This window comes from Monopterus albus, unplaced genomic scaffold (genome assembly GCF_001952655.1).
Source record: "Monopterus albus unplaced genomic scaffold, M_albus_1.0 scaffold46.1, whole genome shotgun sequence".
NCBI lineage: Eukaryota > Metazoa > Chordata > Actinopteri > Synbranchiformes > Synbranchidae > Monopterus > Monopterus albus.
Window position 1 is genome coordinate 3,043,481 of NW_018127926.1, and position 72,089 is coordinate 3,115,569.

Below are 72,089 nucleotides of genomic sequence, written 5' to 3' on the forward strand. Positions count from 1 at the left end.
CTGTGGATTTAACTCTCTTTATGTTAGTCCCTGGACATCACTGGAGCCCATGCTGGCCCAAATCAGCCCAGCCATGAAGGACAGTAGGACATGCATATATCCCAGGCAACAGTGTCTTAAGTTGGGCCATCAGGGACCTCAGGGACACAGTGGTCATATTTCACAACTTCACTGCGTAATGGAACCACTCACTTGACCACTTGTGCGTCACATGGATTTTCTTTGAATGACGGGGATGTTAATTTAGGGGCGTTAATGATAGATACAGTTGAGTTTCATCCGTGTCATAGCAGAAGGCCCATTATGTCTTAAATCTAAAAACTGTAGACCATTAAGGCATCAAAAGTGAAGTTACTGTATAACCTGACAAAACCTTTACAGTAATGATACTCAACTTGTAATATAGTTTAACCTGACAAAACCGTAATGATACTCAACTTGTAATATAGTTTCCTTAAATGATAGATTTGAATACCATAAGTGTCCCTAAAATACCTTTATTTAAAAAGCTATTTATTTCTTTTAGAGGTTCAGGATTTTATTGCAACTGTGTTCCTATCTGACCAATGTTTTCCACCTTCATTGCTGCACTAATTCATTATTTAATTGCCTCTCTGTCTTTCTTAGTCATGTTAAGACTACATACGTTAGACAGCTGTAGCTTGGTAAAATACCTCAGATAAATATTTAGATTTGAAATCTGAAAAATGAGCTGCACTCCAGTGTCAAGAGAGCTGTTAGCGGCTGACAGCAGGAGGTGATACTTTTTGTCAAGAGAGGCAGAAATCATTCGACATCTTTCTGCGTTTGCCAGGTATGACAGTTCTCACTTTTTGCATAGACTTCCTCTTCTCTTTATGTCTCTCTCTGCTGTGTTTCACTTTTAAACACTGCTTTGAATCCATGGAAGGTTTCTTTGAATGAGGCACAAAGGAGGAGAAAAAATCTGGTAAGGTATGTAAATGTTAGTCAGCTTTGTGTCTGGGTTTGGACGTGGAATAATTAGGTATGAGAGTTTTCATAATGGTTTGGATTTTGTTCCATGTCTGTTGGGATGTGTACTATCTGGGGCAAGTATTTAAGAACCTGCCTAGCAATCATGTCTGGTTTGGCTCACCAGCCCAGTCAGAGCGAGGGAGGTGGAACAGGAGAAGAACCACCTGGGTAACCTCAGGCTTCTCTGTGCCAGGAACACCACCAATAGGCCCAAGAGCAGAACGAGCGTTTGGTTTTGACAGAAGACAGCTCTATTGTATTTGCTTTCGGGTTGCGTGAAGTATCAGTCATGTATGTGTATTCTGTTTCATGTGGTTTATATGCCGAGTGTCTCATTCAGTCTTTCTTGACTGTCTTATCAATATTATTGTCATTCTTATATTGCTTTGTACATTGTAAAACATTTCACTTGCAATGTATGTAAATGTGTCCCACATTAACAATACATTTATAAAACTGTGCCTACATATAAGATGTTTTCTAGACTGTGTGTTTTGTTTCTACACTCACATGCCATTTTCTAAAACTAAAAACAGCCTGATCCACTGGATCTGTATTTTGGCGTACACAGTTGTGGCGGGGCCAAACAGCTGTGCAGTGTGGGGCAGGAGGCCATGGTCCTGTATGTTTTCTATCTACAGAGGAATTTATATGAGCCCAGGGTAACAAACAAATGAATGGGCCCCAGTGTGCTGGTTCTGTTTCGACGTCACTTCATCAGTGTGGATGGGACACACTCATTAAAACTGGGACACACTATGGCCCATGTATATTTCAATGCAAGAGTATGTTGATATGAACAAAAGACTGATTTGTTTAACTAATTTGTACTACTATTGCTAAATCTATTTTTCATGCTTCAATCTACAGTAAAATTTACTAGAATGTTCAAATTATTTAAATATTAGTCCAGTGTTAGAATAGTTTAAGACTATTATTAGTACATAGCATTATAGTAGTAATAATAGTATAAGTACATAGTACTGTAATCATACAAATACATGTCATTGTTATACTGTATAGTGTAATAATGCATGTACATGAATCAAAGCAGTAACACCACAGACAATTATGAAATCTTTGTTCACATATATTTTATAACATTTTGAAGTACAATAAGTACATTTTAGAAAGAGAGGCTACAGTTTAAAAAAGGTTTATTTACTTTATAAAAAAGAATAAAAAAAACAAACAAAAAAATAAACAAAAAACAGAAAAAACGCTACATTATTTTATCCTGTGCTACCTTTAAATTCTCATGAAAGCACCAGCTGTCTGCAACTCTTGTCTTTTATAAAATATAAATTATTGAAAAATATTCAACTGTTTGTGACCTAAATACAATAAAAATTATCTCATAACAAAAATACAGAGACACTATAAAATATACAAAAAAGAAAACCAAACAAACAATATTCAAAACTAAGCAGTTTTTCCTTCTGAATTCATTCTGAGATATGCATACTGTATGCCACAAGCTATTGGTGTGTATACATACGCCTGACTAAGGCTCATTAATACATAAGGACTGTGGTAATCTCTGACGGTTAACAACAGTTTACTTTCCTGACAAAATAATTTTCAAAATATTAACATTTATGTTTTCTTCTAGCACACTGATCTTATGACATCAACCATACTAACATCATGACCTTGTGTCGGGAATAAAAGAAAACCTTTCAGAACATTGGCAACCATTACAAATATGTTTAAAAATCTGTGAAGATCTTTAACATAAAACAAGATATCAGAAAAACACAAAACAAAAAACAGTGTTTTGAGACCTCAATGCCAATGTGCAGTAAAGAATGAAAGTACAGTACAGCTTAATACTTTGCTTAACTTTCTGTGTGTGAAATTGGGTGAGGGTTTGTGAGTAAGTTGTGTCGAATAACCAATTAAACATCATGAACAAATACAGCATCTCTTTTCTGCACTCAGTGGGAAACCAGTGAAGAAGTTTCTCTTTGTCCTAAAGCTGTGTGCTTTTCAACTTATTAAAAGAGATAAAAGAAAAGTCAGCACTTGACAAAAATGTGAGAGCTTTCTGGTCCCTGTCTTCCATTATCGTGGATGATACCCAAAGCACTGCGGCCAAAGACCTCACATGGGTTTTGGTTATTATTTCTCCTTTGTCTCCCGCTTATTTGGGTAATCTGGATCTCAATAAAGCATTATGAAACACAATCTGTACAAACAGACATCACAAAAGTTATTTTCATCCATATGGGCAACATTCAGCCACTGTAAACAATAGCACTGTATTCTAAGATGATATTTTACTTTGGCATTTCCCATAAGGCCAATGTACAGCCACAGTTCCCACTGTTGAGAGGAATTTGGTGCCAATTTGCTCAGCTGTAACAAATTAATCTCTATGCATGTAGTCTGAGCAAACTGCAAACATATGGGTGGAATCATACACGAGTCACTCTCTATGTAATGAGCATTCATTAGCTCATAGATAGGTACATGCAAACTTACAAATTAAATGCAAATATCTGCCACTTGTCCTATATGTGCTTATTCGCACTGAACTTGTAGCTGAAAGCTGCATCCAACCTCGATGGCAGTGACAAAGTACACAACCCATGTAATACAAACCTCACAGCAGTGCCAACCTTTTTCATTTTTGAGAACCATTCTCTATCTTATTCCTTACCTGCAAGATCTACAGATTCCTTTCAGCCCCATACAGCTTCTAATTCTCTCTAACCAACTTTTTTTCTATTGCCTGTTCCTTTTTCTTACATTGTACCTTCTAACTATGCTGCAGCCAGTGCCTTGTTGCTAAAATGTACTGCATAACAAAACAAATAACAATCTGACCTTCGTTCTCTTGGTAAAATCAATCGATTACGTAACGTGTAACATTGTACAGACAGAAAGAAGACTATTCAAACACTCCTAAAGTAACACTAATATGAACAGTGAACTGACATTCTATGCATCTAATCTGCACATTGAACAACTCTTCTTGCCAAAGACACCTGAATTTCCCCACGTGGATTGTCTACAGTTTGCTAATACTGGTATATGCAAAAACGCATAAGTTTCAGTCACAATATGTGTCTCTTTCAAGGTGACAAATACATAAGTAAAGGTGAAAGCGGCAGTTTCAAAAGCAACGGCTGCTTTCAGTTGTCTATCAGACACTCTTGGTATGAGTAATCCCATCAGGCCCTCACATCCCACAAGGCACAGGGCCAGTGTCTATAGTGTTGTCTGATAACCAATCAGCATGTTTTAGGTAAAGGCTGCTAGAGAACAGAATCGTTAAACTTCTAACTGCATCTAAGGTTTGGTTCCACTGTAAAACCTTCACTGAAAATCTAAGAAAAATAGTCTTTCCAAAATATACCTGATAGGTTTACACTGGGTGTTCTCAATGTCAATAATACAATATTGGCATAAGCTGCTTAAACAACAAATTAAAAACAACACTTTTTTGGTCCAAGCTGAAAACTCAATCCTTGCCAAACAGCTAACTGAGACAGTGAAAATGTATGTACTGTAAATATGACATTATACCTTCTTCACTTTTTTACATTTTGGCAACCGTTTTCTTGTTCTCTCACTATTTCTCTTGTCTCCTCACTGTGCTACTTAGGCAGAATGGAACCTGAAATCTACCTGATAGCACTCCATCTGACTGGAGCTGCTATATAATACCGGTACATATCACATATACACGCCCTCAAACACACATACACACACACATATCTGAAATGTAATAGGATACAAATACAGGCTTTTGGCTTGTGCCTTTGTTTTGAAAACATGGTCTGAGAGACAAGAGGTTGAAGTTGACATTTGGTCGTTAAAAATATTCTGGTCCCCCCAAAAAAAACGGTTTGCAGACTCTATCAAACAGATAAGACCACTTTTTGAGCCCCAGTCTGTGTGGCTCGTTAACTTATGTCTACACCTTCTTTTTCATCCCTGCTTTCACTCGTCCGTATCTGGCTTTACGTCCAACATTGCATGCAGCTCCTCAGGCGTGTATCCCAGCAGGCTTTTTAAGTCACAGACAAAGCGGTAGACATAGCGTTTCCCAGATGTCTTGTGGATGATATTCTTGTCATAGTAATAGCGTAAGCCACGGCTCAGCTTCTCATAGTTCATCTTGGGCTTGTTTTTCCTTTTGCCCCACCTCCGAGCAACCTAAAAAAAAATGCAGGGAATAAGATAAGTAGGTCAATATAGGGTATGTCATAAAGTTTGAAATGAATCACTATTGATGTGAAACCTACAAGGTTAACAATTCCAAAAACATACTGACGGAGCCAAACAAGGCATGCAAATGTTGTTTTGGAGGAAAGAAGACATCTTGTTCATATGGCTAACTACTTAGGACCTCCCAGCATGTATGCCAGTGACCGGTGGGTTCATGACCTCTCACCTCATCTGGGTCAGAAAGCTTGAACTCCCAGCCGTCGCCTGTCCAGCTGATGAAGGACTGACAAGACTTATCGGTGAGCAGCTCCAGAAGAAACTGCCACAGCTGGATGGGGCCACTACCTGCAGAACAGATGGAGGAAGGACAAAAGATGTGCATTCAAGAGCTGCTCATACTGACATACAGCTGTCCGTGGGGTTGATGGTGTAATAGTGAGGGTGTGATAGGGTAGTAATATATAATAATACAGTACGTTGCATCTACTGCATGGCATGTTGATGCTAAATAAAACCCAAGTGGTAAAACATATTTGGGATGAGGAGGATTTCCAGTTTAACGGTTTACAAAAGTGAGACACATTCCATTAAACTATGCAAAATCTCTACAATGTTAAAATGCTCCAAAGAGGAAAAAAAATACTTGAAGTACAATCCATGTCTTCCTTACAGTGTGCACTTCTGCTATACAGTCATGGCCAAAAATATTGGCAGCCCTGCATTTCTGTCAGATAAGGCACCACTTCTCCCAGAAAATTGTTGCCATCATAAACTCTTTGGTATTCTCATGTTTAGTTTTTTTGTTTCTATTGTAACATTGGACTCATTGCTGACCACTTTAGAACTCTCCAGCTCTTTCTCTGGAACCATTTCTGGTGCTTTTTGAAATATACCTTGGGTCACTGTCCTGCTGTAAGACCCATGACCTCTGACAGAGACCCAACTTTCTGACACTTGGCGCTGTATTGCGCCCCAAAGTTCGTTGGTAGTCTTCAGATTTCATGATGCCATATACACAGTCAAAGCATCCAGTGCCTGAAGCAGCAAAGCAATCCCAAAACATCAGTGAACCTCCACCATGTTTGACTGTAGGGACCGTGTTATTTTCTTTGAAGGCCTCATTCCATTTTCTGAAAACAGCAGAATGATGTGCTCGACCAAAAAGCTCTATTTTAGTCCCATATGTCCACAGGACATTCTCCCAGAAGGACTATGGCTTCCTCGGGTAGGTTTTGGCAAATTCCAGTCTGGCTTTTTTTTATGTTTTTGTGTCAGCAGTGGGGGCCCCCTGGGTCTCCTACCAGAGCGTCCCTTGTCATTCAGGTAGTGACAGATAGTGCGAGCTGACACTGTTGCACCCTGTGCCTGCAGGTCAGCTTGAATTTGTTTGGAAGTTGATCGAGTTTCTTTATCAACTATTCATCCTTCATTTCAGTCTATCGTCTACTCTTCTCTTTTGTCCATGTCCAGGGAGATTAGCTACAGTGGGCTGTAAACTTCTGGACAATGTTGTGCACAGTGGACACAGAAACAGCCAGATCTCTGGACTTGTAGCCTTGAGACTGTCCAGGCTTTTCCACTATTGTGCTTCTCAAACCCTCAGACAATCTTTGCTCTTCTTTCTTTTCTCTGTGCTCAGTGTGGTCCACAGGACACAAAGGTTGAGTCAACGTTTCTCCATTTTAACTGTTTGCAAATGTGATTTCTATATTGCCAGCACCTGTTGGTTGTTACAGGTGAGTTTCATTACAAATTAAAGGAGCAAATATTGCAACAATTTTCTGGGTAAAGTTGTGCGTTATCTGACAGAAGTGCAGGGGTGCCAATATTTTTGGCTGTGACTATATATGACAGTGTTAAATATATGCTCCTATATTCACTTACTGTATGTCTGAAGAGGGACATACAGTACTAAACCTTCTAATCTGGGTCAGACTGGAGTACAGCAGTGGAACCAAATGCCCTCCTAAATACAACAGTCACATTCATCATGTATTCCCTTGTCTGCCAGTTGCCCCATGCAGTATGTGAATCTAGAGTCTGTCTCTATGAGTTCCATACTGATGAAATCACTGGTTTAAAATAAGAGGGGCTACTTCCAGCAGCACATCTCAGAGATTTGAATACAGACTGTGTCTGTATGACAGAGAGTGGTTGCTAAGTCATCTACATTATTATAATGGAATGCATTTTTCATGAATAATAGAACAGTAATATGAGTAATAGAAGAGTAATATATTAATCTGGTGAAACTAACTTTAGTGCCATTAAAACAGTTTATTACATCTCATGGAAAAAGGAGGGAAGGCAGAATAAAGACAACCAAAAAAGGTTGGTTTGACTGAACTAGATTTACTGCAGTGTTCTTTGATCTTGTGGTTTTTCAGCATATACACTTACCCACCCACTTTTGACACTCGCATCTTGAACACCTGCCTATGCAGCACACGCTTCAGCAAAGCTGAAGCTAAACAAGTCACCACTCTGGAGTAGCTCAGAAAAGCAAATGTACCCTTCCACAACACAAACAAAAGCTTTAGGGAAACAGACGTGTGGGCTGAACACTTGAAATTGTGTTTCAGAGACCTCTTTACTCTTGCTAGGACTAGAGATCTAGCCATCTCGACTTTGGAAAATAAGTAGAGGTGCAACACTGGGTCTCTTTCAGATAGAGAGCTTTGATTCGCATTTCAAAGATCTGCTACTGTAACAACCAAGTCCACATTGTAGTGCCCGTTTACCAGCTCCCTATGCTCTCATGCCAGAATGTAGGCGACCCTTAGACAAAAAGAAAAAAAGTTTCCAAAAATGTTAGAAGTCTCCATGCACAATGGGCTTCATTGAAAAAAGCATGCAGTGTGGCAAAAGGGGTGCGTGGAGTAGAGAATTGCATTCATAGCAGAGTTAAGGATCTGACTCACGGCACATTAAATGAGTCAAGAACCGATGCAGCCTTAGCAAGAAAGTATAACCAGGTCTACAACTAAGGATTCATAAATGTTTTTTTGTTTGTTTGTTTTTCTAAATGTAAAGTATTATGCCACAGGCCATGTTGTAGGGCAACCTAAGTTTACTGTAGACAGAGGTGTAAAAGGCAAATTGTCACAGGAAACCATGAAGGTGATAAGTGAAGCTTCACTTATCTCTGTGCAGTCGTATCAGGCTCCCTGTCCTCACAAGTGTCACCTGTCACCCTGTGACTGGGACAGGAAGTCAAGCAGGGCAAGCTGTCAAAAACATCAGTTTGGAAATGCACAACGCCTATTGCTATCAATCAATCAATCTATCTATCTATCTATTTAATTTTCTTTTCCTTTCCCTCTTTTTTCTATCTCTTTCTTCTTCTGTTTCTTTATTCATCCACACCTGCACATGGGCATGCACATTCATGTATAGAAAAAAAAGCTTTCATCTTTCAAGGGCTACACTTTCCAAAGACTGGTCTTAATAGCATCTACAGTAGGAGTGGAGTGGCCTGGCTGCTTGACATTTTCACTTTCAGGGAAATTTGGGTGTTTAGCATGATTTTTTTTTCTGTCCTTTTTTCTCATATAAAACCTCAGAAGCTCAGAGGAAGCATATTCTCTTCTGTGAGAATACATTACTATATATTAGCCTGGAAACACTCAGCAGGCCTTCACATATGAGCTCTTTGGACTCATTTGTCCTACACTCACTCTTGCATACCAGCTTTGGGATAGTCTGTTGAGATCTGATGTATGCATTGCTGGTGAGGTTGAGAAATTTGCCTGGATTTCCCCTTTTCCAATGTTGGCAGTCTCACTGCCTTATGGCTACAATTTAAACAAGGCTGAAAAAGCCCCAGACAGTTTGGCGTTAAGAGGTGATTCACTGTCTACACAGTAACTGTCCAACTCTCTTTACAATCGACTTTAAATGGCAATTCAGGTTGTAAAGGCTTCACTTTATCTAAACCCTCTACAAAGATTGTATATACATTTTCCTATGCAACACATGATTTGGAAAACATGTCCTTCATGTGTTAATATTACAAGAAAAGTCTTTAAATTAGATATACCAGGTTGATTGGTTTGTATACTTATACAAGCAGTGTTCCTGGCTCACTGTTAACATACACAGTTTGGTAAAATATTAAAATAGCACCAACTTTTTTTTTCATGGATTATTTTAAAACTGAAAGCCATGACAGATGCTAAAATAGTGCATTTGCTTTAGAGGAGGTTGCAGATATCTTCGTCATCTCATTGAACTTGGAGCACTCACATACACCGGTTCTTTGTGCGCATACGAATACAGAGATGCTTCATGAGATGAACAGATTATTTTACTCAGGCTTTATGTGCAGAGGCAGGCATAATTTCTATGTTTCACCAGCGTTGCTAGGACGACCTGAAAAAATAGGTTGAGATGTGGGCTGCAGATAAGAAGGAGGTAGATGAGAACTGAAGACAGAACAAATGTGTGTGAGAGGTAGCAAGAGAGAAGAAGAAGGTTTTTCTTTTGTTTTCTATAATGTGCATGACTCGGGCTGCCTGCGTAAAAGTTTTCTCTCTCTCTCTCTCTAAAAGCCACGCATTAAAGCATCTCCACACTCGAGGTGTTGGCAGAGCATCAAGAAGTGTGTTACAGCTGCTGTAAATTTCATTCAATGTAGAACTAAATTTTGCACCTTGTTTTTGGCATGAAATGCAATACAGGATGCATTGCTGTAGCCTGAATCATCAGTAATAATTAGTACCGTGCATATTATTAGCATATCACTAATCCCAAATGAAATAGATAGACTTTGCTTTAAATATTGTCCTAATCAGTTTTCTTTGTAATTTGTGATTGGCAGATCTGGAGTGTGGAGATGTCCCCCTGCTAACTCCAGGAAGTAAAGAGATGATGTCCCAGGCTTGTGAATGTGGTTCAGTTTTTCACCCAACATTTTGAGATATCTAGCATTTATTTATTTCCGCTGTCACCCCAGTAAAATGAAGATGAAAACAGTTGTTGTTTGTGATGCCCACAGTATTGACAGATGAGATGTGAAAATCCCAACCTGCGATACATGTTGACCTTTTAAATAAAAGTAAATGTCGAGGAACAGGATCTTCTGAAGCTAAAAAGAAACTGAATATTTTAAGTTGACTTGCGCTCTGCACACACTACCAGGAATAATCATAAACACCAATATTGTTACATTCTTAACTTTGAATAATGGATGAATTTCCTTTTACATACACAAATATCAGGGCCCTGGGATTATGCATGCAGTTTGACTTAAAAAGCACACCTAAACGGAACAGAGCTGTGAGTAACGTTGTTGGTTACCTTGTGCTTTTCCTGCTATGACTTTTTAAAAATGTCTGCTGTGAAAAAAGGTTTATGGCTGTAGCACTTTTTGAGGTACGACTCTTGGTATCTTACCTGTGTATCCTGCCAGAGCCGCAGCTGGGATGACGGGCTTATCCTTGCTGAGGTCTGAGCGCTCCCTCACATAGTCCTTGAAGGTGCCCTTGGGCTTCTGGCCGTGCAAGGCAGAGGGGTAGTCTTCGGAGTCAAAGCTGTCATATGAAGGTACCCTCTGCAGGCTGCTGAATGAAGACTGGCTGCTCCATGACTGGGTCAGTCGGTCACAGCTCTCAAAGCTCTCAATGCTCTCAAAGGAGTCCTGGCCACCAAGTTTACCTGGGAGAGGAAGCACAAGACAAAGACAGAAGCAAAGGTGTTACAGTGCAACAAACTGTAAAGTCTAAATTTGAAAGCATATCACATAAAAGACTAATAATAAAGCTTGTGATTGAGTTATGTATAGTTGTTTGCTATGCTTTTCTTCTAAAAGAAATTACTGAGAGCGAAAGTGTTGCTATTTACAAGGTGATATTTCAGTGCAGAAGAATGTAAATTGTTACAAATTTCCTGTAGCCTTTGACAAAGGAGCAATATTTATAAAAGTGGTATAAACTACACCTAAAGAGTAAACTGTGTTCTTTCTCACTAAGCTATTGTTCTGTGTGGTGCCACATCTCTTCCATTTTACACCTCATCTCACTTATATAGCCACAATTTGAATTTGATTTTAAATGCATGGCCATCACACAAATTGCACTGCTATTTTTGGCCTTGGGAAAGATAAAAGGAGTTTTTCAACAGTGAGCCATTAACAAATGACAGATAATGCAGCATCCTCCACTGCTGAAATGGAAGCCACATGTGGATATCAGTTGTGCTATAAAATACTTTCCCACATTAGAAGAGCACATGCAACACTCAACAGCTTAGTATGTGTGATGTATGAGGACTGGACCTTGTACCTTGCAGGCAAATGCTTACAGCACTGGAAGGAGGCTTGCATAGTGTACATGTCACATGCTATTCATTTATACAGATGGAAGTTTGTGGGCGAAGAATTCTAGCTTTAAGGCTATAAACGTAAACCATGCTGCTAATTCATCTGTAAACTATCACTGGAAAAGAAAACAAGCCTGTGCGTTCAGAAAAGCAAACTGCTTCATGAGAAAACCCCACACTTGCTAACAGAGGATGACACCTCTATCTCTTTACCCAGAACCTTAAGGGTGAGATGAGGAAAAGAAGCCAGAAACAGAAACGAGAAGAAAAAATCTTGAAGGTTACACCACTTGAACTGTTTTACATAAAGGACAGGCGGCAAGAAGAGAACACTCTGTGGCTGTGGTTTGTGTATCACTTTGACAAAAACAATAGAGTTTTCTTTTTTTCCCCAACCCAGTCTAGAGTGTATCAGGCAGCTCTGCTCGAACCACAAACCAACCGGAGGGCCTGCTTTTCTTCTCTTCTAATACATGCACAGTAATGTGGCTTGACAAGATTCTGGTAGCTTCAGCACAATAACATGCACACAGAGACCCGCAGAGACACGTAACATTTAGCTGCACCCACACATTCACATGCACGCACATAGGAACATATTGATTAAGCACTCAATCCAAACAAACTTATGAGCACAATATAAATGCAGCATATTCTTCCCTGCGTGCTTCTCAAGACAAATCACATTTTGTGCTTAAATTTCAAAATCTGATCCTCATAACTAATACATGACCCCTCACCTCTACTGAGGCGTCCCACACACATGTTGTCAGGTGACACGACCTCTTGCTTGACAGAAAAGTAGTCCCCCTGCAGTGGGTTGAGGGGTGTGTCCCGTAAGATGACTGCAGGGTATTCACTCTCGTATTTGAGCGTCAGCAGTTCCTCTGAGCTGATGGGATGAAGTGTCTGGAATGACTCTGTAATGAAGCCAGGTTCTGAGTATTCAGAAGGAGGGACACACTGAGCATGCTCAACTCCGTAGCCTGGAGATACCAAGGAAAACAAGTATGGATACAGAGCAGAGACGGAAAGCAAGGAGCAAAATAGAGGAGGAAGATCAGTGGAGAGTGGAGTCATTAGCCCTCTTGTGCTCAACTGCTGTGGTTTTTACAACACTAAATCTTTTTCACAATGCTAATCACTCCTCTTTTTGCATTTATGTTCATATTACAGTTGTGTATCGCATGCTGTTAACCAGAGTGACTGACAAAAAGCGTGATGAGTACTTACTGACAAAGTAGTCTGAGGTATAACGGGACTCCTGGAAATTGGAGGTCAGTCCGTTGATGGGGTAATGCTTTGTATCCTCTTCATGAAAAATAGATAGAGAACAAGCGTCAGTGACCTCGTCATTGATTTCATGTATCATGTAACTGCATCCAGCATTATCAAAAATTAATGACCTGAGCTAAACACTCTCTTCCTGTTTGGCTCCTCTTTCAATAGCAAATGCCAACACAGTCCTAAATTGGTGCTAGCAGTGATATCATCCTGTGTGGTGGGATTTTTCTTTTTCCTCACATACATTATGTGAGATGAAAGTCTCTTAGCCTCTAGTCTCTGCTAAAAAATATCTTCCAAAGCACAAAAAATGTCAAACAATCTCTTTATCCTCAGACTAATGTGTCCTTACCTTTCTGAAGCATTTCTAAATGTTCCCAAAGGATGTCACCCACAAAGTCAGGTGCTAAGTCTAAGAATCGCTCCTTCCCCATCGCACACAGGTTGGCTCCATTCATGCAGAATTTATCAAAGTCAACATTCTTCAGACTGAACTCATTCACTGTCCACGTTAGCCATTCAGCCACATGATTTTCTGTCCACTGTCTGGGATCTGAAGAGGATAAAAATGACTATTATATTTACTGTTATACCCTTTTTTGTTACAAGTAAATTAAGTGTAGTGGGTGTGTTCATGCTCTAGTTGATGAGGTGCATATCCCACACGTACACATTCATTCAAACGTCATCTTGACTTATGGCTGATATGAAAAGTCAGACTAAATTTGAACTTTCCTGGTAATGACACAAGGAACCACAATGTATTTGCTGTGAGATAACTCAGATGTATAGTTATACCACCAACCTCCACACCATCTTTGTGATATTTATATATCTACCAATAATACGTCAATCAACAGCAAACAAGGAGGCAGCAGTAGATGAAAACAGCAATGACAAACCCAAATCATCATTTGCAGATACGGTACAATTACATAAACAGTTACTGAAAGTCCTGCTGTTTCCACAGCATGGAGAGGCTGTGCGGTCAGGCTCAATTTAGGGCACTAACTCATTATTTTACTCTCTGCCTCATAAGGTTATATTTGGAATAACTGTGTCTCTCCTTGCATTCAGTGAACGCCTCTAAGAGATGCCTTTCTTGAATGATATAAAGCAGGCAATGATGAAAAAGTATCTAATGAATGTGTGTACCTGACATGTGACATGTTAATGTGGGCTTAAGGACTCACGCTTTACAGATAAGATTCCGTTTCCCCTGTGAAAATGTTTACAGTGACTACTGAGAACACCAGCAGTCTTACCTTTGGGAATACCCAGCCGCTGCTGTTCCTTTGTGAAGCCACTGAAGGTGGCCTTCAGAGCCTGGGACATCATCTCTTTACTTCCTGGAGTTAGCAGGGGGACATCTCCACACTCCAGATCTGCCAATCACAAATTACAAAGAAAACTGATTAGGACAATATTTAAAGCAAAGTCTATCTATTTCATTTGGGATTAGTGATATGCTAATAATATGCACGGTACTAATTATTACTGATGATTCAGGCTACAGCAATGCATCCTGTATTGCATTTCATGCCAATTAAAGTTACTGAATGGAAAATATAATTTACACAGAGTGACTGCAGAAAAGAGGGACTTGTGAATGTGGTTCAGCTAGATGTTCACGGACACACATATACAGTACAAACAAAATCAGTAGAGTTGTAACCGTCCAAGATCAGTAACACGGCTCAACAATGTCATCCCCTCTAGACAGACACCATCTCCATATCAGATCCAATCTACTTAAACAAGAGTTGTCACACCATTAAACCTGATTTGTAACACTGCATGGGCACTACTTTGCACACAATGTGTACATGTGCACGTGTTTCAGTGGGCTCAGTAGCAGGTAGTGGAAATAATGCTGTTTTTTTAAACATAATTTTGTGCATGGTGAGTTGTGATTGTACAAAAAATGTTAATGCAGGTGCTTTTAAACAGATTTTTACACATTCCAGACAGAGTCTCATCTTACATTAAACAAACATACATATTTATTTGCAAATACTACAGTTACTAACTTTTCTTCTGTCACACACCCTGGCTAAGAGAGTAGCGCCTGGTGCCCATCAGTGACACCATGACCCCTGCTAGCCCTCCTACCATGCTGGTCCTACACAGTAAGCCTACTGTCGCTGGACAAGCATGGGGTCAAACATTCTGAGAGGTCAAGGGTCGAGGGATGAGGTGATGATGTCAGTGTGACTGCTGGCGGGTGGTTAGGAGAGTTGAGGGTGGGCTGTCTCAAGGGTCTCAGTGACACACTAGGCTTACTATTCTCTACTCACAGCCAATGGGCACCCAGTGTGGAACACAGCTCCCTTTGATGGCTTTAAACAGTGTCTGATGACTCGCACTCATCTAATTAGATTGACCAGACTGCAGAATAGTGGGATAAAGATACAAAGTAGAGGAGAAGATGAGGGGAGAAGGGGAAAGACCCTGAGGCCACTAACACTAGAATAGAATGCTAAAAACTAATCGGGCCAAGACTCAACACATGATTTTAAATAGACACAAAAACCCCTATGGAGTTCCAATTAACTGGCACATCTTTATCATTCAATCTGCAAAGCACCCGCACTCATATATACAACAAAGGCCAACATATTCATGTATCACAATCTGTTAGAGTCTGCAGTATGACATAATAACACTATCTTGTCTGATCAACCTGGGGGGTTAAGTGCATGAGGAAAAACTTCAACAAACCACAACAGGGAATCCTGGGGCTTCATCTAAAGGTACGCACAAAATGTAGGGCTCGGTCAGGCTTCGATATTTGCGTCACGTCTTTCTCTAACTCATCCTTCGTATCTGTCTCAACTGCATACCAATTAAAATCTTTAAGAAATCTGATCACAAAAAGCTTGGCTTGAAGTCAGGCGAGTAATGAGGAAAATGGTCATAGAACCACTATTTGTTGAACCCAGATGTTCTGGCTGGTGGTTTTATCTACCAGAACAACATACAGTTCATGCTTGTTTTCACCACTCGATGACATCTCGACCTTGTCTGGAATGCACAGCAGCTGTCCCTCCTTCACACATGCAACCAATGTCTGTCTGGCTGTCTGTAAAATTAGGTCTCCCAGGGTTTTTTTCTGTTTTGGTTGTCTTTTTCCTTTATTTTTTCTCTTTGAAGAAAGAAACATCGCAACAGACTCAAGACAGAGGACACACAAGAGTTCTTTGCTTCTTCGTGTGATTCAATTAAGACTTGTAATAATATATCGCTCTCTGATACACTGGTGAACAAGCAGAGCTGTTCATTCTAGTCAGATGCAAAAGCAAGGCAGAAGAGCAGAGAATAAACACTGTTTCACAGTCTCAGATATGGCCTCAGTTAAGCTATTGTCAGACACAGCTCACACATCAAAATAAACTGTGCATTTTCACGCTGAAAATAAGACCTGAGTGAGCTGTCACTGTGTAAAAGGTGCCCCTGGTGGCAAGGCTGTCTAGGTCTGTACTAAGTTCATTTCTCTTTTAAGTAGTTTTAGTAGTGCACAAATGTACATGTTGCAAAGGGCTGGAAAATGAGATGGGACCGAGGCTTAGACAGTTTGGGCTTTGATGTAAAGGCAAAGGAGAAATGTGGCATTTTATTTAAGCTGAATTGAGTGGAGCGAGACTGCACTTTTGAACAGTTTACAACCCTCCCTCCCCATTGCTTTTATCAACCTGAGCCCAGCCTGTACATGCCCACATAGACTTGAACCTGCTTTAGCACTAAATCCTCCATCAAAGACACTCAACACCATCTTGCATGAGAACTACCATTAGGCACTCTAAGAGAAATGTGCAAACCACGATTACAGACAAATATATTAAAATGTGAACTGCAATTTGTATGATTTCTTTTGTTTACAATTTTGAATTACGTATGCCCCTTTTAAAATGACTTTGAAGTAGGATTTTTGTTCACTATCTTACAGCATTTCAAGGCACAATGCATGTGTTAAACTACTAGGTGACAGTGCAACTGTATGCTCAACAAAACATTTGACTGAAATTGTTAAAGAAAACTGAGGTTAGAGAAACATTGAAAGGCAAAAAGAAGACCTAAAAGTGCAATGATAATAGAGCAGTCTCCATGGTGAATGATCCATATGAAGTTAGAGCTAATGTACAATGCACATCCATTAGCGATAGGCAAGCTTGGATCTAGACAATCTCTAGTAAATGATGAGGTCCTGATAGGATTTCAATGCCTGCGAGTCCCATTAGATACAGAATGGTCAGTATGTACTGAGAGTTAAAGCATCCACAAGTCATCACTTTCCACATTAGGCAGTGTGGGTCTGTGGGTGGGTCTGCAAAATGAGTCCCAGCCACTTAGCTCACAAAATGTAGGAGTGGGTATAAATCACAGGCAACATTATGGCATTCGCATTTCTCTAACAACACTCGGAGTAAAAACAGCATCTGCAGTGAAAAGTATGAAAGTAAACCGACTCCTGCTAATAAAGTTAAAGGAATAATAAGTTCATCTGTTCTAAGAATCACTGATAAAGTGAAACTGATGTTTGGTCTGGATATACAGTAAAAGATATTGATTAGCCACTCCCCTCTCGCCACGATATGAGTAATGGACAGTCTGCTGAGTGCAATGGCAATATTTCCCTGGGGGATTTTCACTGACAGACTGAGCACCTTGACTGCCCAGCCCTTGCAAGAAAGTACAAAGCCAATTTTAGATGGGGGATTTGTTTAGCACGTTAGGCTGTTAAACTGACACACATATAAACACACACACGCGCACACACATACATATCAACTAAATTAGAAACCACCTTTGCCTGTGTGCCAAAGCGTGGGCGTGGAATTGGGATTTTTGAAGCTGGGGCCAAAGTCTATGGGGCTGGAACAGGCAGGGCTGGGCAGGGCAGGACAGGGAAAGATAGCAAGGGAGCATCTTGGGTGGGTGAGGGGCAACTGAGAGGGGGTGGGGTGGGGATGAGTCACCAGCCTGTAATATGAGCCCATCACAGGACAAGAGAACCGGAGGTGGGCACAGAGAGAGAGAGAGAGAGAAGGAGACAGATGAATGAATGAGAGGCCTCATAAAGCTGCCTCTCTTCTTCTTGTCTCTGGAATGACATCACAATGGGATCAGTGCCATCTCCCAGCCTCTCCCAGAGAGTTGGTTCATTCATAAAGCCTGGACTGCTGCCTCCTCTTAGAATGATGCAATGTTACAAGCAGAGCTGGCAATCAGACGCAACACATAAGTGACAATATGCTTTCTATCATTCATAAGGTTGAGCTATAAATAGACCTATAGTATATATTCAATGAGTGGGTTTGTGCTGGTACGAGAAAATAGAGTGGGCTGTGAAAACAAAACAAACAAACAAGCAAAATATCTAAAAGGCTAAGGTTTTAAAAAATTAATACTTTAGGGTCAACCAGTCATTTATTTATATCAGTGTTGAAGCATGTAACAGTTCAGGTCTCCCTCTATATGGCCTTCTGTAGGTAGGTGTATGGGCTTTCTTTCTGTGGCTACGTTGCCACTTCCTTTGGGAAGTGACATGTTGTAGGTTCAGGTGAGGGTCAAGAATTTCAGATCCACCACTAAGGCCTCATTCTCTCACTGAATATCCCTACAAGCACACAGGTACGTACAAAACTAGCAGGGCCATGGCAAGGTGCAGTGAAATAGAGTAGGCATTGGCTTCTTGCCAAGGGCTTATAACTGGCTCTTTAAGGCAGACCACTTGAACCACAAGAGACCAGGGGTGGTAGTAGTATCTGAAAGAGATTTTGATGGAAATCCATATCTGGTCCCCTGGTCTGAGAAGGCAGGGTCATAAACCCATCCTGAATGAAGGGGGTCTATTCAGTGCCACAGAGTGATAAAGTGATGGCTGAGGGCTGCACAGAGTGAGAAGTCTGGTCTTGAGAGAGGCACTTGTTCAGCCAGCCATTCTGGTATTGAGATTTCCATTTCAAAGCCAGGGACCAGAAATAGAAATGTAGGCCTGGTTAAAGCCAACATGAAGAAGCCAGACCAAATCTAGACCCAAGTGTTAACCTAAAGAGACATCACACAAATCGAGACCATGCCAACATCACAAACAACAGTGCTGAAACACTAGTTTTATTCTTAGGTCTCCACCACTAGCTTCTGGCTGCCCTCTTAAAGCACAAGCCTGTGGTGGTGTAAAACAGCTGTACAGGACAAGGCCACTACTGCTGACATCTGTCTTTGGCCGTGAAAATAGAGTTGTTCAGAATCATCACCACCACAGACACACTGGCTACCGAAGCAGACAATAAGTGAGACTAATATCCCATAGCTGCCTTGCTGTCTTTCTTTATTCCACTCCCTCCATATCTGAAATCATATTAACTTATAACGTGAAAGTGCATTAACTCTACTGTTTATGCTGGCATCTCAGCGCTTGCTATGACATTACCTCTGAGTTCAAAATGATCTGAACCATTGCCAACAGATGGCAAACATGTTTTTGCTAAAAGCTCAATGGAAAGTATTTTCTTTTTAGAAGAATGAGGGAAGCAGAGACAAGGCAGGATTTGGCTACTTGTTCAGTTTGACTTCCTACAAATTTTGTTGCTCTGTGATCTGAAAAGTCCTGGGTTTTAAGTATACTTTGAGCAACAGTACTGTGCTTCTCACATCAGGCCAACCTTCAAGTTGCCTAGTACTTTGAGAAGGCAGACAAATAATGCTGGGGGAAAAGCTAAAACCCAGCATGCATGAAAACACTACACAAACAGTAGCGATCTGAGAAATCTCTCAAAACTTGACGGGTCTCCATGACTTCCATATACTGTCTGTTAAATATTAAAATGAAAACAATACTTTGTCCAAAAGGATTCGACTGTCTTGTTTTATTCATCAGTGTGAAGCATAATGGAGAGAAAGGGGAACTCACAGGTGAGAAATGGAGGCTACTGAAGACTGCAGGTGGTGCTAGCTTAGCTGTATCCAGGCTAGCTGCCCTCCCAGGCTCCATCCGTGTTGTAAACAGACAGGGGATGCTCTGGGGGAATTGTTTAGGCGTTAAACCAAACACACGACATATCTGACAAACAGTTTACTCTTGGTGTTGCATTTTTTCCACTAAACATGGTGCCTGACCCATTTTTATTCCAAACTTATGCATTCCACTGCCAGGTTCCTGATATATTGTATGTGTATACAGCCACACATTCACACACATCAGTGGAACTGTATGCCACTCTAGCATTCTTTTCTGCAATACGTGTGATTGATACGACATATAGGTATAAGAGCTTGTTGCTTGTTTGAAGCCAAGCTATGGGTGACAGACAGATACTTGATAAATAAATTCCCCCAAGACCACAGTGTTTTCATGTTGCATGCCTCACATTCCATCTCTGTTTTACAGTCGCTAATGTGCTTCTCACAGCTTTCTTGTTTTCTTCTAATGTGACCAAAAATGACTTGTGGTTTAAGTGGCAAAATGGTCTCAGCTCAAGATGATGAATTGCCCTTCTATTTTAAGCTCAATGTAGGCTCCATGGCTAACAGGAGCATAAAACATCAAACATCTGGCCTCATCTCTCTTCCTTTATCTTAGGATATGTGTGTTCTTTTTCATGACAACTTGAAACACCTCAGCTTTGGCTGACTGTGCTGATTAAAAGACGCGAACCAAGATTTGATATCTGGAAAGTTACAAGTCAGAATTTTGCAATAAAAGATGGAAATGATTTCCACAACATGTGCATATCATTGTAGTTGTGTAAACTCATGCTCACCTTGTCATCTCTATCTCAATTTCTCTCTCTCTCTCTCTCTCTCTCCCACTCTCTCATACATACACACGCACAGACAGACTGTGACTCATTCCATCAAAGAATGACTGGACTTCAGGGGGATATCGTGCTGCTTCATTTGACAATGTGACTGGTCATGATGAAAGCAATGACCATATCTTGCAAAATTCCGGCCCAATGACTCAGTTACCTTGTAACTATGCATCAAACAAACATGTTTTAGATAGCAACAGTGTCTCTAATGAGCCAAACAATGATATTCCACAAACACAGTATCATTCCTGTACGAGTAAACTATTAAGTCCTCAGCACGTTGTGGACATGTGGGCCTATTGGAAAGCAGTCAAAAATGGCAACTTATTTAATATGTAAGAAAAGTATATATTAGGGAGGTCAGCCTAGGCTGCTTTTACTTTCATAGCCTCGACTACAACAGTAGCCTAAAACTATGGAAGTCCTGTTCCTCATCCTACTCCATTACTGACATGTACATCCTATTTGACTGTATCACTGGGCCCAGCTCATGAGAGCCATAAACTCACAGATTGCAGCGCCCGCCACCTACACACACACACGCCCATCTTTATCATTCTTTGCTTTGGCAGGCCAATTGAACTATAAAACTCTGATGCTGTAAGCTTTATATCATAAAGCCTGTGACTGTGCCCCACTTGCCCACCTGATTACAACAGAAGTACACGAAGCACTCAGACTCCAAAAACGGGTGGTTGGTGTGCAGCAAATGTAGACGAAAGGGAAACAAAAGGAAGAAAATCTGGAACACACACTAAACAAAATGAGTAACATGGCCTCGTTGTGGACAGCGGAACAGCTGTGGTGAAACAAACCTGCTGTCTTTCAGGACAGTGGACAGATTTTCAAAGTAGCCCAGTTTCTATTCCATTATAAGAAACACAGCTCCTAAATCCAGAACTGTAAAACAGAAACAGCAGGAAAGCAAGAGGAAAAAAGAAGTTATAAAGCACTTAGGAGGATGTTGAGATGTGTGGGAGACTGCCGAGCCATTTTAGGGGCAGAGTTTGGCCATTTAAAGTTCATAGTCAGACTGATAATATAGGAACAGGTGAGGCCTGTGGTAGAAGAAGCCAGTAAGCAAGACAAGCAGACACACAGTCGGACAGCCAGTGGCGTGTGGTGCAGCAGGCGCCTAGTGCCATGACTCAGGGACTATAAGTAAGGGATGACTGGGGATATGACACAGTGCACTCACCAGGAACTTACTATATACCACAATAAGGTGCCATGACAGAAACACATATGGCCAGCAGAAAGAAATAGAAAAAGAGGAAGAAAGGGAAAGGAGGGGGAGGAACACTAGAGGAGAAATTGTATGAGTGGGTGGGTGAATGATTGAAAAGAGTTGCCTGTTACCAAAAAGCTTGGTAATGCTTTATTTCCCTTGCCAAGGAGCATATTTTCTTTGTTTTGGTTGTTGACTTTTGTGGATGTGAGTAAAATTAGAAGCTGCTGAAGACTGTTTGCTGGTAGAGGAACTCTAATCATCTTGATCTCTAATTATTTTTTTAGCATAGCAAATATCACTAACACTGTGTAGACCACAACTTGGAAAGTCTGTCTCCCCCCATCCCTCAAACACCCCTCTCCTTGTCTTTGTTTTTCACCATATGCTTACTATTTAGCAGACTGCTGTATCTGGTGCTAACACGCCTTCCTTTATGACTAAGCTTTATAAGCAAAGATTAAGGCGTGTATTCACCAGGGAAGCATCGCAATAGGACCCACACAGTTTAATGGTTTCATGTTTATATGGGAAACACAGTAGATGACAGGCTGAATGTAGGATTTAAGAATGATACACTATCTTAAGGGGATAAGCAATTACATATAACATAGTAGCATCACTGAGCAGCGCGGGAAGGAAAGAAAGACAAGGTCATCCTGGAAACTTACAGACATCCACTTCACTAGTAACCACCCAGTCTGTTAACAAGCCCAGCCTCCCATTAAAGGAGCTGGTATCTGTTGCCATCTAGGCACAGGCGTGACTTGATCAAACACTACGTAATGACACATGTGTGATGTACTGAACCCTGGACTGACTAATTAGCTTTTGATACAGCAGTCCATATTGTCCTCAGTTTGATATGGTGAACGTCAAATGAAAAACCGACCAGTTTGCTCCATTTGACCCTATTCGTTGATAGACCACATCAAGAGAAGCCTGCATCTCCCAGACAGTGTTTGCACAGCTGCCAGGCAGCTAAACACTGGCACATTTTGCACAGCACCACTGAAGAAGTGCTGACACAAACACAGGAAAGCAAAATCCTTAAGCTTATGTAACACTCTCTGTTCTGACTCAGGCTATCTCTTTCTCCACTATAACAGCATGGGAGGCACTTTGGAAAAGAAAGACAGTGAAGTCTTTAAAAGTCAGTCATGTGGCATGGGTTGCATGCGATTGTGATCAGACTGTATGTTGCGGATATCAAACGAGAGGCCTTATACTGGTTCTCAGCAGAACCATAAGGCATGGCAGTTATAAGAGGCACCATTTTGATCAGATAAATCGAGCCTCCCCCTCAGGCTCCTTCTACCCCTCCACGCATGCCACCCAGCAGGGCATGCGCATAAACATTCCTGTCAGTCACTGAACCCTGACCTGACGAACGGAGAAGGAAAGTAAAGGAGGGACGACTCATTCGATGTGAATGTCTTATAGATGATTAACAACTGTCCTGAGTTTTAAATAAATAATGAACAACACAAAGTTATTTGATTATACTGTAACACTCAATAAGGTGTTCAGCAATATAAAAGCAAGAAAAAGAAGAGCTGCTTGTGCTTTCATGCCTGTAATTTCGCAATCCAGCAACATACCTGTTAAGTATTGCTCTATCTTTAAAACTGTCTCTATGGAGCTGACAGTTTTGTTATGGCTACACCATGCTTTCACTAATAGGCTACCATGATCTGGGCAAGTGTGTTGTGTCAGGAATTGACTAATATAACACCAAACAGAAGAATAAAAGCTAGCTGGAAGATTAGAAGCTTTGTCCAGGTGCACCTCTGACCCTGGCAGTGTGTGAACACTTTAATAGGTATTGCACAGGCCTTGTGTAAGCTGACACCGGCTGCACTTCCGTCACAAAGGAAAACAAACATTATAGTAAGGTGGGATGAAAACCACTTATGCCTGTTAGCTGGGTATGTGTGTATGTATAGTCTGTGGTTGCAGGTGTTGAAGAGAGAGAGAAAAAAAAGACAGTGTCTATGGCTCCCATAGTGCCATAGCTCGGCGCTTGCTTGTGAGAAGCCAAGCAGTCATGTCCACTGGGAGAGCTGCTACTTTCTCCATCCAACAAATATGATCTGGTATTGTATGGAATGTTTAGCTCTTTCAGTTAGTTGTAAGCAAGTAGCCTATCATAGTGCTTTATATGCCTGCAATAGAGAAAAACACCTCTGTTGTGTCTTGGTGGGATCAGGAATAACCTTAGAGATTCATAGTTTTTTTTTTAATCTTGTAAACATTGTAATATCAGTGTAACAGTGTGTTTGTGTGCTTGTGTGTCAGAGAGAGGACCAGAGAAAAGATGTGTGTGTGTGTGAAGTTGTGAAGCTGGCAGTCTCAACTTGACCCAAGAGCACCCAAGTCAGCGTAAGCAGGAGCGAACATTGAGAAATGGTTTTGCAAGATAGCGCTATGCTTTGGCAACTTAACTGCATCTGTCAGCACCTTTTGCGAGTTAGTATGTGTGAATCTATGCTCTGCAGGTACTGAGAGTGAGGAGAAGGTGGTTAATGTGGTGAGTCGCGGTCCTTTAGTGGGACAACACTAGCAATTAGTATAAAATTTCCATGATGCATCAGCGCTGCTTGCTGCTTTACTAGCAGACTCAACACCGCCTGAGCTGCAAAAGCACAGGGGATTAGTAGGCATCAAAAGATGTTAAATGCAAATCATCCAAACATACCACCATGTGTAACATCACTCTGTGTAAAAATGAGAAGTGAAACTGCACAAAGTTTTGAACACAAGCACAGCAAACAGTTGCAGGCTTCCCTGTCTGTACCATGGACTACCCCTGGAGCAAGCCAAGTCTTCCAGTCAGTGGGGTCAGAGAAGCAAGCCTCAGCACTGCAGATTCATCACCTCAGCCTGCCTCTCCTTCCCTGTGGAAAGTCAGTTTCAACCACTGAGAGGGAGGAGTGGGTAGAGAAGAAGGGAGGGAAGGAGGCGAAGCAGACAGTGGAGTTGGTGGAGAGTGATTAGGCACCACTGCCTGTCTCCCATGCCGGCTGGGCAGAATGCACTGGCTCACCCAGTGTGGTGCTGAATATACGGGTCAGAGATGGGTGCTTAGACTGGGGCAGAGAGGAGATGCTGACAGAACCCCATAGAGATCAAAGCAGGATGAAAGAGAGAAAGAAAGAGAGAGATCATTTGTACAACAAACCTGCAAAGCATAGATTAACAGAGCAATGCACATCTATAAACATAATAAAAGTTAACTTGCACAAGGCTTCATAAAGCAAATCTTAAAAGTAATTACTCATGATTACTCAATGTTTTGTCTCAATGTTTTTTTTTTATAATGTTGCCTATTTTGTGTGCTTCGTTGTTATTTTGCCCACAATTCATTATTAAATCGACTTTTATGATGAGTGCCTACAAATGTAAACATTTTCACGTTGGCAGTTTGTTTCACATACGGTATAGTAAATAGTAAAAACAGACCGGTCAAAGCCTGATTCATTCAGAAAACACACACACAGGAGTGTACATGAACGTAGAGCCTCCGGCGTGTATTTTTCCTCGAGTGTTGCGTGTTGTCCAGTATTGAGCAACCAACACAGGCTTCACTCTGAAACACGGTGACGACGTTATGTTCTTTTCAGCGCATCTACTTACTGAGAATTAACAGTGTGGTTAACATCAGCCAGTCTGTCACCAGCCCGTAGGTTACAAGGAAAACACTAAGCAGTCATGACAGTCTCGTTTTCAACTGTCAGGCTCCTACAGAAGAGTTGTATTACTCACCGTCCATTTTTTCAGCCTTTATGATTGTTAATGCCGGTTTCATATCGACAGCTGCCGTCATAATCATCAGATCTGAGTGACTTAATAACGCCGCGTCCTTCTTTTTTTATTCTAACAGCTCCAGAAGCAAAATATAAGGGGAAATCTTCCTGTCCTTTGGCTCCCCGGTCAGTTTATTCTAACAGCTCCAGAAGCAAAATATAAGGGGAAATCTTCTCTTCCTTTGGCTCCCCGGTCAGTTCTACTGCTCGCCTTTAAAAAAAAAAAACCTTCCCTTTCACACTAGAACTGATTCCGTTGCTTTAGCGCCAAACTTATCGTTCTTTCCTTCCCTTCCACTCCCGTACATGTACACACACTCCCTCTTTTCCTCGTTCTTTCTTACTCACTCATACACTCACTCTCTTCTTCCTCTCTATCTGTGGGTATGGGCGTTGCAGCCGGAGCGCGACGACAGCTGAAGGGGGCGGTGTTTGGGGCTGACTTGCAGGTTGATTCACAATTCAATTACAGTGCCACCCCCCCCACCACCACACCCCACCACACACACACACACACACACACACACATTCACTGTACTACCACCTCCTCCCCCGTGTCTCTGTGAGAACATGCTTGTACCAAGACCCCTTCACGTCATCAGACGCAATCAGGAGCGTTCCCGCAAATTACCGGCAGAGTTAACCGCATTATAGGTGGACACTATCCAAAAGTGACACCAACCAGTTCATTCAACAACTCCAACAAACCACCCACGCTTAATTAAATAAATAGTCACAAATTACCCAGTGTAGAGCCCTACAGGAACATTACTGTAATAGTATTGCAATATTTCTTGAGGATAAGTAAGAAAACAATATGTCATTAGGTGGTTTTTACATTTTTATAACAGCTACAAGAACCATTAAGTGTGAGCTGAAGGACGCCTGTCATTGTCCTGTCCTATTGTGCAGGATTCAAGGCTTCCTCATAACTTGTAGTTCACCCTCATAAACATTTTGGAGTATTTCCTGTCCACCTTCTACTTACCAGTAAAAAACAAACAAACAATCATGTCTTTTTCTTTAAGCAGCTGCATCAGGTATTAATGAAGTATATATTTGCAAATAAATACTGTTACTGTAAATGGAAAATTCTTATTTTATAAAAAATAAGGTATGCAAACTGTGAGACTTACAAATATAATCAAAATCTCCTGTCACAATGACCATTAATGAAAATTAGTTTTGAACAAGGCAAACTATATCTTCTAATTCTCCGCTTGTATTGCTTTTTTAAACTTTTGTGTTTTCTTATCAATAATAATCTGTGACAGTGACCATGCCTTACTGGAAATTAAATCAAGAAATTGTTCTGCCACTGAAAAAGAGCAAAGGCAAGAGAAGTGAGCTTCTTAGCCCCAGTAAGGCTCCACTCGGAGTGAACCGCTGCCATCAGGGAGCGCCTCCCATGGCAACAAAAACAGTAATATAATAGTAATTCTCACACGAGTTCCACTGGAACCTGCTGCTTTTAACAAAAAGTGGGAAAACTGAGCTCCAGCAAGGAGACATGCAGACTCGTGTTAACACAAATGTTTCTCTCCTTTTTAAATTGTGTTCTTTTTCCATAGACTCTCACTCATCACAAGCAACCTTGTTAGAGTGACTCATATGGCACAGCCTGTGATGCATATCCATATGATACGTCTGCATGTACTGTATATGCAACTATTTCTAAATGGGATAATCTGGATGGAGGCTGGGGAGCCAGGGGTATTGATCACACATGGATTTTTAAACTGGTGGTAATTCACCGGCTCCATTAGTAGCCCTGGATCAGATTTCATTGGCCTGATAGAAGCCTCGTCTGGGAAGAGTGCTGGCGGATTCTGCGGTGAGAGGAGCTGCCTCACCGGGGGCAGAGGAGTGGTGGGGGGGGGGGGGGGGGGGGGGGGTGGAGGACAAGAATGGGAGCGGGAACAGCACCTCTCACTTCATCTCAGTCAGTCAGTCTCTCACTCTCTCTGACTGCACCTCTTTGTTTTCTGTTAATGAACTCCCTCGTATCTGTTCTTAAAAAGACAGCCCAGGTCCTTTTGCGCCTAAGGGCAGCCATTAGGGGTTTAATGGTATTGCTGACTAATATCTGGGCTGGCGTCACTGTAACCCATTTCAGTTTAGGTTTTCTTCTTTCTGTCTTCAATCATTTAAATCGGATTTTTTTTTTTTAGTATCATGAAAAGCATTTGCAAATAATAATAATTAAAAAAATAAATACAAATCATTCAGTGTAAATGAGCAGCAACAAAGTATTTGCAAATATGTAATTTAAATTTACATTAAAATTTCTGTTTCCAGGAAATATTTCAATATATTCTTATTCTTTTATCAGATTATAGCAAGGTATGTTACTAATTTGTTTTTCAGAGTAATGGCCATTTTAAAGAGCCTGGTATTCAATGGCCCTGATGACACATTGTTATGATCAGCACACTGACATTAGGGGACGAAAGTCCTTCAAGTGCATATATATTAAATATTCTGTTTATCTTTGTAGAAATCTTTGTAACAACTGTTTGTGCCAACATTGTGTACAATACGAACCTGAAAAAAGCTATTGTTGAAACAGGCTGTTGTTTCCTTTTTAGACAGAGATATCATTAACTGTCTTATAGTCAGAAAACCAAGAGCCAGTGCATGAACCAGTGCACCTGAGGACACGTCTCAGATCAAACTAATTTTGGTTTCAGTGTCTCTTTTCTTGAGCTGGCAAGTGCTGTTGCCATGGTTTTGACAGTTAGCTGGCTTCACTTATTTGCGTTGCAGTGTAGCACGTCTAGCTAAAGCAGCTCACTCTCTCTCCTCACTCGTCTCTCCTGTTCGCTGTCTGTCTCTCACTGGCACATCTGTGCTGCCTGCCTGTCTACAACCCTTAGATGCAACCGTTGCACCTGCTACTTTTCACAGAGTTAACTGAAAGGTTACTCGATTTGGAGCATTCCATACAGCTGTCAAGTGCTATCTGTCTTTGATGTTGGTGCCCTTGCAGCAAGTCAGCAAACTTTTGGCAGATTTTGTTTTGGTATTTACGTTTCATTTTTTTCCCCCCACTTTACATGTGCAAACAAAACATCTAAAATGATGATTTAGCCAAGACAAAATCGAAGTGTAAAACATCTCAGACGATGGCTACAGCCTGACAGATTTGGTATGTTGTTTTGAATGGACAGCATTCAGCATGTAATCAATCAGTCACTCATTAACAGGCACATACATAGATGGGTGATGGATGAGTGCACACACACACACAGAGGGAGACAGTGGAACAGTAAAACAGTGGGGTCCTTGTGGCCTCTGTCTAGTGGCTCTGTCTCAGCCCTGTCTGTGATGGATGCTTTAAAAGTGCCACAGGCTGGATGCACTCCTGCTGAGATCAGAGGGTTAGCTGGGACAGGAGCAGCATATCCCTGTGTGTGTGTGTTTGTGTGTGTGTGTGTACATCTCTATCTTGTGCCTCACATTCCAAAGACTCTTCTGAGAGTATGTGTGTGTGTGTGTGTGTGTCAGTAAGTGTACAGTATATGTCTATGTCTGTGTGCATGCTGCTAAACTGTGTGCATGTAAGTGCACTGGAAAAGTAGCAGGGCCTCCCTGAACAAAGGCTCAGCTCTTTTCTGAACAATTAGCTTAGCTAAAAAGGACATCTCTTCCTCCATTAGCGGCACCACGTGCCCCCCATCACTCCATTGTGCAGATAATTCAATTATCCCCACCCCCCTCAGAGTCTCTTTGCTTCCCAGACCTCCCTCTCCACGTCTTGCCCTCCCTCCTCTCTGTTACCACCACACTCTCAGATAAAGCTCTACTAGTCCTCACAGCTGAAAGGAAAATCATTCTGCGGTTTTAATATATTTTCACTGAATAAATAAAGGATGTACAGTACATTATAGTAAGCTGCAACATTTAAATGAATGGTACACTCCAGAAATATAATGATTTAGCTGTGAAAATAAAGTTCCTGGTTGCTCTATTTTGTTAAGTGTTACATAAATGTTGTTTATATTGAGTGAAGATAGAGAAGAACTGAGCCTTAACTACTATAGGATGGACTGGATTCAACATATTTTGAGACACAATAGGAGGTATTCACTTTTACCAGTGCCAGTATACACTCATTGTAGCTAACAGTCTGTGAATATTGCTAAGCTCAAAATATAAACATTAAAACAATGGGAGGTTTCTCTTAGGATGCATTAAACCACCACCTTTCCTGATGAGCTGGTATCGGTTGCATCATCAGACATCAGTGATTGCATGTGTTTCAGAACTGTATGTTCTCCAACTGAAGGGGTTTGTAATTAGTCACCACGCTATTGGGAGGAACTTACCACACTTGAAGTTCCTAGAAATAAAACGTGTAGAATTCTGGGAAAAGGATTTTAAAAAATGCTAGCTGGAAGTAAGAGGTAGTTTTACAAGCAGCATAAATACCCAGGAGTTATTAGTGAAGGAGAAATACTGAGGCATTTCTTAGGGTCAAGACTATTTATTTAACAAAATACTTACATTTAATGGGTAATTCTTTGTGATGGATTCCTTTTAGATCAGTGAAGCAGTACTTTGAGTTATGGGATAGAAATTCCAGAATGACGCTACTGTAAACTGAGTTCAGTGCACAATGCAACCACTGCTCAGATGTCCAATGGGGAAACTCACTCAAACAGTTCAGAATTCTACAAAAATACTTCACAATCTACAAATATGCAGTGCAGAAGTAGCTTAGCTGATTACCTTACTGTTTACTGCCTAATACTCTTGCCTCAGACCTATCATTGCACTATGCAGTTCAAATCTAGGACCATGGAAGTGCTGTAGCCCATTCCTCCACAGTTGTCTGTCGCTTTTCCGTGTTTCCACTCTTGTTTTGCTTTATTGTTGGAGGGGGATGTGTGTGCTGGCCTGATTAGCATCACTGTTTCCTCCTTTCCCATAACCCCCCAGACCCCCACAGGCTGCCTGTTTACTTTTAGAAATAAAAAATGGGCCTGCGCCCGTGAGGACGTGCCCCTCATCAGAGGCAGAGTCCCCTCCTCTTTAGGCTCCACATCTCAAATGCTCCTCTTCTCCCACTAACGTCAGTCCAAGTCTTGTGACTTATCCCTCTTCTTATCTATCGTCTCTCCTCAAACTGTATTCCGCCCACTCTCGTTTGCTTTCCACCCCTTTCCCCTCCTCTTCCAACTGTCCAGCTGTCAAATCACATCAAATAAAACACTGGCCAATGATCCCTGAGTGCCAGATCACAGCTGTGTCTGTGTGCACTAAATGGGAGTGCAACTTTAAATGTACAGTGAGCTCAGCAGTGCCTGGGAGTAGATATCAGTGTGTGTGTGTGTTTTACTCAATGGGAGGATGCAGGAACACAATATACACCAGGGTGCAGGGCGTGAATTTAATGAATGAATATGCGGAATGTGCATCAATGCAGGATGTTGTTGGAGTGTGTATGAATGTGTGTGATATCTGAATTACACACTCAATTCATTTTTCCCACACACATGGCGAATTTCTACAATCACAGTTTACAACAGTGGTTTGAGTGTTGGATAGTAGAGCTATGTTAGTGTAAACATCACCATGGCATGGCTGTTGTCAGGAGCCAGTGTGTGTGACACTGGGCTCTGGGCCAAACATGCGTTGGTCCTTTAACATCTACGATCCCTGCCTCACATCTGCTCTGCACTCTTTCTTTCTCACACTAGCATATATTTCTTTTAACAAAACCAAATCAATTCTCCAGGACAGAAAGTGGCTTCAACTGTAAAATCTGATGTAATGTAACCACTTTAAGAGTTAAATAAAATACATCACCCCATATATATCCATGACAGCGGATTTACTTTGTGAGATTGTTACGAATGTTGCCTTACCTGCAGTTCTTCAAAAAGCTACAAGCTTATGTTTATTTACTGATGACATTGTAACAACTGTGTCCATAAAATAAAAAAACATGGCTGATTTATCTTTATCCAGTAAAGGAGTTTGCATTTACATGCAGCAGTGTTTCCCTGATGACATTTTTACTTTTACTTTTTTAAAAATGAAACTTAAATAGGTAACTTATAAGTGGTGTAAGTCAAAATGCTCCATTATGTTCTGTCAGATCTTCAGCTGATTGACAAAGTTGTTTCCAGGTTGATTAAATAAAACACTTTTTTTTTCTGTTAATAAGAAAAATAATATTTGCTTCAATGTCAGTGGTAAAAAATGAATGGTATATGGATATTTGACTTCGCAGTGGAGATTCCAAACCACTTAAACAGCAGAAGGAAGGTGAAATTGTTTGTCCAGTAGTACTAATGTGCAAAATGAATGTGAGTGTTCTGAAACTGTAAAATTTTGAAGGGAAGACCGTTTTCAGTTTGAGAGAAATGAGTCAAAGCAACGGCTGCAGGGTGTGTCAGAGGTTATTTAGCTGCTCTTGAGGTTAGCAAAGACTTATCTCACCATATGCGGGTAGCTCCAAATCTCAGTAGCTGACACTATTAACAAGAGCTGACTCCAATAACATCTCCAGGTGGCTCAAATGCTCTTATACTTGTGGTCTGCATAGTGTAGGATTGAGGAGAAGGGTGGGGAAAAGAAAGGTCAAAGCACGGTCATTTTTTTCCACTCAGCAATGTTTATGTCAACGGTTTAGCACTGGGAGCAGTGAAGTGAGGGCTCGAAGGAGTGTGTTTCTGGCAACAAACATCAGCAAATCCCATCAAATCCTGACTCCCTCACACACACACATACACACACTTAGGCCCCCTCCACATCCCCAGAGACTAAACCAGAGGCTTGGGAAAAAGATGGCCGCTCTTTGGCCCCCTGTCTTGCCCCCTGCATCCAGCTCAGGGAGGTGACGGAAGAAAGCCTGTGCCCCCCAGCACCCCTACCCTGCTCCTGTGGCGTGTGTCCCAGTTCACCAGCATCAATCACTTCTGATGACGAGAAGAGGCCAGTGTCAAGCGCAGGCAAATGTACTGGAAGGAATGTTCCAGTTTAAAATAAAACTCATTTTAAAAAAAAAGAAAGGATTGAAAGCAGAAAAATGCAGGGCATTTGGGTGTCCCCAGAAAACACGTGGGAGAGAGACAGAAAGAGAGAAAGGCGACGTCTGGTAAAGGCATTGCCCTCGAGGTCAGCATCACCAATAACCCTCATGCAGCTGATGCAGAACAACAGGCCAAGTTGAGAAAGTTTGTGTTGTGTGTCTGTTTCTAAAAACTACATGAGTTTAAATATGTGTTGTAAAATCACACACATGAATGCTACAGTGTGACAGCCTGCCCACTTATCATTCCAGTTAACGCAACATCTTTTGTTTGTTGTTTATTCAGAATGAACTGTTGTACATTTTTTATCATTATATACATACATGTATAAGGTATTCTGTGTGTAGCTATCTATTAGGAATCATAAAAATGGCTCATTAATAAAAGTTCATAACATTTCAAAATATTTACATCTTGATCAAACATTCACTAACAAATAGAGTACATTTGTAAATGTTGACCGTGACCTAATATGCATTTTGCCTCTTCTCCCAGTGCCTTGTACTAAGTCCATGTCTTACCTGTAGGGCACACGTCATGTCCGTTGGGAACCTCCTGCAGGGGTATATCCTGGGGGTACAGGGGCTGTGATGGGTAGTACTGCTGCTGAGGGTGAACCACACCTGGGAGCTGGGTCTGAGGGCCCACTACCACCCCTCCACTCTGCCTCTGGTGACAAACAACACACAGCAGTTGAGCTAAAATGCACTGCATGAAATCCATGCACACTGTTTATATATATATACTGTAACTCAGATTTACTTATGTATACTTTGCTTTTATGGTGTATGTTTTTGGTATGGAGTTGAAGAGCAAATTTCCATCCCTCACTGATGTGAAATTAATAAAACTTAAATTTGAAATAATAAAAAAGAATGAAACCTAACCAATGAATGGAGATCTACTATTATATTATCTACAAGTGTGGAAGCTGCGGAAATATCTCAACAGAGGAATGCAGCAAGATATGTATGTAGCAAGATAACATAGCAGTAGAAAATCATACTAGAACTATTGCAGCTTGCTGGTGTTTTAACTCTATGTGTTCATGCAACATTTGAGTTTAACCAACGATGTGTTTGTTAACTAATGAAATACATGCATTTCTGTGCCTGGGAACGTAGTAAGTTGAAAACAACTGATCAAACTTTCCAGTGGCTTTAGGTGGCAGCATAACCTTGGATTTTAAAAACGAATTTGTCATTGTTTTAGCTCACAGATAACCTTCGCTGCTAAATTTGACTCATTCAGTTTATCTTACCAGTGTTGTTTTATCCTGCTTATCACAGAAATGTTCATGTAAGAGGTTTTACCAAGAAGGAAGTCTAAAGTCAGCACTAGACAAGGGAGCCAAGGGAGATATGAACTTGTGTGGATATAAGAGATAGTCGAGGAGAAGATAGCCACTTAGCCATTTTTAGCATATCAAAACCTTCATTTGACAACAAACAAAATCCTCAGCAGATGTTGTTGGATGTTTGGGTTTGAAACTGATATGGAGCTTATGCCTAACTAGACACAATGTGGTATTTTAACTGAAATAAGAGTTATAAAACTCGTTTCTATTTTAAACTTTTAAACAGTGAAATAAGGTGTTTCCCTAGCGGGTGCAGGAGTGATGCATTCTGCTACAGTATGTAATCAGCTTTCAGTGTTTTTGCTTAATTTACAAATGTGTCATTCAGAGAACAACAATTGCTTGTGAGATGTGAAATGAGACTATGAGCAATGCTACAGTTACAGTGACAAGAAAACACACAGATTAAACATTCACAGTGCTGGGGGGAAAGGTAAGTGAACCTGTGGATTTAATCACTGGTCAAACCTGAGTAGCCTCAAACAAGCACTGGAATCAGACTTAGACAAAGTTCAGAAATAATTTTTCCACCATTTTTTTTTTTATAGAACTGCTTCAGCTCAGCAATATCTCAGGATGCCTGTTGTGAATGACTCTCTAAAGCATCTCTATTTGGTTAAGGTTGGGCCTTTGACTTGGCCACTCCAAAAGGTGGGGTTTCTTGGTATGGAGACTTAGTTCTGTTCAGAATCGTTGTCCTGCTGCATCACCCAACTTCTACTTAGCTTCCTTGGGTATTTATTCTCCCGTCCATGAACATCCAAAGGTAACAGTGCATATACTTCATCATTGACGTAGTGCTGCATGTTCTTCCCAAACAGTTCAACCTTCATCAGTCCACAAATCATTCTTCCAGTAGCGCTGTGGAGACTGAGGGTGCTCTTTGGCAAACCTCAGGCATGCAGTGGTTTTCTCCACGTAACCATGCAAACAATAATTTGGTAGAATCACGAGCAGAGATGTTAAACAACTTCAATAATTGCTTTAAGACTTTAGTAGTTACTCTCTGTTACCTTACTGAGTTTTCTTTGTTGTGCCAGTAGAGTCATCCTAGCTGTGCACCCACTTCTAGGCATATACATACTTTTTACCAGGATACACTGTAAATATTTATTCAGTCTGGGCAAGGACATGATTTTTGTATTATTAGTTAGATTGGACTCAGGTTGTTCATAATTGTAAGTCAAACACATGTTAGGATTTTAGAATTTATACAAAATGGAGGTAATTCTAATGAATTCACTTGCTTTTTCTTGCCACTCTTGTTATGTAGCTTCCCTCGGATACTGTATGTTAGCCGACATACTGGCAGACAGAATGATATCTGATTAGAAGCCCCTGTTTAAGCACACAAGCTTTTATCAGTAGCTGGCCAGCTTTATGGATGGCTAGCATGACCAGCGGATCGGGGAGGTTAATTTATGAGGCTCTTTAGAGGTTTGCATGGGTTGCTGCCACCTCCTATCACAGCAGCCAGCAAGGGGGAACAAGTCAGATAGGCATGGGGGGAGCCACGTGATTGATTTATGGATCAGACAACGCTAGAGATAATATCACCACCATAATATTCTTTGATCGGTTCAAATATAGAATAAATATCATTGCAAAGGCCACTTGGAAAATGGTTTCTTGCAGAAACCTTGTATGCCTTTTCAATTTGAACTAAGTAATCGTAATAAATACCATATATAGAGTTTTCCATATTTCACACTGATTTGAATGCAGTGCACTCTACATAAACACAACCAGAATGAGAGTGTTTTACAGACAAAATCTTTGTGACAGGACAAGGAAATAGTCCATTTTAAACAATAATAAAACAATGGGACAAAATGCTGATAGCACTGAGACCTTCATGCATTCAAGTAATTGGCCACTATCCAAATCGAAAATGAGCACCTAAGATCTCGCGTATAAAGTTTAACTCCTGTGAGGTGTGACTGAGCTGGCACCTTGAGTACACACTTTTTTTCAGTGTGATAATCCAGCCCCTTCTTGCACAAATGCAAATGTTCTGACTGCTCTGAGTAGGCAGTGGTATTGTACAGCTCACACTGCACATTGTGCCAAAATCAGATATAGCCTGTATTAAGATTTAAGATTTAATCAGAGTAATTAGTTTGTGTCAGGCTGCTTTTTAACATATTAACATGTTATTTGTTAACCCACAGATTAGCTATAACTGTCTAGAAAGGTACAGATTTTTGAAATCACAGTATGTTTTGCAATCTGGGAAAGTAAACCTTACAGTACACAGAGGAAAACAAGTGAAATCCCCAGTGTTATGAGCAACCCTTTTTTCATTCATCATTCTAATACAGTGCCTCATGATTACATATACAGTACAAGTCTGCTTATTCATTCATTGTGTGTTTAGTTTATTTGCCTCTTAGTATTTTGAAGAAGGAATTGCAGTGACTAGTTGTTGGTTTTTTTCAGTGACGTAGAAATATAATAGAAATTAGCTGTCGCTGATGTTATTAGTTGCACTTCTGCTTTTCCTGCCATGATGAATTTAAATATCTGCTTTTCATCATTGGTCATGTCTGAAGTACTCCCATGTACTATACAGCACAATATATTTACATACTCTCATGTACTATACAGCACAATATATTTACTTTCTGCCCTTTTGGTGGTGAAATTTAAAAAAAAGACTAAATAAAATTTATACAAAAAAGCCCATGACAACAAATGCAGTTCTCCTCTGTCACTCACACAATACAATGCATTGCATTTTGTAGATGCAAAAATAACAAAATTGTGATCGTCTACACCTGTGCTGACACAATATGGCAAGTGCATTCTCACTGAATATCCGCTGTATGGACTGATTATTGCCACAGACCCAGTCACATGCTGTCTTGTGCTGCAGTATAGCTAAACAGGTGATGCTTTTTGTGTTGATTATAAGAATAATTTGTGTGATAACAGCATCAGAAGGTTAATGGCATGTCATTCCAAACCAAAGCTGCAGAAGGAAAAGTATTCTGCTGTTCTTTATGTTATTGCACATGTAAAGAAGTCTCATACTATTCTAAAATTTCTCTTTATATAGCTTAGAGATTAAGATCACTTTGCCGTGAGGTGGCTTATGGTACTTTTTTAATTGCTACACACAGATTGTAAGCCCTAATTTCCATCACTGTTCCTTTCATACAGTCTTTGTGATGCACTTAAGACCCTGACAATCGCTAAAGAGTAAACATAAAAAACATAAATCACATCAAGCCCTCTGCCTTTTGCTGATAATTTACAAAAATTCTAGAGAATAGACCAACTGGGTGACCCAGGTTCACCTTTTGACCAAGTCTGCCCAGTTATACAGTACTCTCAATTTCCAAGGCAAAGCCCACCACCTGAGCCAATTAGGATCCAGAGAGCTGTATCCTTCCATGTTTTCTGTGGGGCCTGGGTGCGGTTTCCATTTGCATATAACCTCAGTCTTTTATCCTAATATGCCGATGCTCTGCATACAAATGGAGGCATTTATTTTGCCGCTCCTTGGCCTTCACCCTTCAAATGCTCACCTGACAGGAATCCCAATGTTCCCAGCTAGCACTGTCTCTGACTCTGTATTCAGCTGTCTCGTTTGGAAAGCATTTAGAGTCCTGGTGTTCTTGCAAACAGGCTGCTGCAAAGCACTGTGTGGGTGTCTTAGTTGAGAAAAGTGCTATTCAGTAAGAATGGTCTGACTCCAATTTGATTGGTTAGTGGCAAAGTTGGAGGCCTACAGGTCTCAATATTTACAATATTACTTGCTAAAGAGAAGCCCATATTGTTGCAGACTGATTGCACAACACAAAGGAGATCATGAGGGCGATTTCACAGCCTTTGTAGAAAATCGACTTGTTCAACAGCTGTGTTTCCTAACTTTTGATGAAATCATGAGGAACAGCATGTACAGATAGATTATCAGTGCAACACTGGTGTCCTAAACTCAACAGGAAAAATGTTCAGAGAGAGTGCTTTCCTGTGAGGTGATGCTCCTGTGCACATTCCTGCACTGCCATGGGGCTGAGCAGCTAACACACATTCAAACGCTCATTCCCTCACACTCCGGTCTGGCTGTGTGGTAGGTAGCTGAGGCAGCCTTAAGACGGACATAATTTACAAGGGAGGTCTTACCATTGCGCCCACACGGTCACAGGGGCGAAGGGCTGGGTAGGAAGAAACTGGATCCATGTAGTAACTCATCACGGACATTGCAGACAGGAGAAGCAGAGCCTGCTAAAAGGATCAACATGCAAAGAGACAAGGCAGGTTGGAGCAAACTATCTATCACACTCTGTTTACACTTTGTGTGCAAGCGTATTATTGGGTGTATATGTGAGGAGAGAGAGAAGAAGGGAGAGGGAAGGGGATGAAGGAAAAAGAGTGGGAAATTTGAGCTGAGTTTCAATAACCTGTTACATCAACTACACACATTACTAAGATGAAAAATGAGCTTTGGAGGTTTTTAAATTTTGAAGTTTTAGTTTTAGCTAATAGGAATGTTTTGATGAATTTCTTTTAAAAGGAAAATGCTGATTTGTATGAGGAAAAATGACTTCTACTGAGGCAACTCTATCCATCCAGAGGCTTGTCAACCTAACATTTCCATCACTTCTCCTTCATCGTCTCCCCTTTTCTCCTCATGCAAAACTGCCTCCTCCTCATTATCCTCCTTCTTTTTCCTCTCTTTCCTACATTTTGCATATCACTTAACATTGTTTACTTGAAGCAGCATCAACACAAGAGACGGGAAGCTGTAGTATTGCATTAGAGGAGGAATGGTGTACATGGGCAGTGGCAGGTCCCATCTTCCTCAAATTCATATGCTAAGCAATCTGGCATATCTAGTTTATGGCAGGTGCTGACAGACTGGGAAAAGATGAGCCAGTGCTCAGTGCTTGCAGATGTTCACCAGCTCAAATAGATTTAGATGCTCTTGTTTCAGAAGGAGTCATATACAAAGTGAATAATGTGAAAGTCAGTGCTGTCATTCAAATGCTTACACTACCTTTAGATATTTACTTAAATGCCAAAAAAAAAAAAAAACGACAGAACAAAAAAGAGCAAAGCATTCATATCGCCATAAGAAATTTTGTGACATAAATAGATTTTTTACATTACTGTTCTATTTGAAGGTGAAAGAAACTGAACATTTGGAAATTATTAAAGTTCATTTAAAAAAGATTCAAACGTGCACGATGAGTAACTTTTTCTTAGTTCATATGTCGTTGTAACTTTCCAAAAATTAAGCAGAGATGAAATACAGGTCTAAAGCTGCGCATCTCAATTTGTGGAAAAAAGACGCGCTGCACGTTTTATGAAAAATCCTCACAGGAAAAATCAAAACTTTAACGACACTTTCCCACCCTTATCCATCATCGGCGATATCACACACCCTCTGATTCTATGATAGATTTTTTTTAGCTAATTAACGCAGTAAAACTTTGCACTTACCGATGTGAGAAGTTTCCTGTAAAGCTGGACGCGGTGGGCAGCTGAGCGTAACAGCTGTGCGTTGGACTGCGGAGATGCTGTACCTGCTCGCTGCGAGTCCCACAGAGGAAAGGAATATTATGCACACTTTTAGTCCCTCCCTCAGTCGTACGGTGTTCCTCTCCAAGTCCTGTTTTTTTTTCCTTTCCATGTAGTCTTTGGACCTCACATGCGTTTGTAGTTAGCAAGCAGCCACGGTACAGGTGTAAACCTGTAGAGTCCCTGGTGTTCAGTCGGTTTGGTTTGAAATAAATAGTTTTAGAGCCATCCAAAATCCACGTGTATGTGACGAATATGCATCCAGTATAAAGTCAACTATGATGTTTCCTTTGTGCTTGGCAGGAAATCTGAACAATGAAGTTAAGACTCCCAATGCATTAAATAACCCAGAACTATTTTCTCTCCTGCTTCGGGTAATGTTACCATAATAATAACCTGTTCGGTTTTAAGATGCATTCGTATTTCATTTGTTTATTTGTTAGTGTGTTTTCCTCTTGCACGTAGCCAGAGTCTTCCTGTAAAAATAGCAGGAAAGTGGCAGGAAGCCATCACGTGGAGACAGGTGTGATGACAATGGCTGACCTTCCTGTGATGTTTTCATCTGGGAAAAAGTGGTGTGTGTGTGTCAATTAAATGTTCAATAAAACTAAATTTTAACTATGCTGGTACTGTAAATATCTCCTGGCTCTAATATTGTCCTGCATGGTGGATCTCTGAAACTTGGTCTCAAACTACTAAGGCTAAAATTGACAATAAGAGGAACAGCAGCTTCCGTTTGTCTCAGGAGATGCAAAAGTACACCTGAAAAGCATCTGCTTATTGAATATGCATTTCTTTACATCACTGACTATCATATCATTCTCCTCCTACCATGTAACCCCAACCAACAACCAGTGCATGTGGGACACTGATTTAAGCCATGAACAAAACACTGACTACTCTTCTGCGAAATGAGAAGTTTCCCTGTACAAGATCTACACCCACCTGCACTGATAGGGGCTGGCGATAACCAGGTATAAGTGTGAGGGTTTATCTATTTTATCGCTTTATTTGTTTATGTATTTCCACTATGTTAGCTCACAAGCTTTGCACTGCAATGCTAACAGCATAGAGCACCATCTCTCTTTTTCTCTCGGTTCTTCTCTCTCTTTCTATCAGCTTAACACTCAACACTTGCGAGTCATCCGAAACACCTTGTGGCTCCATGATAATTCCATGACCCCAGTACTGCATTTGTTTGAATTAGAAAGTGCACGGTTCAAACCTCCTGACAGCCGCTGCTCTTAACAGTAAATCTTAAAAGTCTCAGGGCAAGGAGGTATGTGTGTGAGGAGCTGAGGGGAAGGAGGGTCAAGTCCAAGGTGAAAGGCGTGAAGAAGTACCATAAGGGGCTCAGTGGCAGGGAGCCTGCATTTTCTCAAGACCTCATCCGAATCCCTCAGCGGCCTGAGCACCTCGGACTCCCGGGGGACACAGATGGGCAACACGTCGAGGGCAAAAGGTGAGGGTATGACTTATTGCCAAGCGGAGAAAAAAACTCAGGACATGCCCCTGTGATGCGACCAAATTGAATAAAAGCAGGGATGAATGCAACCCAGATCTTCAGGCAATACCCCGGCAATGCTGTTTCAATTAGCTGGCTCACCAGTTCAAAGGCAAGGCCCTCGATACACTTCTGCTCTGCATGAAGCCACTGTCATCAGGTTGCCCCCTTGCCTTTCACCTCCCCATTATGGTGCCACCTTTTTTCAGTTCAGAGCCTCCATCTATGTGCTGGCTGTGCTCATGTTTTACATTAAACAGATAGTGAACGCCTTGCCATCACCGCCAGTAAAACCCATCGGTCAAAAGACCTGCAAAGGTTTATAGCCTTCACCATCACTCTCCTAGTAAAGTCTTACAGTGTTCTTGCATCTACATCAGCTCTAAATATCTAAAATCTTTACGATAATCCATACTTTATTTATTTCATAGTTGACAGTGTTCAGTGCAGCACTCATCATCTAAGCCCATCGGGAGTTTAAATCTTGACCAGATAAACTAAACCCTGACCCAAAATTTTCATGACAGGTTCATTATCTGCCTTCAAAGAATACCTGGAGTCATGTAGGGGTCATGTTCCTACCCACGCCATCTGTCGAGAAGCAACAATCCCATGTTGTGCCTAATTTAAACCCATATTGGAAAATTTATTGGAACATCTCAAAGAGGTAAATACTTTGAAGCAACAGTTTGAAGAAAAGGAGCAAACCATGTTTTGTGGCATAAATTTCACAACCTGAATGTTTCAGCTAAGGTGGGATTGTTCCACAGCTAATGTCCTCTCTTTATCTTGGGACACTGATGGACTTCTGTCATCCCAATGCTTTATTTAGATCAGCATACCAGACCCCACTGCTGTCTGTCTTCCACATGGTGCCCTGTGTCGTGGTGGGCAGCGCTAGACTGTGAATACTTTTGTCTCATTTTTTCATTTTGGATCTTCCAAAGATAGCACTGACAAGTCTTATTAATGGTTTTTTATTAACATCGTCAAAAAAAGAAATATATAGAGAGAGAGAATATGGAAGTCCTCCACCCACTGCTACTCACAGGAGATTGCCTCTCTCTTTGATAGCCTGCCCGAATCTGTTCCCCCCATAGAAACTGCCCTGCAGATGTTGTTGCTGTATGCTGACTACAAAGAAGGAGCCCTTTATGAGAAGAACATCTATTTTGGGCCTTAGTGTTTCCGAGCTGTGGCGCTCAGTAAGAGGAGTACAGGCCTAATCTTTCTGCTGCTGAAACCTCTGTTTTATTCTCTGCCCATGATATTTTTAGATTAAAGCCCAGCTCTAATGAATAAAGTGAGGATGTAATATTTTATGACAGTATCAATATGCCCTGAGCCTGAAAAAGCCTGCACTGCTATTGACATCAGCAGAAAGAAATCGGGGGAATCTGGGGAAGCAACCTCTGTGAAATAAGGAACATAGAGAAGCCTTTGTATCAGGCCTAACTAGAATCATTTCAAAATGTTTAAAGCTCTTGCCCATAGAACAGTGACATTGTTGCACTGTTGACTATGAGGCAAAGGTCTTGGGGGCGATATTAGTTCTTGGTATTATCTTTAATTAAAGCACCAATCCCTTAGCCAAGTTGTCCAAACAATCCTAAATAGGCTCTGTAAATCAGACAAACAACCTCAATATTTGATGGGTCAGAGTCTGCACTATAGCCTCCAGATGGTTTGTGTTTCTCAAGCGTTTCACGAGGGATGGTACTGGACAGCGATCTTCTGTTTGAGTGTGCCTCTTGACAGATCAAGTTCCTCTAACTCACACGCTGAGTCGCTGGATTTCTGCCTAGCTCACTCTCTCTCCCCTTTTTGTGTCCTGTCTCCTCTCTGTGTGTGTTTATCTGCAAGCTATATTTGCATGTGCACTGCAGCGTTCATGTTTTGTCAGTCCATGCTGTGTTTTATTAATGGCATGCCAGCAACCAAGTGATTCTACTATTGAAGCTAACACTGCACATCTAGCACACAGGCGAGCGAGCAATGACAGATTATCATGTATTGTACTTCAAAGACTCGTCCCTTTCGAATCTCAGACGTGTTTAATATGTGTAGAGTTAATGTTTCTTGGAAGAATAACACCCTTAAACTGATCTTTAGTGGAAAAAGATGAGAGAGTAAGATTAAAAAGGAAAAGCATGCTACAGAGAGAAGGAGAGAATGTGATGCGGAGTCCAACTTCGCCCTGGCTGATAAACTGCTGGCCTGGTGCCAGAATACTCTCCCCACACACCACCAACCAGTACACACATCTGCACACAAATACACATATAAATACCCCACCCAGTGACCTGTTCTACCCCCCCAACTACCACACACACATCACCACTGCCAGCTCACTATTCCTCTTCATTAGTGTCCCATAACAAGATGCTTGTCGTGTAATTAGCAGAGGAGGTTTTCTGAATGCCTGTGTAACACACACTCATTAGAGAAGTGAGAGAAGGCTGGAGCAAGAGAGGTGGTGGAGAGGCAGGACCGGGAGGCATGTTGTGGGAGAGCAATCAGTGAGACTGATGGAGAGAGAGAGACAGAAGGACAGAGAGAACATGCCAGAAAAAAGTGTTGCAAGCAAAAAGAGAAATAGAGATGTCTAGAGGAGAGATTTCTGAATTGAGTGCGCCAACAGCGGACATGAGTGATAACTACTTGGTCTGGACAAATCATAACAACTTAACTCAATCAAGTTGTGTTCATAAATTCTCCAGCAAGTCTCACTTTGTTTTTGTGCAATGTTATCTGATAGTCAGTGTGTCAAGTGAAGAGAGATAATCAGACATACACAAATACTTTCCAAATTTTGAGCTTCAGATCGACTCTAAATCTTGTGCATTCTCCACAGAGTATTGAAACGGCTGTCTGCTCTGAGGAGTCGCAGAAAATGTTAACGTGTTTCCTTCTTTATCTCTCATCACACTGTTAACTCATCAGTACAGCCTCAGCACATACAACCAAGCAGTATCATATTTTGTTAATCTTGCGCCATCCTTTGACAGAGGTATAGGGACCAAGGTGAGTCTGAGTGTCAACCTGAACATTTTGCCGTTTGTGAGAGAGGTCTCATTAGATCTACTACATATCTGTTGTGTTCACACCGATAAAAACACCAGTGCCACTGGTAGACCTGTCGGCTTTGTTTGGTTCATCCACTCTGAGATGAGGTGTGGTTGTGGCTGCAGAGGAGGGCTTATCACAGTGATGAGAGAGAAGAAGGAGCCACTTGTCAGAAGCTTGTTTTCAATAGAGTCTGTGTAATGTCCTCCAGTAAGCCTGGTCTCCTTTCCTGTCTTACATTCTTCTATTAACTCCCCTACATACTACTGGACTTTAATTAAAATAATGATAATAATAATAATAACAATTAAAAATATATATTACTTGGTATACTTTTTGTGTTGCAGATAGCTTTTACTGATATGACAAGCCCAACCATTTTGCAGTTCCAACTATGAAAGAAAGGTTCAAATGTGTATTTCTTTGACCCAGGTTTACAAATGACCTGTGTTCTTAGCAGATCCCATCCATGTTAATCTTAAGGATACCTTTGTCCCAATCATATGAAAACATTTCTAAAGGGATTCAAATGATCATGGAAGTGAAATGTTACTGCTAGTAGTTATGAGCCCATAAAATTTATGTTACAGAGCAAACCTGGCCATAAAACTTCACATAGCGCACTGCTGTGCTGAAATAACTCGCTAATCATTGAAAGTGAAAGTATAGTTACTATCCAGGTGTGTGTTTGTGTTGTCGTATCCTTTGCATCATTTGTACTGCAAAACTCTGCCATTTCCTGACATGTCTGAATGTCCTGGGTTTTGAGCTGACAGTGCTGAGCTAATTGTATGACTGGCCAATACATTAAGTCTCTTCCTATTAAGACAATAAACAGCAAATGAAACAAAGAGGAAATAAGTAGGCCTCCTGTTAATCATTCCTTTACCTACGCACAACATTGCACAGAGTATAGGGTTTGCATAACTCGTCGGTTTTAGCGGTGTCTGGTTGAGCTGAGTTACGTCACATAACACATGCTTTATGCATTCAGTTAATGATGCATTGCACCATTGTACTGTCAATGCAAAGCTGGTGTCAGCCACCTTATTCTGCAGGTTAGTTTAATAAATAACAATGTATCATGATTTTTGAGATTTGTGTTGCAGATAAATGTATTGAACTAAATAAATTCCATGAACTAAAGGTTTCTACCAACTGAAAGTACTGTGATAACAGAGTTTGTGTGGGCTAGAATGGGGTTTTCTCTCTCTTCTACTTTCACACTGATTACTCCCGCACAATCACTCTTCATTTTGTCTCCCTCTCACACACATGCATGCACAGTCATTTCATATCTTACACTGCTGTCTGTCAGGGTGGTAGTTCTCCAACTTTTCTCTCATGCTGTGTCCCATTTCCAACCACCAGCTGGCCCCATTCACCTGCACCTCGATCACCCTTACTTTCACTCCCAGATTTTACTGTGCAGAACAGGGTTATTTTTAGAGTTCAGTTGATGTTTTAAGGATATTAAGTCCACATTGTGCCATGAATTTTTAGCAAGGAAAGAGGCTGTTTCTCCTTTTGGCCTCTCACTTCCATTTCATTTCCTTCTCTGCAGCCTTTCCTTCCTTTTCAGAAGCCCCTTTTCCACAACGCCCCCTCACCAACACACTTTCCCTTTCTCCCATACCCCAGCATCACCCTCTCTCTCACCCACCTGATTGTCAACACACAACACCACCATCATGTCACGCTCCTGCCCCTCTTGCTTCCTGTCATGCTTTTATTTTCACATGACTTCCTGTTTTGTTTCACCTCAGTTTTGGCCCTTTTAATTAATCATCATTAGTTCACCTGCTCCTTATTGTTTGCACCTGTTTTTTACTTCTATTTAGGCAGCGTCCTCCCATCAGGATGCTGCCAGATTGTTCTAGACCCCAGCTCTGACTCTCCAGCATTTATACCTTGCCTGACTCTCTGTTTCTGACCTTGGATTACCGTTTTTTGACCACCGTGTTTTGTCTATGCCCTCCCAGATTCTGTTCGCCTGCAGTGTACCGACCTTCTGATTTTGTCCCCCTTGACCTCGAGTTTGGATCCCCTGGCTATACCTGTTTACCAGCACCGACCCTGGACTGTCTTATTGACCTGATTGATATCCTGGACTTTGTGTTAGTTGTTTTGCTTACAACAAGTAAAGAACTTGTCGCTGCCTCGGTTCGTCTGGTTTTCTAATTGAGTTCACCACAACCTCTGTTTGGCATCTGCACACGCCAAACCTGACACATCATGCTTTCACCTCACACCTCGCTCCTAACACCTACACAATTCTCTCATTTTCTTATTCTCTCTTTCTCATCTGCATGCCTTCTCTTCCTAGCAGTGAGCTTTTTTTCTACTTGCAATCTGGGCCTGCCAGCATTCTGTCTGCTCTGCTGTCTGTCTATGGAAGATGCCTGTAGTAGGGCACCTCACAGTGCCATGTTACCAAGCCCTACATTATTAACATATTTATTATCACGTTTAACTTGTGACATTATATAATGACCCCAAGAGTAGCTGGAGTAATACACAGTGGTAGACAAAGTACTCAGATTGTTTAGTTAAGCAAAAGTAGCAATACCACAGTGTAAAAATACTCTGTTACAAGTAACAGTCCTGCATTCAAACTGTTACTTAAGTAAAAGTGCAAAAGTGTTAGCATAAAATATACTAAAAGTAAAAGTGTTCATTATGCAGAATGGCACAGTTCACAATAATGTGTATCATATTACTGGACTGTAATTACTGGTGTATTATTGTGTACATCACAATTAAGAGAAAACCTTTTGCTGATACCACACTCGTTTCACAGCTCAACTCTGCCCTCTATCAGTGGATCTCAGTGGATGCAAACACATTTCATTTTAAACTTTTAGATTTTAGCTGCAGCATGAAGCCAAAACTAAATTTCTATTTGGCTTGGAATCAATTTTTCTGATATGAACATTTGATGTTTTTGGACATTTCATCAGTATCTGAAGCATGTTTTTTTCCTCCCCAACATGCAAATTGAGTTGGTACAGTGTGTTGTCAGAATGCAAGCAGACAGCTGGCGCAGCCACCTACTGGCTTCTGTGCAGCTCACCATCCATCTCAAATAGACCTCACCACAAGTTAACGCTTTGCTCCCCAAACACCCGTGATGACAGTGTCGCTCTGTCTCTTTAAGACCCAGCTTGGAATGCTGCGGTTTGCCTAGGCGCTTGGGGTAGTGCCCTCACCCACACATAAACACAGCCCTAAAACTGACTGTGACTCACTCTCCTTCTTGCTGTCTCTTTCATTCTCAGATGCTTCTCTAGCCTTGTAGACCCATGTGGGGATGCTTCTTGTGTTGTTTTGCGGCTTGCACTTACATTCTGTGCTACACTTGAGTGTTTAAAAGAAAACAATGTCCTGCCCTCATCTGGCTGGCACTGAGTCCTTGCATGACAGAGTATGTTTCCTGTTTCATGTTTGACAAAAAGGAGGGTGTCATTGTTTTCTTTGTCCTCAATAACCACACAAGGCCCTATTTATTAGCTTCACACAATTTGGAATGGGAAACAAATATCACATCTTGCAAATGCAAAGGTTTATTTGTGCATAGTTTGATGTCCTATGATAAGTCACATATTCTGTATATAGGTTGATATTTATCACAAGCATTATTTTAAAAATGTTGTCTTAAAATTTGTATATGTTAAATGTGAGTCCTCTCAAAAAGTTAATGACTGTTTGTTCATAATGAGTCCTACTCTGAGCAAAAGGGTATCTAATTCTTCAATGGGCCACTTCTGGCTTGAGCCAGAGAGCCCTCCAGTGGTGAGAGGTGGCAGTACCTCTCTCTATGAATAGGATGAATAGGCAAGCTCTCTTTATTAGATCCAGATTTGACCGTCTGAAGGCACAGATGAATGATTTTTGTAGTCTGGTGAGCAGCCCACATCGAGTTCAGCCTGTCAGACATGTCTGGGGGGATGTGGGGGAGGGAAGAGAGACACGGGCCTCAAAGAAAAAACCTTGAGAATGCAGGACAAGGGTAAACCCTAAACCTGAGAGCTCGGGCTGTGCTAGCAGCCTTCCAGGGAACAACACTTTTCTTATTGAGCCAGTGGGCTAGACCCAAATGAGAGGTGACAGCATATTCATTTCACTCAGTGTTTTTCTTTAAGGGCTTTTTAAAATGCTGCTGAATGATGAGCGGTCAGTAGATTTATAGTTCAGGGGATGATTTAGGCTTTCTAAATGGAACTGCTTTCCTCCTGGTCTCAGATGCCCGTTGTTTTTCCACAGGAGCAGTCATTTCCAGGGTCTTTATTTCAGCCTTATGTTGTTCATGTAGGACTGACTTCCCGATGGCAACCAAGATTGCGAGCACCTTGGTTTACCATGCCCATTCTGGAGTAGAGGCAGGGTGTGTCCACAGCTGAACTGAAATAAGATAAGTGGTCTGGGAAATCCATGTACCTACCCACAGAGAAGAACAATTCACAGTATTTTGTGGTGTTCTGGAAAGTAATTATACATCTATGGACACACTGTAGATGCATAAAGCAAAGAAAGACACTGACCTAAGCACTTTTTTTTTTTTTGATTAGGTGCATACCAGAACATATGGTATGTAATAACAACATGCATTTTGTCTCGACACCACATGTCCTTCCCCAAACATCCAATTTCCCAAGCTTTCATTTCAGTGTTACCCCTGGGGGCAAGAATACCAAGAACAGATTAATCAGGTCATACACTAGATGTGTGATTTTGCTCTGGACCTGATGAGTGGCAACACATCAGGAGACACTGGGAGGTTGTCAGTTGATAGCGATGCTATTACCTTCATACAGTAAATCCTTGCCTCATAAAATGACTGCCTTGCTTTAATTTAATACTTCCCCTTGCTAATTATCCCTGCAATTGGGCTCTTGTCTGCAATCTGCACTTGTGCAAGCAATTTTAAATGGACAGGTAGTGTAAACTGATAAGTTTCTTCCTATTTTGGTGTTCTACACTCTAAGGTTTTGTATCTTTATGTTACACTAGCATGACTAGATGAACTTTTAACCACTTTCTAACCTTTTCTTACGACATAAGACGGTTTGGCTTTGACATTGTTACAGTTTTTTGTGTGTAAGTGTTCAGAGAGGGCAGTCTACACAGGTTAAGTCCTTCCTGCAAGAGCTACAGGTGTCACAAACATTTTATCATAAATTCCATGAATTATATCTCTCATTTTTCCTTTAGGCCTCCCTTAGACTTTTCAGACTGTAATTCTACACATAAAAATGATACCAGTGCTAAGGTGAGAGGGCTTCCACTTTGTGAACATGCTGTTCCATGGCTGACCCAGGACTGCCCGGCAGCTTGTGTGAAAAGATTTGATATTCTGCCCTGCCTTCCCTGGTGCCACACTGCCATTTTTCTCTCCCTGAGGAGCGAATAAAAAGGGCTCGAATTGGACCGATCTCCATCTCTAGATCATCTCTCACTGAACCCCTTCAACTAAATAAATGCCTCATTACAGTTCAGAGTATGGAGCTTCATTTACTCTAGGCGATGTAATCTCAGATGCCTGTAGGTCGCCTACATCATCTCAAACGCAAGTGTTTTTCGTAGAATCCCAAGAGAAGGAGCTCTGAAATGTTAACATACCAGTGAGGAAAGACTGGCAGTGGACTGCATATGCGAAACTCTTGATGGCAGATTGTTTGACCTTGCTAAAAAGTGGAATGAAGTCTGATTGTTAAAGCATAATGCAAGATTTTTTTTGCAACTATGTTAAAGCATATCATGAATGACAGTGGAGACTGTCAAGCAGCTTGTTGGAGCGCTCCACAAGAGGCATAATCACCTGTGCCTACATTTCACATTTAATGTCATTACCTTGGCAAAACTCAAAAACAAGAAGTACTGGATGGAACAAGACTTGACAAAACACCCATGCAAAAACTTGGATTTATAACTATGTTATTTTCTTTCGTCCCCCTATAAAACATAAGAGAAGGTGTGGCCACATACAGCAGGACAAAGCAATCAGTGCCAGCAGGTTTGTACACACAGGCTTCTTGTATCTGACAGTGGTTTGTGCTGCTGCTAAACAGGTGCTACTAATTAATTATAAATCTGAATTATTTAGTGTAGTTATAGGAGGTATAGATACCATGTTTTAGCTCTTTTCCATGCTTTTTGAGAATTTAATAGTTGCTGTTCAGATGTGTTAGAAAACATCTACTGTATCCTCAGGAAGGCCACACAGCAGCCACATGAATGCCATTTTTCAGTAAAGCGGATGTTGGGATTTCCGTCCATTGTTTTGTGCTGGGAACACTATTATCAATGTTGTTGTTCTTAATCATTGCATTAGGAAACCGTGCAACAAACAGTGGGTCTAGCCAGTGATGAAAGGCAACCTTTTTACCAGATGACCTCCAGCACTGTAAAAAATTGGTGAAATCAGTCTATATAATATTGAATAAATTGTTCCCTTATGAACCATTATTCTACATAATATGATGTCCTATCTGAATTTCTTTCTGAAACACATTAGCCAGTTTCTAATTACACTATTAATCAAGGAATTATGTCATTACATCATGACATTACATAAACATCATGCTTTAACCACTATATAAAGGATAAAAAAGTATTTATTTAATAGGCCTGTCACCATTAAAACAATAACAATGTGTTAACACAAATTCCTTTTAACCACACAAATTTTTTGACATACAATTAACACATATACACATTCTGTCACAAATAACACTTACTAGCCAAGCACACAGCTGATGCAGAGCCCTCCTCCCCTCGCCAAAGGCAACAGAGACCTACAGCTTGCAGGCCGATTAACACTGTGGAGGACGAGGGTCTGCTTGAAATAACTTGCATCACATCCAAAGACTCTGCATATGAATTGCCTTCGAGAGCCACCACTGTAACCAAGATACATAACTTCTATTAAGATCAGTAAGTTAAAGTAGAGGAGGCGTTGGGACAGACAAACACAGTTGGAAATGACTGGACTTCTCTCAGTAATCACAGTTACCTCTGGATCCCTTTGAGGTACAACAACCAGTGGTGGAAGAAGTACTTAACTTCTATTAAGATCAGTAAGTTAAAGTAGAGGAGGCGTTGGGACAGACAAACACAGTTGGAAATGACTGGACTTCTCTCAGTAATCACAGTTACCTCTGGATCCCTTTGAGGTACAACAACCAGTGGTGGAAGAAGTACTAAGACGATCTGAGTCAGATCCTTTACTGAAGTAAAAGGTGCAATACCACAGTGTAAAAATACTCTGTTACAAGTAAAAGTCCTGTATTCAAAATGTTACTTAAGTAAAAGTACAAAAGTGTTAGCATCAAAACATATTTAAAGTACTAAAAGTAAAGGTACTCATTATACAGAATGGCACATTTCACATTCTTGTATATCATAGTATTGGATTATAATTACAGATGCAGTATTGTGTACATCACATTTAATGTTGCAGCTGGTAAAGGGGGAGCTAGTTTGAATGACTGCTGGATAACTTGTGCATTTTCCACCATAGATCAACAAGGTCTTGTAATTATACTGTGTCTTTGTGTTAAATTGGTTCTAAAAAGTGACTAAAGTTATAAAATATATGTAGTAATGTAAAAAGTACAATAATTGCCTCTGAGATGTAGTGAAGTCAAAGTATGAAGGAACAGAGAATGAAAATACTCAAATAAAGTACAGATACCTCAGAACTGTACTTAAGTACAGTACCTGAGTAAATGTACTTAGTTACTTTTCACCACTGTTTACATATATATGTATGTATATGTATATATGCTTGCAGCAAGGAGCCCATAAATTAGTCTTATCTATGTCGTGTCTTAGAGATTCCCAAATGCAAAAAGTTACAAAAAGTTGCAGACGACTTCTCTGGCTCACTTTGGTTGCACTGCGTGAAATAGCGACCTTGATGAGGCTATAAAATGCAATGGTTGGGCGACTTTCCTCACCGTGAATTGCCCCACATCCTTTGGGGGACTCTTGGTCGAAGATGAGGGTAGTAATGTGAAGGAAATGAAGTCAGTGAACTGAGTGGGGTCAACTGAGCAGGAAAAGACAAACCCGCTGCAGAGGAACTCCTGTCGCTCTTGTGCGGAAACTGTCACCATGAGGACAGACCGAAACCTCAGTGAATGTCTGCTTGGATAGCTGCTGTTGACTGATTATTAAAATAAATTACACACATTTGTTGCCAGTAACAGTTGATACTGGAGTTTATCCATCCTTACCTTAAATGAAGGGAATGATGGTTTATTTAATCCAGACGATTTTGTATTTTTTTCTGAATCAAGTTTGATTCTTGTGAATGACATTTTATTGTTTGGCTAAATGTGTCAGATCACATGCTTTCTGTAATTATGAGGAAGCATCTCTCAACGCACTTAGTTTCCCAGATATTTTGCGGAAGGAAGTGGAACAGGTGAGAGAACATAAATTCGCAGTTCATGGAAAGAACGATGTTGTTTTTGCAGTGATGTCTGTGGTGCCTTTTAAGTTGTTTCTTCTTCTATCTACATGCACCACTGCTGTTCACATATTTGCAGCGTTGCGCATTCCCACAAAATACTGTAAATACCAAGAACGCACAAAACTGCTCGGGAATTGACACTTTTCTCCACCAAAAGACTTTATAAAGCAGATTTATGACGCTCTTTCTCTCTCTGCTTCCCTCTTATTTCATGGTTCAGTGGTCTCACACGGCAGGCAAGGGGAGGATTTCTCTCGCTGCTCATTGGTCGCGACTTTCCCATCTCAGTAACATTTCCATTCATACACCCGGCGCTCCTTTTCAGCCCCTTTCAAAATAACTCACTGTCATCATCATTGGGAGACAGCTTTGCCTGGACGGAACTAATTACTTTAAAATTGGAGGAGGAGTGAATAAATCGAATAAGCTCAAACGACCGACACAATAACGACAGGTGAGTGAGAAAAGATGGCAAATGTTGATTCGCGTTTAACTCTGCAGCATAGGCGTACATGCAAGACTACAATAAATCATTTCCACTTTTTGTACAACCCTTACTGATGGTCACATTGTAAAAAGCAGTCGATTGCACCTCAGTCGACAGAGAGTAGATGTGTCAAAATGACTCCGGTAGAGAAATTAAACTGTAGCCCCTCATATCAACCTTTGTGTTAATGTCTTGTGAAATCGGACTTGTTATTCAAAGTTTAGCTTTTTTTCTTCAGGGGATGAGTTTTTGCAATCGAAAAATACTGAACTGTGGTTCGCACTTTCAGTTTAGGAAAGCTTACAGGTATGGAACAATTGGAATGCATATTAGCTGGAAATCGACTGGCTCTCGTTTATGATGGATAACTGCGAAGTAAGATGCTTAAAATGTAACACTAGAGGGGTCCCGGCCCACGGGGCTGTCTCTGAGCACGGTTCGCGCCGTTATTCACCAGGTCTCCTCTGCCTAATTGGCTGCAGCTGCGGAATCCTCTGCTCTTTTTAACGCGCAGAACCTGGACGCATTTGGGGAACTTTATGGGGCGAGTCCCGAGTTTGTCTGCAGGAGCTGAGAAGACAATAATAAAATAAATAAAATAAAATGAAATGAAAACACTGGTCCCCTACAAGCATTTAAACTGCGTGCATATATAACCCCCTTTCTTTGCCTATTATATTTATCATGGCTTAATACGGGGGGTAGAAATTGAACAGAAACGTGAAATAGTGTGTTAAAAAAAGAAAAGCTCCTGAGTGGTTGTGAAATGGTATAGATCCTTGTGATGTTAACCCCTTTTTATTTTTATTTTTTGTTGAATTCTCCAGTCAGGTGTTTAGCCTGCTTAAGATCACAAGAGCCCATGATCTGCATCCACCAATAATTATGCCAAAAAAGAGAATCGGAAAATGATTCATGATTGTATATATATAATACTGACAGCTCAAAGCATGCACAGGAGACAGATGTCCCCTAGTCCTTGTTGAAATATTCTAACATTTAACAGTGCGTCCTGAATTGCAATATTGAGGTCCATATACATTCATTTGCTTTGTCACACCACCACCTAATAACTGATTGTGATGTAGGCCTATATGCCACTGCCTTCTTACCTAATTGCAGATGGAGGGAAGGGCTAAAGACACCGTCCTCTAAGTGCCCTTTCACCCTAGACTTTGTAAGCTGCACTTATTAAAGCGAAAAGTGTTTCAATATGTGGTAAGCAGGGGAAAATGTGATGGGGGTTGGGATGGGCCCCTCCAATTATTCTTGCTGCCCAGCTCCTATTGGGCGACTCGGAGTCTAATTCATCCATGTTACCAGTGGGTTAGCGTAATTTCCATTTCTGTGTTGTTAATGCGTGGGTGGCAATATATTAAAAAAACTGTTTGGGAAAAAATCTTTTTTATGAATGAATGGAGGTATGAAGTGTGCATTCAGATATAGAAGAGTCCATAAAGTGGAAGTGGTAGCTAACCATGTGGACCCAGTGGTGCTCTCCGGATGTTGTCTGTAAATAAGATTAGATAAAATCATCCTTTATTGTCATTGTAACACGTACAACGAATTTTTTAGAGCGGCCTCCAGTTGGTACAGCAATAAAAAAAAAACATAACATATGAAATAAGAACCCCCCCCCCCACACACACACACACACACACACACAGGCATAATATATTTTAGCACAAATGATGTGTTGAAGACAAATCAGCAAGTGCAATAATAATAATAATGACAATAATGCATTTCTTACTGAATTCTTTCGTTTCCTTTCTCAGGGTCCACTGGACGCCGAGCACCCCTGGGCCTGTCTGTCAAGTCGACATGTTTCAAACCGTCCCTGACACGTCGTCTTACGTCAAGGTAAGACACCACCGTCTCTTCCATCAGGTAATGTTGGACAGAGAAACTGGGGTCCTTTCATTTCTAAAGGCTTAAGCAAAAAAAAAAAAAATACTATACGATACTAACTCTTAGGATTACAGTGCGTTTTCGAGCGATTTCACGTGACATGCCATACCTCACTATTTTTAATGTCTTATTAAAATATTTTTGCAACATCATAACGTAATTTAAGTATACCTTTGCTGAAGATGGCGGGTATTTTGCACTTGATTGCCACCTTGGTATCCCCCCCCCAAGACGGAAGTGCCTCTGTGTTGAAACTGTAAAGCCACTGTTGAAATGTGGCTCTGTTGCGGCCTTTTTTTTTGTCAACAGTCCAAAAATATTGCTGGCTTATTATTATGCTTGACGTCACGACTCTCTCTGCCTCTCTCTCTGCCTCTCCCTCTCCCTCTCTCTCTCTCTCTCTCTCTGCCACAGACCCGAGAATGTAAATAAAGCGAACAGTGCACATTTGGTTTTAACATAAAAACTTCATGGCGTTGCATATGGCGTAGCGTGAATACTCGCAACTGCTGCATATTTGAGCTACTCCAACCATTAAATGTTTCTTTGTGATTTAATACCATGTAAGACCATATGATGCCCACACAGTGTCAGGTTCAGCTTGCACTTTGCTCGCAGATGTGTCTGTGAAATCGAGTGGCTGTATGGCGTTTGCTCTGATCCATCATAATAATCTGTCCAGGATGACTGCTGGGATTGTGCTTCATTCAAATGAGCCACTGTGCAGAGGACAGCTACGGAAATATTTTCAAAATCAATGTATTTTTGTTCCCGAGGGCGACTTGTTAATGTTTTGAAGACTTCTTACCCCTTTGAATAAGGACTCTTTTCATCCAGCCCATGGGGCTCTGCGTTACAGGGCTCTGGACAATTCCTGATTTGTGGTGGGGGAGTTGAATAATGAGGAATGTTTTAGGAGAAAATATGCTTTTAAATGAAGCTTTTTGCTTCTTAAAAACACAGGAGACCAGCAAAGGCGTGACCTGGGCAGGAGGCAATTTTGGAGTTGCCTTTTTTTTTTTACAGTGTTTGCTGCTCATAGCTTCTTTGATTCGCTGTGGAAATGCAACCTAGATCATTTCTGTTTGTTTTGACTTCAATGTCATTCTTTATTGTGCCCGGAGTCGGGGATAGCGTGTATTTGTGCATGCAAGTGCTGCACGCACTTACTCACTCACATTCACGGAGATATTGGTCACAATGGGGCACGCCTGAGTACAAAATTTAAAAGAAATATTCCTCATTCCACGGCCCAGCATTTGGTTTTGTTTGGTTAAGGCCAGGCGAGACTGGAACTCTCCAATAAAAATAAATCTCAAATTAATTATGGCCTAGAGCTAGGGGCCAGACGGTTCGTGCTTAAATGTGCAGCAGACCTTTGCCCTGAGAATTCCGACTCGAACATTTTAGCCCAAGAGAAGGAATGATCTAAATACAAGGCAGCAGTTTAATTAGCCTTATAGGCTCATAGGAACTGGGACTATGTCTTCGTTGGAATAGCACTCCACTGAAAAGCTTCTCTCAGCATTCAGGGGTGGGAACATAATTTCCCACTTCAGGAATAATCATCTGAGGTCATGTGCATGCGATTAAGCAAACGATGACCAAGTATTGCTCAAAAAAATACAAAACCTTCAACTCAGACTAAAAATATGGTGCGATACAAAGCATAATATAGCCTAAGAAAAAAAGATTTGCCTGATAATTCCACGAGTATATCGACTTGTTTTGTGAATTGTCGTGTTCATTTGTTATGAGAATCTTTTTAAAATCAAATTATCCTTAGCATGAAACGAAACTCAGCACATTGGGCTTCATTAAAAAGCCTTTTTGTTGTTTATCTTCCGCTTTTGACAGATGTGTTTTCAAAGGTCCGCGAGTCCTCAAAGACATAAAGCTCACCTTTTCTCGTGTTAATGAGAAATTCAGAAGATCTTCATATACAGTAAGTTAAAGTACAAAGGCTGGGCTTAACAATTAAAAGGCTGCTGAACATAAACTCAGCATAGTGTCCGCCCACATCTGGCTGGTTGCCCTAGCGTAGAGACAGGGGAGCTACTGGCTCGTGGTGTAAGGAAGAAATGTCTGGCTGTCTAGTTCCAGCGTCAAGCCAGATGTTCTGTGGTTCACTGTGTAAGCCAACGTCATCTGTTTATTGGCCTTCCAAAATGTTTGTTACCACTGTATTCATTATGGTTGTGGTAGGTCCTGGACCCCCAGTCTTCGAGTCTTCCTAATAAGCTTTATGACTTACAGTAGATGGTTGCAGGTTACAAAGAGGGACTAATCCTGTCTGAGGATTTTGTGTCATTTGAAAAGCATCCTCTAAATTTGCAACTGTATTTCATAACATTTTGCTTTGGTTTTTTTAAACATCCTAAACTGACTTTAACTTTTACGATGGAATAAAGGGTAAATTTGAGTAAAGAAGCACATCACAGTATCGTACTTGCAGGATTGAATAGTTGGTGCGTGTATTTATGGCCACGAACCCCTCTCACATCTTAGGTCTTTAATTTGTGACTTTATCACTAGGGTTCCTAAAAGAAAAGGGACACATGCGAATCTCACACACTAGAAAGTATAGAAACCAAACAGTCATGGAAGAGTTAAACAAGGTGTCTCCCTTAATTACACAAGTCTGAACTGGCCTCAGGCACAAGAAGCCTTGACCCTTAGCAGGATCCAGATGTGGTGGTCCCAAGGGTGGGGGCCCTCAGTTCGACCAGACCCCCAAGTGGAGAGCAGACAGGCCGGCCCTGCTGTCAGTAGTTGTGGCAGTGCAGTCTCCGTTTGGTAACTCTAAGGCCGTTCAGCAGAACCTAAACATTGCAAAGAGTATTCATCATCATCTCTTCAAGCTGTATTATATTATTAAACCCTATAAAACTGTCAGTCTAGTAAGGCACATTCATTTCGTCCAAAGTGATTTCTTGATACTGGTGGAATGGCCTGTATTTTTCCAGGGTAAGCTCGAGCTTGTTAAGAAAATCCCTGAAACAATTAAAATATAACAGTCTAGTTAAATTTGGATTATCTCTTAAAAACTTACTTACTTACAATATTCATATGGTTAATTTGTCTTCAGAAAAAAAAATAACACCGCAATGTTGAATGTGGCAATAGATTAAAATGGACGTTTCTTGCAGTGTTATTGGTCTGGTCTGTCTCTGCACCGAAATTATGCTTGAACTGATGAGAGCAATTTCATGGGGTAGACGAAAAGAAAAACTACGTGTGCTGGTGGTGGGGTGGGATTTCTTTTTCCTTTTTTTAAAGACAGGCGAGTAGCGAGAAAGCAGACTCAATATAATGATACTGTTGCTTTTTAAGTGCGCTTTTGTTAATGAAGGCATTTCGTCCATTCACTCCTGTGCAGACGCACACGTGTAGACCCTCAGACTAGTGCGGCTAGGTGTTGAAGCCTTGGATTTTATTAATGGTGTCTCAGGGAAACTGCTTCACGTATGGCTGAAAAAAGAGAAACGACAAGGTTGCAACAAGTTCTGTCATAGATATCCAGGTTTGTCTCCTCTTTCGATTTAGAGCCCTGTCAGTAGTAGGTCTCAGAGACGTCTGTTCACACTGAAAGGCGAACTTTATTGAATGTACCATTTTCAGTATAAAATATAAAACAAACAGATGAAAGGATGACCAGATGCATGTCTGAAGGCATGAACCAAACTTTTTCTAAAACATGAAATCACATATCACTTGTCCTGCGATAACAAATGCCATACCAGAAAACCTCAGTTAAATGTGTGTAAAGATAATTCATACTTCGAACAAACAGAAAACCCTTCTACACCATCTGCATTACTGTGAAACCCAAACACATAACACTATTCTACAGAAAGCTACACCGCTCTGCGCAACGCAGGCAGTCATCCTGTAAATATTTCCGAGCAGAAAAACATAACAGCGGAGCGAACACTCAATTGTTTTCCCTGCTTATCTCTCTGGGACAGTATCCTGCTTTTTTGAAGGCAGGGCTTTCGGTGACACACAGCTTCCTTCTCAACCTTCTCAACAGTGGTGACTTCACTTCCCAAATTTAGAGGAAAGAAAAAATCCGGTAAAAGTGTGTGTTCGCCACATACCGGGGGCTGGAATTAATTCAGGAGCGTGTCATGTTTGGGATATTGTCGGGGTCCGCTGAAAATTGCGCAAAATGGATGGAACTATTAAGGTAAGGGTGGAGAACGGGGTGTATGAGTTTGTGGGAGACGGAGTTGCGCCTCCTTTTTATGCAATGGGTTGAAATGCCCCTCTGTGTTGTGTGAGAGCTGGGAGCTCCAGTCTGACGACGATGAGCGGCTTTTTTCTCTCGGTCTGAAAGCGGTAACCAGGTTTCCTTCTTATTCTTCTTTCTTTAAAAGTATCCATGTTTCTTTTTTAAAAGCTAAATGTTTGTGAGGATACGCTGCGGTGTGGATTCAAGACTAAATCTGAATCACGCTTTGGTTTAAGGGGACCAAGCGCACAATTACGCACGTCTGGGAAGGCACAAAGGATTTGGGTATTATGTCTCAAACATCACACTGTAGACGTATTTTCATATAAGTGCTTGTAATCCACCAGTTTAACGATTTGGTTTGGTCTAGGCAGCGGGGGTTGAGCAATAGCCATGACTGGATGTACTGCTGGATACGATGTGTCGAGCTGCGCAATTGCGGTGTGGCACATCGCCCGGCGAGGTCCGAAGAGCTTGTCCTGGGTCAAAAATCTGTGATAGCTTGGCACTAGTTTAAAACGGCATAATCTTTCTTTTTTGCTGGCTATTCTTGTGAACGCTCTGCCACCGCTGTCAGGCAGAGAATTTGGTCAAAGCTGTCATTTGGTAACTTCACGCAGCAACTGCTCAGTTTGCAACACTTTGAACCGCAAGGCTTCACAATGATACCTTGGCTTGTTCCTTGTATAGTTACACAACAATTTTGAAATGGCATGTTGGTAGTGAAGAACGCTGTTCTACATTAACAGCGGCTACTGGGCCCCGGCAGTCACATTCCAAATGCATTATGGCTGCAGCCACCAGATGTTGAATGGCAAGTCCCTAACAGATTATACTGCTATTCGTTCGGTTTGTGTCCTCCGGTTAACAAGGGTAAACTCGGAAGAATTCAGCATCTGCATTTGCTCGTGTCGTTACTGAGAAGTGATGTGATCTGTTTTCTCTCGGAAATTTAAAGTTGCGGCTTTGTGGCGGCTGGGTGTGGTGTGACTTTTGGAAGAGTCTAAACGTTGGCCAGACAAAAATGTCAGGCTGCATATAGTCACTTAAATCCCTGCATTCGCCGCTCATAGAGTTGTGGTTGTTTTATGATGTCTGGGGGTAGAATCCCGTGCTGTAAGAGTATTTGCCTGTCCTTGCCTGGACATTTGTAAAAAATCAAGAACTTGTGTGAATTAATGTAATCATCATTTAATCCTTGGACTGGCTGCTAGCTGCATTCATGCTCGTTAAAACAAAGGAAAGGCTCTGTAGTCATGCGAGTTTCCCGTTCTGCACAATCTTTTCCTGACAGGTTTCCTCTTCCTCCTTAAACAAAAGACAGGAATGCACCCCCTGGGTGGCTCCTGTTAGAAGGCTGTGTGTGAACGCCAAACAGATACACGTGTAGTCTGGATGTGGAGCTATTGCATATATCCAGTCTGCTTCAGACGCGTCGTGACGCATTTTGAGAGATAGACTTGGCAGATGTCAACAGAACAGAGGTGACTCCCAGCAGGTGTCACACTCACACAATGCTTATAACGGTACTTGCAGCTTTACAGCTGAACTATGATTTATTTGATGATTTTTCCCTTTTGTCTGCAACATTGAAAAACGAAACTCCAGATCTTATTTGTGTTTTCTAAAAGGTACTGTTAAGCATTTGAGATCTTTTTGGAGATTATGATTTTAGATATTGAGTCCAGGAAAAGTTCATCTGTTACTGCTTAAAGGTGCCACAAATTATCTATGGGCATTGTGAGATAGACACTGTGTGTAGACGTAGTGTAACTGCCTGTAACTCTCACACAGCAAACACTGGTCTGTCATCCTTTCAGCTTCTTTTCATGAGTGCTCCTATTTAAAAAAAAAAACATTGCAATCAGATAGGAACACACCACTTGCCAATCATGGCTTCAATTGCACAGGCTGATATGTCACTGTAAATATAACGTGCAACAGTCATAGTAGTTAACTAAGCCCTTATCAGGCTGTAATGAGACATTCCCTCACTCTACTACGCTTTATCATCCACAGACTAGCTGCTGTGCTCTGCTCAGATAGTGAGCCCTGCTGCCAGTGTTCAGACTATGATGGATCCACTGATGAAATCACTGGAAAATCTAATTCTGGCAGGGTGGTTAAATGCTCTGGAGAGGTTCCGCTTTATTTTTTTTAACCCGCTCATTAACATGAAAAGTAGGACTTACATTTTGTTTTTCATTTGCCATGTGGCAGTCTTTTCCAACAGTGTGAAGGAAAATTAAATGTAATATCTAAGAGTTCTCTCAATTTCATTTCATAAGGAGTTTGACTTTTCAGCTCACTTTAACACATTGTAGAACTATAATTCAGGTGCTTTTTAGCTCAGGCTGTTCACATAAGAGGATACAAACTCCTCTTTAGCTGTCACGCTTTGTAAATCTTTGTATCCATACCCTACTTTTACTGGTGCAAACACAGCCAGTAATGAGGCTGTGGCATTACAACAGGGGGCACCATAGTGCAAATATGAATTTGAACACCTTACCACTGCAACTGTCACCAAAACGTGAGATTGAACTGTCACTCTATTATATTATATCAGTTTTTTGTATAATAGCTGCAATTATTTCAAACATTAATTGCAGTAATTAGAAAAGCACAAATTGAGTGGCTGTCATTTAGTATGTCGAGGAAGCATCCCTGTCATTCATTATCTCTGTAGTTTTTCTGTATACACATATGTATTGTAATCAGTCTCCAGTTGTCCCAGTGAAAAATTATGATACAAAATATGGTATTTATCATTTAACTGGGCATGAGTGTTGACTTTCTCTTTGCATGAATGGAATGGTACAGAAATTATGTGACATCAGGAGGATTACACTTTCATGCAAATGCAGATGCTGCATGTTGGAAATACTGATCAATGAATATCAAGTAGCATTTTCCCCCTGAAGCAGATATGTGGCATTTTGGAATGAAAGTCCTCAGGGATTAGACATGTCTCACTCTAAGCTCTGCCATCATCCTGAATTTCCCCTCTAGGATTAATAAAGTACTCTATCTATCAGATCCAGATGTGCATCACACACGAGCCTAATCCTTAGCAGAGGCATATGACTGTAAAGATAGCACTTGATATTCCGGCTTATTATTTCTGTATATGTTTGCTTGACTGTTTTTAACAATGGTGGCTGGAGCATTAACAAAGGCTGGCTCATCAAGTTATTGTTAAGCAGGATTCACATTCTCTGCCAGCTAAACGTTTATGACTGGCACAGGTCTGAGACATTAAGTGGCGATATCTGCAGGTTAAAATGTAGCCCATTGAGTATAATGTCCTTGTTTAACTTCTAAGACAGTGCATGCAGAGCATGTTGAAATCACATAATATCTTGTCCAGCACTGAGTTTCTGCATTTGTTTTCTTTAATAAACTTACATTGCTCCAGTTGAGCCACAGCAAAGGGGTCAATGTAGCCATGACCCCCTGCGCTTCTGTTGAGTCTTGTGGAGGGAAGCCCAAGGCTCAGACAAGACAGACACACTAGGGCCTTACAGGGGATTTTTGTCCCAGTGAAGTAAAACGGATACTGATAATCAGTGTAGAAAAAAGATTACATAGCCTTGAATCTGAGAAATTTCTTGAGGACATTTCTTTAATGTTCAATAAAAGTGAGAATCCTAATTCTAAAATCTTTTTTGGTTGTTGTTTTTCTATTGTGGAACCTATAATATGAATGAAAAGGAAAAGACATAAACACTGTTAGTATGTTGGTACCAGTACATTTGTTTCACCCAGTCATAAAACTCTTATTCCACTGTGGACATGATTGAAGTCATCCTAAAATCAACAGGAAGCTACCGTTGCTATGTGGGCTGTATACACAAACTACTTAGGATGCAAGACTGTGATATGACTTATAACTGCACATAATTGCTGTAAACACAAATACACAAGAGATTGAAAATTTGACATCAGAAGTTTCTGGACTGTCAAAAGAGTGTCATGTTTGTGAGTGTATTCTTATCATTTTTATTACATGACTGTATTTTCCTACTGGACATTTTTTTAAGCATACTGTACGCTTAATGTCACTCTCATGTCTGTTCTTTGAATATGAAGCTACAGCCAGCAGATGGAACAAAAAAATCAGGAGGAAAACAGTTAGCCTGGCTATGTAGCATGGTGAAATAAACCACCTAATGGACACCATTAAAGCTCTTTATTTAACATGGTATATCTTGTTTGCTTAATTGTACAAAAATTGTAAAGTTATCTGTAGTTTTACACTTCAGTTGCCATTTTAGGAGTTTTAAAGGCGCTCTGTACTTTTAGACAGAGCCAAGTTAGACACTGCCTCCACGGTTTATGCTAAGCTAAGCAAAGTGTCTCCCTGTTGTATGTGCATATTCAACAGCCAGATATAGAAATGATATTCATGTTATTACCTAACTTTCAGCAAGGAAGTGTATTTTTTGCAGAGGTGGAAGGTGAAATATTGTCACCAATAGAAACAAAACCTCAGTTTGATAAGTCAGTTATTTCAGCTGTATCATACCATCATTCCAGATACACCAACTCACAGCTGGAGTCTTTCATTCATGGCTGAAGACGAATCCAACAATACGAGGGTGGAGCATTCACCTTTGTCTGCAGTCTTTAAAATAGGATTTGTAACCATAGTGAGCACATTTCCCCAAATGGGAAAAAATCTTTCAATAATGTTCAAAGACTTTCAGCAGTTATATATAACTCCTAATTCAAAAATGCAGGTGCTATTTTTATATATCTATACTAATATTTTTTATGTATCTCTGTTGTGGGTGGTATTTAGGTCAATTTTTAGTGGTGTAGTAATTTCAGGGGTGCTCTGGAAGACGTTTTGGGGCTGTTTTGCTGAGGTGACAGTGGCCACCTATGGGTGATGCTCAGCAGTGTGCTCTGTCATAGAATGTAAATTGTAGAGCATGTTAAATTCTCATAGTTTTTCTGTCTATAACACCTCACCTGCTTAACTGTGACAGGAATAGGAGTAAGAAAAACAGAAAATGAAACTCCAGGGTAGTATTTTTATAATGACACCTGGGTTTTGGAATTAAAAACAGTTTTATAAAATTACCATTTTAAATTACAGGTAGAACTGAACATACTGTAGTCATGAAGTCAGCCTTTATTACAGGGTTGAATACTCTCATTTGTAAAGTGATTCTAAAAAGATTAAAATGTCTTTGGTCCTTCAAACTACAGGAGGCACTATCAGTGGTGAGTGAAGACCAATCCTTATTTGAGCCTCCATACGCTGCTGCTGCCCCTCTCCCCAAGACAGATATGACTGCATCTGGCACACAGGACTACGGCCAAACTCACAAAATTAACCCCCTACCCCCACAGCAGGAGTGGATCAACCAGCAAGTGCGGGTCAACGTCAAGAGAGAATATGAGCACATGAACGGATCCAGGTATGGCATGGCAACCACTTCCTGTTTCTTACATTGTTCTGTAAGATAGGACTTTTTATCTATTTTTATAAGATATATTACACATTTGGTGCTCATTATATAAAGGGCGCTATTTGTCATTCAACAGGCCATTTCTTCACTACAGTTACCCTTCACTTATGCTTCTAATCTTCAGTTTACTTAGCCCTGGCCAGTGTAGGGCTTAAATACCCCATGCCAAAGTCAGTGGCTGGAAAAGAAAACCCAACAACACCCAATTTATCCACTGATAATATTTTTACAATTTAATTGTGTATGTGTGTTTATGCAGCAGGGAGTCTCCAGTGGATTGCAGTGTTGGTAAATGTAATAAACTGGTGGGGGGCAATGACACATCACAGATCAACTATGGAAACTACATGGATGAGAAGAATGCCCCTCCCCCCAACATGACCACCAATGAAAGAAGAGTCATTGTACCTGCAGGTAATAGCTTTTGGACCAGCTGTATAAAACTGTAGAAAACAAAAGCAAGTCACATCTGACATGAGATGAATGATAGTTATGTCTGCATTCATAAACCTGGTCCAGAGAAATAAAGGAGTATTTCAACAGTGAAAGGTCGGATGAAAGGTTTTGTATAAATGATGAGCCTATTCCAACAGTGTTAGAGAAACCAGTCAGAGGTTTAGGTAGGTGGTATGATGCAGCTCTTAGTGATAAAGAGCAGATTGAGGGCTTGAGACAGCAGGCAGCTGATGGGATTAAGAGCATAGAGGCATCAGGCCTCCCAGGCAAACTCAAGCTGTGGTGCCTGCAGTTTGATCTTTTGCCATGAATGTTATGGCCACTGGTTTTCGTTTAAGCAGATCACAACTTTCCTGAAGCAAACCAGCAGCAGCTGAGAGAAGGACGATGGTTATTGAGGAGATTAAGAGGCAGGAAGAGGCAGGTAGAAGTGCAAATGCATTCTATCAGGCTCAGGAGGGGCTGTGAATGAGATGGGAAGATATAGAAAGGAAGAAACTTAGTTAGAGGGAAATGTGGGACTTGGAGGCAAGAAGGATTAAATTCATTCCTATGATGTGCTTTTGTCTCCCCAAAATCTGAATAGATGGATAGGTGAGGACCCAACATGTCCCTTGTGTTCAGGTGTAGCATCACTTCAGCACACTCTCTCAAGGTGTAAAACAAGCCTGGATCAAGGATGTTACACCTGGGGACATAATCAAGTGTTGAAATGTTTAGTAGCAGCTATTGAAAGTAGACACTTAGAGGTAAACTCAGTGGAAGAGAGGAGGACACAACAGGGAATTTTGTTTGTTTGAGAGGGTGAAAAAGGCAGGAAACAAGTAATTTTGAACAGGAAGAATGCAGGCCAGCTAAAGGCAGGGGGAGACTGGCAAGTGAAAGTAGATGTAGGACTTAGATAATAGTTCCTGAGGAGATAGTCTGCACTGACCTCAGAACAGACTTTGTGTTGTGGTCAGAAGCACAGTGGACTGTGTATTTTGTCGAGTTTATGGTTCTCTGGGAGGATGCTGTAGATACAGTTTATGAGAAGAATCTGAAGTACACAGAATTAGCCATGGAAGCAGAGGAGCATGGCTGGAAAGTTATAGTCTGCTCCATGGAGGTTGGTTGTAGAAGATTTGTTGCCAAGTCAGCTGCCTCTCTGCTCGATGAGTTAAGTATAAAAGGCTGGAGCCTAAGACAGGTAATTAGGAATCTAGCTGATAGTACAGCAAGATCCAGTGAGTGGCTCTAAAGCAGAAGAAAGGTGTGTCTAATGGGTAAAAAATAGATAAATGATTTATAAATGGCAACATATGTGAGGATTATGCCTGTTAAGACTAAATAAACTAGCAAAGAACCACAGGCTTAGTAAAAGTGTTTGATACATGCAGCAGTCTTGATGCCTACTTCCTTTTGTTAGCATGAGCAAGCTAAGATGAAGGCATAGTAGAAGTTTGACTGGTTTCTTGGAATGAATATTAACACAGGGTGGTTTCTGATGCATTATAAAAGGAAGCAGAAGTCTAGCTAGCTATCTGGTGAGCTATTTGAAATGTCTTATGAGTTATTTTAAATGTTTGGTAGCTAGAACAGCAGCTAAAATGTTTCCTAGTGTTAGTTACTGCTTGATAACAGTTAGCCTGAATTAGCCTGAGAAGATGAAGGGTTGTGTTGGGTGTGCAAGTGCAAACAAAGAGGGGTTGATTCTGGGGCACTGGAACACACTGTTGAGCCTTCTCTGTGTCATGGGCCCAATTCAGTGAAACACCAGTTAGTGAGAGGGTGCCCACCTCATGACCCTGTAGACTTCCCTTCACTCCTACACCCACACAGAACTTGTGTCGGTATTGGTGATAATATAGCTACAGACTCACCGGAATTCTTAAAAGTCTTCTTTTGTTAGACAGTCTTGGTAGAACAGTGTCAGTGGTTGGACAACTGAGAGGAACCGACTCTCACAGGTGACTGCCATTACAAGCCAGTTGGGCCAGTCACTACTTAACCTGAGCAAGTCCATAGATTAAAGCATCATTCCAGTATTTTATGTCACCCGTACATGGCTGAATGCATGCAGGTAGAGATGTCTGTTTATCTGGCAGATCTATATGCTGTAATTCATTTAATTAAAATCAAATGGATGCTTGGTAAATATTCCATTTTAAAGGCTATTCAAGGCTACTCGTCTATTGGGTCAAGTAGTACTTGCAGATACTAGCTTTTTGTTTTAACTTACTTTGTTGCCAGATGGGACAACGCAACACATACTTGAAAAATCACAGGAAGGGGTTTCAGAATGAATACTACTCTGTGAAAGATGATTTACCTGAAACCTAATATGAGCCCTGTCACTCGGGAAAACCCAGCTCATGTGGTTACAATAGTACAAAAAATATTTACAACCATCTGAACAAGGTCTGTTATTGATTTTTGGCTCTTACCGAAATCCTGCTTCCAATTTGACCACTTACACCCCTAACATATACCTCAGTGAGATCGTCAGTGAGACTCTCCCAGCACTGTCCTCCCTGCTGTCTCTCCACAACAGATTACTTTGCAGTCAATAAACGTCCTATCTCTTCTCTTGTCTTCCTGCAGACCCATCATTGTGGTCCCAAGACCATGTGCGCCAGTGGCTAGAATGGGCTATTAAGGAGTATGGCCTGTTAGAGATTGACACAGCCATGTTTCAGAACACAGACGGCAAAGAGCTGTGCAAGATGAGCAAGGACGACTTCCTCAGGCTCACCACCATGTACAACGCCGAAGTGCTTCTCTCTCATCTCAATTACCTCAGGGAAAGTAAGTGAATTTTGTGCAGATTAAGTGTAACAATAATCAAAGAGTGAACTCAAGGGGAACAATGGATGCTGATCAGTTGATTGGTCATTAGAACAAATGCTGGACGAAACCTACTGGACAAATGATTGATAGAGAAATGAACAAATATTAAGAAAACTGAATCCTCAAGATATTCAAACCCTTTTTCATAAACTTTCCTCTACTTTTGGATGTAAAGCCAAAGTAAGAAAATGCCTAAGCTGGGCAAACAATATAACACCTCTATTTGTCAGCACACTAGATTCATGTTAGCATCAGTAAAGAAATTACTTTTACTGGAAGCTCATTTCCCTGTAATGTCTACCCTATAATAAATAGAGCTGTGGAAACCAAGATGGTCTCTTCTCCTCTTGAGATAACCATCAACTACATTCCCCACTACACTTTACAGTGCCTTATCCCACATGGTCCACAGAAAGATGAAGCCCAGGTGCATTGCCTCAGGAATCATGCTAGGCCTGTGTGTTCAGCACAGCAAAGAAAGCTGATCCGCAGTTTTCATTTGAGCCTCTTACCTTTGAAGAGTTCTTCAGTGCAATCCTACTTCAAATGTTTTGGCAGGGAAATGAAGCCAATTTTCTCACTATGCAAATTACATTTTAAAATTCAATGTGACATCTGGAGTTATTGGATTGAATACACAGTGATGTCTAGTTCAGCCGTCAGGCTTGAGCCTCTTACTAGGAATATAAGTAGAAGATGAGTAATGTGATTGTTGAACATACAGCGAACAGTTTGTCCCATCTTTGAATTCTTTACATTCTATACTATAAAATAGTGAGAGCTGCATCTGTTGTGGCTGCAGAATATCACGACACAGTGCTGGGTGGAGTGACTGAACTAAATTTAACATTACTCCCAAAAAAGTGAGATGGGCCTCGGCATGATGTAATGGGAACTGTATTTTGTGGGTGTCAACAGTTTTCTCTATGCACAGTATCTGGGCAAAGAGAGATGCTTGTCAGGAGTATAACAGCCTCATTGTGTAGTGCTGCAACGGGTGGATCTGTCTGACCGCCACTGGGCACACTTCGCAGAGCAGTTTTCATTATGGCTGCAAGAGCTAGCCACAGCTTAGGCATGCTGCACCACGACTGTGCCGATTGCTGCCCTTTTCTTTTTTTTTTTTAGACTTTGTGTGTTTTGGAAACAGTTGAGATGTTTCAAGAATCTTCTCCACTTGCCAGGTGAAATTTCTTTGGACCCATTGTGTATTACTGCCACTGGGAGCCTAAAGGCAAGAGGAACCATGATGGTAAATGAATGTCTAAGGAAGACTGAAAAAAAAGAGGAGGGGGAGGAGAAGCAAGAGAAGGAGGGTTGAAGCTTTATGCTGACTCTTCAGTGCTGATGATTTAGAAACTAAAGTCATTCTCTCTTCTCTCCCCGCAGCACAAACAAACACAATCATACACGAGTAGTAACCCCATCCAGAAAATAGACCTCTGGCTTCACTCAGGAGAGCTGGAGTTGGGCTGAGCTTCCAGAATAAAGAAAAACAGAGAGGAAGGGTGAAGGCTGAGCCAAGCCCTGGAAGTATTAGTGATTACAGGTCATATGTTGTCTTCCCCCAGCCCCATTCGCCACTCTTTCTTATAGCACCACTATCCTCCCCCATAAGATTTATATCCAAGGGGGTACTGCAGTCATTTCATACACATCTGTGTGCATCATGCGCGCTTTTGATTCTGTTTATTGAAGCTTTGATTTACATTCCTTCAAGTCATTAAGCCCTGCATGTACACTCAGCTCAGGGCAGGGACCTGCTTCCCCACTCTGCAGCCATACCATAACAAAACATTCCAGCCACGTCATGTGCAGAAATATTGTTCACACGCACTTGTACAATCTTGGGCACAATCTGAGCATCTGTCTGGCTACACCAGCTGCTTACAGTAACAAGGGTAGTTGCCCGTGCATTATTTTGGCCTCACTGTTGGTCACTTATGCAGATTTTTGTAAGTGATGGCCACCCGCACCCCAATGTGCTTTCAATTTGGGGTGCAATTTGAGAATTTGTTCAAATTAGTCTGTCAGGGAGGGACCATGGACTGTTTGCTTTATCGTGCCCATGTAGGTCAGTTTGATACCACATGTGCTGGAAACGGAGCAGAGCAAAAAACCTCAGACAACGAGAGACTGTATCCTCCGACACACAGGGAGGGGAGAGAGAGGGGGAGAAGGCAGAAATGAAAAGTAATAAAATAGAGATTTTTGAGCAATCTAGTGTTGATCTAAAGAAACATAATAGTAGAAATTGGATGAAGAAACATCTTTGGCAGATAGATGTTACAGTAGTCATCTGAGGACAAGAGAAACCGTTACAGAAAGCAAGAGTGAGCTATACGTGTATTAAAAGAAAAATTGGAGGAGGGGTGAACTTTTTTTTTTAGAAATGTGTGAAAACTGTCTGAGATGGTTGTGACTGACTGCCACTGGAAAGTAGCAAATGTTCTGTTTCCCAGCTGTCGCTGTAACTTGCGCGTTGGGATGGATTTACAGAGAGGGAGTCAAGACAGAGAGAGGGGGAGAGAGAAAGAGAGAGTGATAAGTCTGGGCTTCTGCACTTCTGCAGCTCACTCTAGAGTGGGGGGACATTCTCGCGCCCTCAATAGTTTATACAGACCATAAACATCTGGGCTCAAAGGCTGAGTAGGGAAAAAGGAGGTCTGGAGAGCTCTTGCTTTCTCTTTCTCTCTTTCTCCTTTCACAACATTTTTATTGGGCTCCCCTTGCATTAGCTCTCCACTGGCAGATTATCACTGGTGCATAGGGGCTCAACAACCTGGCTGCGTGCCCTTTACTGTTAGCTGTCTGCTGTTAGTCACCAGTCTGTGGCTGCTCCCTGAGATTCAGACACTTAGCGCTGCAAGAATTTATATACATATCTCATTAGCATAAGTGGAGGTAGATAATAAGCAGTTGCTATTCATGTAAACACTGGAATGAGCTTGGCTGTAATTGAAGCTGCTTAGAGGTACATAATAATTGTCCTTGAAAGCTAAATGCTAGTTAAGCTTGTTGATAATGATAGTTCGGCAATTCCTTGGATTTCAGCCAGTGACATTTTTAACTTTAATGAAAAAAAAAAAAAAACAAACCACTGAAATGTATTCTGTCTACAATACCTGTAGAATTTTGAGCTCACTCATTATTATATGGACACAAGGAGGAATGTAAGGTAATTTTTGCAAAATTTGACAAAATGAGTAATAAATTAGAATCATGGACTATATCTTTAAAGAAGCTGAGTAAAAAATAGTCTAAGCAACAAATAACTTCTACCAGTATTTCACACTTAAGACATTAGTAAATTAATAATGCAATTAGTTTTTCAATGTGTAGTATGAATGAGCAGTTGTGTTGTATTTTGCACAACACAGTTGTTAAACAATGTGCTTTTGGAAATTTCTGCAAGACTGGTGTAAAGATGGGCTACTCAGTACAGCGTTAACTTATAAAGCTGAAAAGATGGCTGTTGACTGGAACCCATTTGTCTTCCTTGATGACTGGGGCCCTCAGTTTGTTGACAAAGCTCAGACCACACATTTGAGGCAATGGCATGGTATAGCTCTACAGAATAAACAGCAGTGGCCCAATGGTGGCCCATCACAATGCCAAACAAGCCCTCAAAGATCTGTCAATACTACTGGACGTGCCAAAGTGGAGGACAGGGCCTTTTGAAAGACCCATGAGTCATAGAAGGAAGAGAAAAGACATTTTCAAGGGGGACGTTATGTAACCTAGGCAGATTTGACTGCAGATTGAAAAAGAAAGTGAGGGTCTTAAAGGTTGATTGTTGGCCAGTCCTCCCACTGTGCTGTCAGATTACCGGGAACATGTTTGTTTTCTGAGAGAGGAAGAGGCCATCCAAATAAATAGGCAGCATAGCCAAGGCTCCCTCCACCAAACTGTCAGCTGTGATGTCTCTGCTTCTCTCACCACTAATCTCTCATTCACTCTCACTCTCTCATACAGCAGTCATGAATTTCTCTGTGGGATGGTTTGAGGTTTTCTCAGTAATGCTGCCTGTTTGCCTGTCTGGGTCAGCCCACATATGTGGCACACAGTAGGAAAGGGGTTAACAGCCCCTTCCTCCCTTCT

At 41.1% G+C, this 72,089-nt stretch overlaps 2 protein-coding genes across 9 annotated transcripts in view; one reads left to right on the top strand and one right to left on the bottom strand.

The window, feature by feature from the left end:
• Positions 1 to 2,155: 2,155 nt before the first annotated feature.
• On the bottom strand, positions 2,156 to 40,087 carry ets1 (v-ets avian erythroblastosis virus E26 oncogene homolog 1). Of its 6 annotated transcripts, none has more exons than XM_020600357.1 (10): positions 39,468 to 40,087; positions 38,148 to 38,249; positions 33,184 to 33,331; positions 14,040 to 14,159; positions 13,127 to 13,327; positions 12,724 to 12,801; positions 12,231 to 12,410; positions 10,567 to 10,827; positions 5,399 to 5,517; positions 2,156 to 5,160 (listed from the first exon to the last, which is right to left on the bottom strand). In XM_020600357.1, the coding sequence occupies exons 2-10, from the start codon at positions 38,223 to 38,225 to the stop codon at positions 4,945 to 4,947; spliced, it is 1,401 nt and encodes a 466-aa protein (XP_020456013.1). In that variant the 5' UTR covers positions 38,226 to 38,249; positions 39,468 to 40,087; the 3' UTR covers positions 2,156 to 4,944. The 6 variants fall into 6 exon arrangements, with proteins under 6 accessions (XP_020456013.1, XP_020456012.1, XP_020456011.1 ...); XM_020600356.1 differs by having other exon boundaries at positions 12,231 to 12,428; XM_020600355.1 differs by having other exon boundaries at positions 12,231 to 12,476; positions 38,148 to 38,246; positions 39,468 to 40,086.
• Positions 40,088 to 52,878: 12,791 nt separating this feature from the next.
• Positions 52,879 to 72,089, top strand: part of fli1 (Fli-1 proto-oncogene, ETS transcription factor) — a 28,906-nt gene continuing 9,695 nt past the window's right edge. The window contains exons 1-5 of one of the 3 annotated variants that reach the window (XM_020600365.1): positions 52,879 to 53,045; positions 54,857 to 54,941; positions 64,441 to 64,652; positions 64,963 to 65,117; positions 67,743 to 67,946. In XM_020600365.1, the coding sequence (XP_020456021.1) occupies positions 54,903 to 54,941; positions 64,441 to 64,652; positions 64,963 to 65,117; positions 67,743 to 67,946 (610 nt within the window). In that variant the 5' untranslated portion in view covers positions 52,879 to 53,045; positions 54,857 to 54,902. Of the gene's footprint in view, positions 53,046 to 54,856; positions 54,942 to 59,054; positions 59,179 to 59,232; positions 59,331 to 64,440; positions 64,653 to 64,962; positions 65,118 to 67,742; positions 67,947 to 72,089 lie in introns of those variants that run through there. The other 2 variants (XM_020600366.1, XM_020600368.1) reach the window with 2 other exon arrangements.

Coding starts and splice junctions, on each gene's coding strand:
- ets1 (XM_020600355.1), bottom strand. CDS start 38,225: ATGTCCGTGATGAGTTACTACATGGATCCAGTTTCTTCCTACCCAGCC. Junction 14,160..33,183: donor ACATGACGTGTGCCCTACAG/GTAAGACATGGA, acceptor TGTGATTGGCAG/ATCTGGAGTGTGGAGATGTC. Junction 12,802..13,126: donor TTTAGAAATGCTTCAGAAAG/GTAAGGACACAT, acceptor TTTTTCATGAAG/AGGATACAAAGCATTACCCC.